This window comes from Lepus europaeus, chromosome 15 (genome assembly GCF_033115175.1).
Source record: "Lepus europaeus isolate LE1 chromosome 15, mLepTim1.pri, whole genome shotgun sequence".
NCBI classification, from domain to species: domain Eukaryota; kingdom Metazoa; phylum Chordata; class Mammalia; order Lagomorpha; family Leporidae; genus Lepus; species Lepus europaeus.
The window spans coordinates 37,692,953-37,765,041 of NC_084841.1; the positions used below are offsets into that span (position 1 = coordinate 37,692,953).

At 38.4% G+C, this 72,089-nt stretch overlaps 1 protein-coding gene across 1 annotated transcript; it reads left to right on the top strand.

Moving 5' to 3' along the window:
* The first annotated feature begins 30,566 nt into the window (after positions 1-30,566).
* On the top strand, positions 30,567-31,041 carry LOC133774233 (small ribosomal subunit protein eS12-like). Its single transcript, XM_062211892.1, has one exon. The coding sequence runs from the start codon at positions 30,632-30,634 to the stop codon at positions 30,917-30,919; it is 288 nt and encodes a 95-aa protein (XP_062067876.1). The 5' UTR covers positions 30,567-30,631; the 3' UTR covers positions 30,920-31,041.
* Positions 31,042-72,089: the final 41,048 nt, after the last annotated feature.

Genomic DNA, 72,089 nt, shown 5'->3' on the forward strand with positions numbered 1-72,089 from the left:
ATTCCATCTAGATCTCCTACAAGGCTGGCAGGGGCCTAAGCACTTGAGCTATCATCTGCTGCCTCCCAGGGAGCACATTAGCAAGAAGTTGGAAACATGAGCAAAGTCAAGACTTGAACCCATGTACCCCAAGTGCTGTCTTAACTGCTGCACCACTCACCCCCTTGAGTACACTCTTAGTGTTAAGCACAAACACACACAGACTCACACACACACACTAAGAGAATAGTTATGCTGAACTGACCTGTCCTTATTTATCCTCTAGGGAAGTCACTCTACCCCTGGAGGGGCTTGATGAGTTAAAAAGAAAAACAAGAAATGTCACACTAGCTGTTTTCTTTTTTTCCACTAAAAGGTAACACCTCTCCACACTCATTACCAACACAAAAATTCTCCAGCTCAGTGATTCTCCAGGTGTGTTTTCTGGATCTGTCAGCAGGATATGAGAAGTTAGAAATGCAGATGTGTGGGCTCTGCTCCAGATCCCAACAGACTCTTGAGTTCAGCCCCTGCCTCCTGAGTTTAACAAATCCTCCTGATGGTTCTGTTAAATTTGCCGATGATTGCTCTATCTTAAGACATCTTGTTATGCACAAGAACTTCAATTTTCTTGGCTTCAACACTAAGACAAATCTGATACAGCTAAAATAATGTAAACATTGCAATGAGATTTGATCAAAAGAAAAGAGTAGTTCACAGGGAATAGAGGCCAGTGTTGGACTATTTTTGTTCACTAACTCATGGTCTTTAGTAAGATCAAATACCCATATGCTTCCTGTTTTCATGACTACAATGATCAGGTTGGACCACATGCTTTCCCTGAATCTCTTCACACTCAAAATTTTAATTAATCTATTTGATCTCTAAAACTGCAAAAATCAACATGTTCACACCTGATCCTATTTTTTTTAGACGTTTCACTATCCTAGTCTCATGTAGTCTAATCTTTCTTTCCTTCATTCAGCAAGCATATATTGAATTCCTTCTTTCTTCAAGACAATGGAGGGAGGCAAGAAACAATGAGTAAAACTTAGTCTATGCCCTGACAGAATACACAAACCTCCAAGGTAAATTAGTAAAGTGAATATTTGTATTCCAAGTAGCATGCAGTAGGGGCAAATGCCATTATGACAAAGAGAGGAGCTAACATAGCTGTTTAGTCAAAAATCAGATCATAGGTACGACAATAATCAGTTTTCCTCTGGATGCCTGGTTAGTCATTTTTAGTTCAGTGAGGAAGAATTATTATTTGCATTAGTAAGATTGTTGGCCTTTTTAGAACAATCACTCTTTGTGAAACATTATTATAGACTGCCAAGGCTTTATTTTTATGAAAAACAAACCCATTTTCTCCTGCTGATGAATGCTCAGAGGGAAAGAGCCACAGGCTCTATGCCACGTCTCCTATTTTGGTAAAGTTAGATTTTTCACTGGAGTTTGCCCAAAAGACTGAGCACAATCTCACTCTGCTGTCCAGCTCTGTGCCCTGAAACAGCACCAGTGAAGCCCTTTGTCTCAGGTTGGTCATTTGCAGTTACTCAAACCTAGACTCTTAAGGACCCTTGAAGTCCTTGAGGAGACCTGAAACCATCTCAAGTTCTACTTAGCCACAAGGTGCCTGTAATAACGCTTTTCATTTCCATGAATGTACGCCAGGAACTCGATAATGTATTTTCATGAATTGAAACAAACGTGCTTCTCCGAGTTTACCTGGATTTCTACAGGAAAAAGTGGCCCAAATAAAAGTGGTGGCTTCTAATATGACCAGCAAGCTATGGAGGGAATAGACCTTTATTTAACAGTAGAATACTATACTTATCAACAATTTGGGAAGCTCCATTCCCTGTTTTGTTTGCCTTTTACAGCGAGTCATCCTAAGTGCATGGAGCATGATGAAATCTTATTCCTCCCCTTCCTCTTCTCTCTCTGACTCTTGTTAACAAGTGAAAACAGTGCCTACCTGGAGCTTTCTTTCCTTTCCTTGGTCTTTCTCTCTCTAGGGTGGGTGCTAATGAGTAACAAAATGAGAAAAAGCAGTACATCAGGAGAGTAAGGATCTTCACAGAGAAGAAAATCAAACTCTCAATAATTATACGTTGATATAAGGAGAATGAGAATGTCTGAGTTTCCATAATGCCTATTACTAGATTAGAAGTAGCATTTTAACGCTTGTGATATTTAGCTTTAAGGTCCATATCCTTCTGGAGAACAAATATTTACTGAATATTTCTGAACTGAAGACTTACGCAGTGGCCACCTTTTTATATAAATAATATCTAAGCATATGATAAATAATCTATCAGAAATCAATTCTACTCCCGCTTTCTCATGATATCATATTTGTTTCAGGACGCATTGTTAGACTGCTTTAAACCACATATTATGACTCCACTTTTTCTCAGTTTAGCCTGAAGAGTGCCAAGAGACTGGGAAGTCCATCCTGTCACTGAATCTGTGAGCACGAGCACGGGGAAGTCAAGGAAACCCTTTGGTTCTCTATTTCCTTCCCTATTAAAGGAGAAACTGCTTTACTTGACCCCTGTTTACATCCACACACTGAGTTTTCTTTCTTTTCTCAGACGCATCCACTGCATACAGATAAGAAAGTTATAGGTTGAGAAACTCTAACCTAATCTTTTCAAGACAGGGAAAGAAAGGCTGCCCTACACATTTTAGGATGTTTATCTGCATTTCTGACCTCTGTGCTAATAGCATCTTCCCAAGTAAGACAAGGAAAATTTCTCCAGACATCTCCAAATGTTCCTGGGAAGGGGAACAAAATCACCCCTGATTAAGAATCACTGAGCAATGAAGAAGGTCAAATTCTTGGGTCATCAATATTTCTTACTCCAAACCATCTTGTTTTTATACAACTGTATGATCCTCAAACTCTGAAAAATTTCCTTCTTCAATTCTGTAAGCAACAATACTAATATTATTTTGCAATATATCTGACTATAACAATAATTCCCATTTGAATTAGTGAAAACACACAGAGTATATTATTAGAGTAAAATATTTTCACTCCTACAGTCATCTTATAAGATTGTTAATTTCCAAAAGCAAATCCCATAGTAGCAAAATTGTTATGAGATTTTATTTTTAATAACTGAGCTAGAAAGAGATTGAACTAATAAAAGAAACTAATTTTTTACTATGACAGTTAAATATGGAGAAAAAAACAGCCTAAGGCATATGGAAAATTAGGCAATTGTCATACCATTTCCATTAAGAATAATTTTTAACAAAACAATTTTTTTTTCTGATTTTTAAAATGATGTAGTCAGTGTAGGCCACATCTCTGAATGCCTGGGTTCAAGGACTGGATTCCCTCCCAATTCCAGTTTCCCACTAATGTGCACTCTTGGGGCAAGAAGCAATAGTTCAAGTTGGGTTTTTGTCAACTACATGGGAGACCTGGATTAAGTTCCCTGCTCCCTGTCTTCAGTCTCCAGCCATTGCTGTCATTTGGGAAGTGAGCCAGCAGATAAAAAAAAAAAAAAAAAAAAAAAAAAAAAAAAAGGTTCTCTTTCTTTCACTCTCATTAAAAAAGTTTTAAAAATATTTATTTCAAAGGCATAGTTAACATAGAGAGATACAGTCAAAGAGGTTGTCCATCCTTTGAATAACTCCCCAAATACCCATAGCAGTCAGGGATAGAATAAGTTGAAATCAGGAGCCAAAAACTCAATTCAGGTCTCTTACATGGGTGGCAGGAACCTAAGTATTCTCACTGTCTCCTAGACCCAGTAGCAAAAAGTTTGGAGTAGCTGGGACTTGTGAGCCTCTCAACTAGCAGTATAACCCTTTGTACCACAAAGCCACGCTTAACAAATAAAGTATGTGACCTAAAAGTAGTGTGTACAGGGGATAGAAAGTAGCAAGAGTGTATATAAGTCATATATTGGACATCTTAAAAGCCAATGGTGTGTTTTAAACCACAATAGTATTGAGTGTCTCCCTTATATTTCATGTTCTGCAGTTCCACCTCATATTCCAAAGAGATCTATTTGAAATAAGCCATGTGTTACAACTTGATTTTGTCTGAGGTTGTGTTTTTCATAACATACATGTACTCTTAAAAATCAATGTCTGAATAGAAGACATGATTGTTTCATTCAGGAAATGGAGAGCATTTGAAAACTACTATTTATTGTAGATGTTATGAAATGAAAAAGAGCATATAGTGGCAATTTTTTTAAGATTTATTTATTTATTTGAAAGTCAGAGTTACAGAGAGAGAGAGAGGTCTTCCATCCGATGGTTCACTGCCCAGATGGCCACAACGGCCAAAGCTATGCCAATCTGAAGCCAGAAGCTAGGAGCCTCTTCCAGGTCTCCACCCAGGTGCAGGGGCCCAAGGACTTGGGCCATCTTCTACTGCTATCCCAGGCCATAGCAGAGAGCTGGATCTGAAGAGGAGCAGCCAGGACTAGAACCAGCACCCATATGGGATGCTGGCGCTTCAGGCCAGGATGTTAACCTGCTGTGCCACAGCACTGGCCCCAATGGCAAATGTTTTAAGCACACAAGATAGATAGATAGATAGATAGATACTAAAGTTAACAAATATGCTCCATGAGAAGATATTCCTGAAATCTTTCTGAGTTAGATCAGAGGAAATTGTTTGATTAGTTTCACTCATTTTTAACCTCTGCTATGGTCAAATTTGGTGCATATTTTCTACCACTAAGAATTGGATGGAAACATAAAATACAAAATTTACAACATCATTGGCATCTATTAGCCCATCAAGAATTTCATTTTTTGGCTTCACAAGCAATAAGGGAATCTGTATTGATAACACATCAGTGACTAACCAAATATGTGTTCATGTATAATTTAATGAACTCATTTCTGGGCTTCTACTTATGGTCATCTGCTCACTTAACAGGTCTCCCTAGCCTGTGTGCTTCATGGCTGAACTGTGCTCAAATTTAAGTTTATAGAGGTTCAAGTTTATTGTAAATAACAATGTCCTTGTTAATTGGTATTTTTTCTATTCCTTTGTCTGGACAATGATTTTATTCACCTTATCTGATAGCGTTGTCTGATTCTGATATTGATAGAGCTTTTTTTATATTGATAGAACTTTTTGAATTATTTACAAATGACTCTACAAAGAATCACTATTGTGAGTTGGTACCAACATAATCAGAAAAACACTTGCAGGATTGACGATACATTTCACAGATTTCCTAGAGCTATCACATATTTAGTAACCTCAAGCCATGGAGTTGCTGCTTGGGCAAATGAGGCATACCTTAAAGTAGCGACACTACCTTTCCTTAAAATTTAGCCACGTTACCTAAGGCTCACAACACATATATTAATTCTGAGATTAAAGATAAGCAGAACTTGATTGACAACTTACTTTCACTTAGCAAGGCAAGTAAAGGTCTAAATTTCACCTCACTCAGTAGTATGCCTTTCTACTTTCCCATGGGGTTGTTTTTAGGAACCTCTCTATATGTCTTGTTGCCTGATCGATCCTTGTAAACCATTTCTTTTTAAGGCAAAACTGATAAAAATGAAAGACCTGTCCTTTATTTAAGATCTTAAAAGAATGCTGAGGAAGATTTGCATAACCTAAAAATAATCTATTTGATATATAAAGCCATAGCTTGTATTTCAAGAAAAACATAGTCACATATTATTTTTGAGTTAAGCATTGCTTCCTAAAGATAAAACATTAATGCTGTCAAAATATTAAAGCTATTAATTCTTTTTCTTAAATTTATTTATTTAAGTGAAAGTCAGAGTTACAGAGAGGGAAGGGGGTGGGGGGAGGTCTTCCATTTGCTGGTTCACTCCCCAAATGGCCACAATGGCGAGAGCTGGGCCGATCTGAAGCCAGGAGCCTGGAGCTTCTTCTGCATCTCCCACGTGGGTGTAGGGGTCCAGGATCTTGGGCCATTTTCTACTGCTTTCTCAGGCCATTGCAAAGAGCTGGATCAGAAGTGGAGCAGTAGTGACGGGAACCAGTGCCCCCCTTGGGATGCCGGCATTGCAGGCAGCAGCTTTACCTGTTCCAGTCATTAATTATTTAAACCCAACTCATTACCTACCATAGATACTTGCAATACACAGCAAATTTCAAAAATTTATGATCCTAGCAATTTGGGACACTTAATTGGAATCAGTAAGTATGGTTGCTCGCACGTACTCAGCATGCTAAGCAAATAGGCTTCGGAATCAAATATTCTTGTGGTAGACCTGAAGTATGTTCCTAGCTCTAGGTTTTTGGCATTTGTAGAATCACTGAATAGGCTCTCTCCTCTCTCTCTCTCTTTCCCTCTCTCTCTCTCAATGTGTATGTGTTTGTGTGTGTACATGCCTCTCAAAGAAATAAAAATTCTAAAAACAATGAAGGGGAAATATGTTGTTTTTGCACTATTATTTAAAACAGTAAATTTTTTTACAGAATATATAGATTCAAATTTTATTTGCAAAAGTTATTAATACATTTGTACTAAAATACTATAATGATATAACACATGCATAATTTTGACAATAAAAAACTACTCATAAAATTTTGGGTGCAACTGCCATAGGAGAAAAGACCTACTTGAATACATTTTGGTGGACGAAGAATTACAGTGCTAATTAAAGAGTCTGAATTTGATCCCAGAGTTCATCATTTTCTAGATTGTGACTTTAGACGTTTCATTTACTGTCATATGTCCTGTTTCTTAAATCTAAGTAATGGAAACAGCACTTTTTGAACTTCTAGTGTGTAGAATATTATAAAAAATATGTAAAAAGTACCATAATACCTTAAGATGATAAATTATAAATCTTTAATTAAGGCATTTCTCACTTAAGCAGACAGGGTAACCTTACAGCAATTGGGACCCATAATGATGGGAAAACAGCAAGGGAGAAGGAAATAAAAAAACTGTGGGGGCCGGTGCTGTGGCATAGTGGGTAAAGCCGCTGCCTGCAGTGCGCGTTCTAGTCCAGGCTGTACCACTTCCGATCCAGCTCTCTGCTATGGCCTGGGGAAAGCAGTAGAAGATAGCCCAAGTCCTTGGGCCCCTGCACCCATGTGGGAGACGCGAAGGAGCTCCTGGTTCATGGCTTTGGATCGGCCCATCCTGGCTGTTGCTGCCATTTGGGGAATGAACCAGTGGATGGAAGACCTTTCTCTCTGTCTCTCCCTCTCACTGTCTGTAATTCTACCTCTCAAATAAATAAATAAATAAAATATTTTTAAAAAATAAAAATTACTGTATGCACTTATACAGGAGTCCTCCCGTCAGCACAGGGGATACGGTCCAAGACCTGCAGTGGATGCCTGCAACCATGGACATCACTGAATGAAACCTTTGATAGTTTACAAAAGTAACCGATAAGAAAATGAAGCCATTATAACAGTATATTGTAATAAAAGTGACATGAATATAGCCTTTCACTCAATATCTTCTAAAAGTTATTTATTTGAAAAGCAGAGGGATGGGGGGGCCAGCGCCGTGGCTCAGTAGGTTAATCCTCCGCCTGCAGTTACAGCATCCCATATGGGTGCCAGTTCTAGTCCAGCTGCTTCTCTTTCAATCCAGCTCTCTGCTATGGCCTGGGAAGGCAGTAGAGGATGGCCCAAGTCCTTGGGTCCTGCACCCGCGTAGGAGACCGGGAAGAAGCACCTGGCTCCTGGCTTTGGATCAACACAGCTCCTGCGAGTTGCAGCCATCTGGAGAGTGAACCAACGGAAGGGAAGACCTTTCTCTCTGTCTCTCTCCCTATCATTGTCTGTAACTCTACCTCTCAAATAAATAAATAAAAAACTTTAAAAAAAAAAGCAGAGAAATGGAAAGAGAGACAGACACAGATCTTCAATCCACTGGTTTCCTCCATCAAATGCCCACAATAGCCAGGATTGGGCCAGCCCAAAGCCAGGAACCAAATAGGTGACAGGGACTCAAACACTTGAGCGATCAGCTGCTGCCTCCCACAGTGTGCATTAGCCAGAGGCAGAGACGCCAGGACTGGAACCAAGCACCTGAATGGGGGATGCAGGTGTCTTAAGCAGCAGCTTCACTGCTGTACCAAACTGCTTGCCTCTCTCACACATCTGATTATGCTATACTCACCCTTCTTCTTGTGCTAATCTAAGCTGATACAGCAACATACATGATGAAATCAAGGGAACTTAATGACATACATTGTGTGACACAGGTTTGACCTTTCCACACTCCAGTCATACTTATCAATCTCCGTATTTGAGCTTTTTTGGGCAACAGCCCTTTCCCTCTCCATGGTGTGCTTTGCCCAGCCCACTGCAGACATAGCTGATGCTCATATTTCAAATATCAGCCTATTTGTTCTCTCTTCAGAGATGCTCTTCCCCCAACTAGCCCAGGTCTTCTTCCTCACACCATTCTGTTCACTTCCTTCATAGCACTTTCACAGCCTGAATAATACACTTATTTTTATTGATTTTATACTCCTCAATGGTGGGAAATTTTATATTTTGATCATTGTAGAATCCCTCAATATGATAGCAGTGTTTAACATAGTGGAACCTAAATAAGTATTTATTGAATTGGTAAAAATACAATGAAAACTTATAAGACACAGAAAATAAAATTATATATTCCTATAAAGAACCATTATCCAAAATTAAAAATATATCTTTTCCACAAGAGGCATACATATGTGTGTGTGTGTATATATATATATATATATACACATGTGTGTGTGTGCATCTTTGACTGCCTTCCCAAGCACATTAGCAGAAAGCTTGATCAGAAGCAGAGCAGTAGAGACTTGAACTGCACTCTGATAAGAGATACTGCATCACAAGTGGAGGCTTGATCCACTGTGCTACAAGGCTGAACACAACTAAAGGTTTTCTGAGAAGAAAATTGTGAGAAAAATATCATCTTAGAATTAATATAAGAAATTAAGATATTAAGTATGGATTATGGCATAACATATTATCTCATGAAGGTGAGTCTGTCAGATTCTGTATTTAATGCACACACACACATATTCTAAAATTATAATGTACTTTTTTCTGATTCTATTGCTCCGGTGTTCTTCCATAATTTATACATTTCTAATTTTCTCATGTTTTAAGAATCTCATTTTTGGAAGGATACTTTTTCTTTTTAAAACCCTATCTTTGCATCTTGCTTTGTGAAATTTTGAAAAAGATTTACCTTCAAAATACATATACAGAGCTTATTAGTATATTTTACACACCTATGGATTGAAAAGGCATTGATTTGCATGAGTATGGGAAAGGATTAAATTCTCTTTAAGTGATACACAATGGAAAGCACAGCTGTAATTCCTTCATCACAATATTGTGAAGAGCACTCCTCCAAAGTGTTATAAAGACAGCAGCTTCCATAGGCAATGTTTCTTCAGTGCAGATGCATTAAAGAAAAGCCAGCAAATATATGACAGATGAGCCTAAGTCCATACACTAGAGAAAGAAAAAATAAAAGGTATTGATACAGTTAAAAAGTAAAGAATGAAGATTTTGGGGAAATATTGGTAATGTGTCACACTTCCTGAATCTCTCCAAAACCCACCATAAAATAAATAAAATCATGAGATAGCCCAAACCCCCAAACCCAACTTGGAATATCTCTTAATGTCAAAATACAAGGAGAGATCTGAGTGACACCAGCTGCCACAGAGCTGCGTGATGTGTCTGTGTGTGTTCAGGCAAAGGGAAAAAACAGGACATTTATAACTCTGAGAACAGAATAAGCCTCAAAATAGCCAACAGATATTCACCTGAAAGCCAAATGCAGCATCTGACAGGAGAGGGTTAGGCCATTCCAGTAGCAGGTGAGTTCAAATGGTCCACAGATCTGCAGGGCTCAGCACAGTCCACGTCCCACACACTTGCTCAACTGACCTTACAGGTTTCATTCTAGAATAGAGTCTCTCATCAAGGAAAGTAGCTAGGACTGGACTCCGAATTAAGTTGGGCTAAGCCACAATGTAGATGAAGGAAAAGTAGAGACAGGCAAATGGACGCAGGAGGTGTCTGAAAGGAAACACTTTAACATTACAGAGAAACCACAGACCTGAATCACATTTCACTGGAAAAGTTAAAGAAAATTAATTTCACGTTAAAATTAATGAGAGAACTCTACTGAGGTCAAACTTTATAAAAAGTAAAAACAAAAACAGCAATTAACAAATCATGAAGTGCTAGAAAGGCATGTTGATTAGAAGCAATAAGAACTGCAATATTCTATTTAAAGCAAGAAAGTAAATATCAATAAAACAATTCAAAACATGGAAAAATAATAAATTAGAATAAAAATGGTTTAAGCTAGGTAATGGAATTGGAAATATAGGAAAAAAAAATCAACTTGGAAATCAAAACTAAACCAGAAGGAACACAAGAATAAATACATAACAGATTATGCCTTGAGAAAAAAACGAATAATTAAAAAGACAAAAATGTTGCAATTGAAGGAAATGAGGAGTTTCAAATGACTCAAGGATAGACCCAAGGGGCAAAGAACATTCAACATCCACATAACAGAAATCTCTGGAAAAGAAACCCATCTTTGGCCAGTGTTAGCCTCTTCTCAAATAAATGCTGTACTCTTGTAATATGAAGCTTAAAATCATGAAATTTTCACACCCCCCCCCCACCAAAAAAAGACTAAATAAAACTATACACAGAAAGAGCACACTCTGTCCCTCTGTCTCTGTCATGAGAGTATGTGTCACCAAAACACATCCTAGGGACTTACTAATGACTTACAATGAAAAGAAGATTAAATTATCATTAGACTGTGAAAAGCTGGTAGGGCAGAAGAAAGAATGACCAAATCAATAGCAATAAGCAATCCTAGTGTTCATATTGCTCAGTGCCCATAGTGCCCATATGGTTCTTAAATACTTCAAGACAATTATGTGTGTCTTGATTACTGGGATTAAATCTCTATCTTTGTTGAATTCTTTTTAATCATTGGTTATCACTTTAATTTGGTGCTTTCCATGTATTGCAATTTGTTAAGTCTAAAGACTTATTTTCTGTAAGTTTCTTACTTTATTTTGTCACAAAGAGTTATCAAATATATGGAAATGATCAATCTCACAGATTAAAACAAACTTATAAAGGCTTCAGAAAAAGTATAATTGTTGTCAATTACAAGTTACAAATATATTCTCCTGGATTTATTCTTGATTTCATCCTCTGTGGTATTTCACTTACTCTTTTTATATTGATTAATATACTTATCTTTAATGTAGTCAAATTTACAGTGTTTTTACTTAATATTTGAACATGTCCCTTAATATCATGGTGATGTAAAAAAAAAAAAAAAACAGGAAAAATATGTAACCCCATGGATTTGTAAATGGTGTCTGGTAAACAGGCATTTTTACTTTTTCACACCTATATACCATTTGTCCCAAAACCATATATTTGAGCCTACCTTTTTCTCCAATTCATATTAAATTAAGTGATTACATATGTATAGCTGTGGAGGGAACTCAGGTTCTCAGCAGTAGGCACTTCTTTTTTCCTAAACAGGAAAAAAGGGCCTTGAGTTCTTGAGTTACAGTTACTCTGGGGTTTGGACAAGCCCAGACTCTTTATGGCAGCTGATTTGGGCCAAAAACCGGATGTGTGTGGAAAGATCTTAGTCTGGGGACCAAGATGCAAGCCAGCTTGCAGAGAGGCCTTTGTCTCTGATACTTGAGGTTAGGATATGTACAGCCAAGGCTCACAGCCAGGATCCAAAAGAGGCATGCTCTAGCTACAGTGGCTCCAGGATCCTGTGAGCAGGCCAGTTTTCTATGGTGAATGATAGAGTGAACATAACTCAGGTACAGAAAGCTTTGACTCGGAAGCGCAAGGTGTGAATTAACTTGATGTGAAAATGGCTTCAGTGTCTGAGACATGGTCAGTCACAGTGTAACGGCAGAGCTGGGCTCTGAAATGTGGACACTCATGGGACAGCTGAGGATTGGGCACCAGGGACACACAGGAGAATGGGAGCAGTGACAGACTCAGGCCCAAGTTGGAGGAACAGTGGATGCTTCTTGGAAGGGAGAGAGCTGCAGCTCATCTCTCCCTTGGGAGCTCCCCAGTGAGAATGACTCTTGGTTACTTCAGCAATGAAATATGCCAGTGTCTGTTGGGGAACTGATCAATACAGATGCAACCTCTGCTTTTCTGCATGGCTCCTAACTGCCCCCTAACATCTGACATCTCAGACAAAGGGTTTCACAAGCACTTCTTTCTGTGTGGACATTCTTTGTGTTTTTTTTTTTTCCTTGTCTTTTTTTCTTCACTGTGTTATTGCAAATTCTTTGATGTGCGCTTGAGCTCTCCCAGGACTGCTTCTGCTTGTGAATGGGTGTCTGTCTTAGTGGTTTTGTGGGAGGACCAAGGCTGAAGTTGGCTGCTCTGTCATCTTGGTGATGTCATTTCCCCATAATACCTTTAAAATCCTAAAGTAAAAGGACCTAAGATTTTTTTTTCCTTAAGTGAGAAAAACATGGATTAAAAACAGCTTTTCTATTCTATTTTACTTCCCCAAAACATTCCCCTGGATAAAACCTGGAGTCTTACTTCTATTTAAAAGATTAAGTGAAAACATGTTTTAACAGTACACAGAAAAAGAAAGTGAGAGTGTATTCTTACTGTGATATTTCCCAGGTTATGATTGAAAAAACTTCCAGGCACTTGATTCTAGTCTTCTGCTACTAACCAGCTTCTTGACCTTGAATAAGGCATTTCAGCTTCTCCAAGCTTCAGTTTCCTCAGACATGTGATGATTTGGACTTGAGCCCATTGAGAATATTGGTTTCAGTTCTGGTTATAGTCCTGGTATGGTTTCTGTATATCTTCTTTTTCTATAGTCAACAGCAGTGGAGGAGAGAGGTCTAGGAGCTCCCAGGGTTCAACAGGACTGCCTGGCTCACTGACACACATTTTCTCAGCCACCTCCTGAGCCAGAAATCTAAGTTGCCATTGCTGCACTGGTGCTGGGAGCAGGCTTAGTTGGTCTTGCCAGCGGGCTGGTAAGCAGACCTCCAGTCACTACCCAAGTCAGGAGACAGAGTTAATAGGGTGGCACTAATGCTGGGAGAGTGCCAGCCTTACAGACAACTAGTCACCAAGTGAAGGAGAAGTGCTGGCATTGGGAACAGGGCTTGAGCCACTTCATGGGAGAGGAGACAGAACCCCAGGAGCAATGCTGTTTCTGGGACAAAGCTAGGCAGGTACACCCACAGTGGCTGCCTGAGGATAAGGCTAAAGCTGTAGGATTGACAGTGGAGCCAATATGGGAGAGTGCACAAAACCCCATATATTGTCTTGTGAGTACACACACAGTCCTGGACTTGTGCTCAATTCTGAGCAGCAGTGAGCAGACTTGTCTAGGGCCATAGGAACCCTGACCAGGAGTCCCAGTGTGCACAGTCCCCGCTGCAGTGAGGGATGCCTTGGGAGGCAGAGGAAGAGGAGTGAAGGGGAGTATAGCCTTCCTGCTGTTCTATGCCCCTTGTTCCTTGTAGCACAGGGCACCGTTTGGGCTAGGTTTCTAGGATACCTGCTGCACTGCTGAGTCTAGTTGATTTCATAAAGTTGCATGTCTCTGGGATTCCAGGGATGGGGATTTGCAATAACTTCTTTCTCAGGATGATGCCACACTGCCAAAGCCCATGCTCTGGGGATTGTATTATGTGATTTCCTTCTCTGAACAGTGTGCCTGTATGTTTTCCTGGTCACTTTCCTGACTGGCTCCCTAGTCAGTGGTTACTGGGTTCCTCCATACCTAGGATTGCTTGCATTAGACATGATGCAGATGGGCTCTGGTGTCTGTCCTATTTATCTGATCCCCTACAATAAGAATTTCTTTGGGCCATGGGTCCAGGGTCCCAGTAGCTGGTTGGCTTCATTCCTCCTCCAGTTCTACCATCCCAGATCTCTGCCCTATCAGGTCCACATTCTCTTACTGAGCCCCAGTGTTCCTCCTCAGAGACCCACCTCATGATGCAGCTATTTATTTGATGGTTGGTGGTTCTCTGTGGGAGAAGAGGTGAATGCTGAACCCCTGTATTTGCCCATATTGGATCCAAAATGTCACATTTTTAAGATGTTTTTCGTATAGGTGTCTAGTGATATCTCAAAACTGACTTTACTGGCATTTCCCAAACCCTTTTTTTAATATCCTTATTTGTCATCTTTACATCTCATTCAGTGAAATCAATCTTCATGCTTTTTGCCCATTTTCTGAGTGTACTGTTTAACTTTATAGTTAAATTTTGAGTTATTTATAGTACGCAAATATTTCTCAATAAGTAGTTTTTCTTACATTCTCTTAACAAAGTCTCTCAAATACACCAATTTTTAATTTTACTGAAGTCTAATTATCTGTATTGTTTCTTTAAAAAAGATTTTATTTATTTATTTATTTGAGAGGTAGAGTCACAGAGAGCGAGAGAGAGAGAGAGAGAGAGAGAGAGAGACAGAGAGAAAGGTCTTCCATCAGCTGGTTCCAAATGATGCAATGGCTGGAGTTAGGCCAATCAGAAGCCAGGAGACAGGAGACAGGAGCCAGGAGCTTTTTCTATGTCTCCCATGTGGGTCTAAGGACCCAAGCACTTGAGCCATTTTCCACTGCTTTTCCAGGGCATAGTGGAGAGCTGGATTGGAAGAGGAGCAGTGGGGATATGAACGGATGCTCATATGGGATGCTGGCGCCACAGGTGGAGGTTTAGCCCACTAAGCCACAGCATCAGCCCCTCTTTTTTCTTTTATGAGTTGTGATATTGGTGCCAGGTCTAAAAATTCTTCACCATGTCCTGAGTCCAAGGATGTTCACACGTTATCTTCCAAAGAATTCATAATTTTACTACTTGCATTTTAAATCTATGATTCATTTTTTAGTGTGAGGAGGGACATTAAAGTCAAGGTTCATTTTGGTTTTCTTACAGATCTCCAAATATTACAACTACATTTCTAAAATTACTAATCTTTGTTCACTCTATTGCTTTTTGACCTTTGTCAAAAAAGAGTTGATAGTATTTTTGAGTCCATTTCTTGGTTTTACATGCAGTTCCATTGAACCCTGTGTCTGCCCCTCCACCAGTAACCACACATTCTTGATCACTTTTTCATCTACCTAGTAAGCCTTGAAATTCGGGGAACAAAAATTACTTTTTCAAAATTATTTTAGCAACTCAAACCCCTTTTTCTTTCCATATGTGTTTTAGAATAATCTTATCCATATCTATAAAAAATCTTGCTGAGATTTTGGTAACAATTGTTTCATTCTACATTTCAAGCTGTGGTTATCTGGAGATCTGGACTAAGATGGCTATTCCAATCCATACACACAGTGTATCTCTTCCATTTATTAGATTTTTTTTTATTAGTGCTTGGTAGCTTTGAACATGCAAGTTCTCTTTTTTTTCCTGAACAATTGTAAATGAAATTATATTCTGAATGTCAATATCTATGTGTTTCTTGCTATAATATAGAAATACAATTCAATTTTGAGTGTTTATCTAAGAACCTGTTTTAAACTTACTTATCAGTTTTGTGAATTTTTTGTACAATCCTTTGGTTTTTTTATATGAGAAAATAATGTCATCTACCAATAATGACAGCTGTACTTTTTCCATTTCTAACCTTCATGTTTTTCATTTCCTTTTCATGCTTAATTATCCAACAGCAACTTCCAATTATATATTTAATAGCAGTGTCAATCATCAACATCCATGTCTGTTTCCAAGCTTAGAAGAAAGCACAGATTTATTTTTTACAAAAGGCTTATTTATTTGAAAGGCATAGTGACAGAGAAAGAGAGACAGAGAAGAGAAAGGGATATCTTCCATCCACTGATTCAATCCCTAAATACCTTCAACAGCCAAGATGGGGAGGGCCAAAGCCAGGAGACAAGAAGTCCATCTAGATCTCATACTTGAGTGGCAGGGACCCTTGTGCTGGGGCCATAATCCACTGCCATCCCAAGTACTTTAGCAAGACAGAAGCCCTAATGCTTTTACCAGTAAGTATAATGTTAATTTTTAAGATTTTGTAGATGTTCTCTATCATCTAAACTTCTCTTTCCAAGTTTTCTAAGCATTTCATCATGAATGGGTGTTGAGTTCTGTCAAAAATTTTCTGTATATTCATTTATATGATTATGTGATGACACTTCTTTAGCCTGTACATTATTAGCTATTAGCCTTTTGCACTGATAAATTTGGAAATTTTGAGCCAGAGTTGCATGTTTGAAATGAGTCTCATTTGGTCATGGTTTCTAATTCTTTTCATATATTGCTATAGTCTATTTGGTAATATTGTATTAAGAAATTTTACACCTATATTTATAAAAAATGTTAACCTGTAGTTTTTGCTATTTTTTATACTATTTGGATCTGGTATCGATTTTGTAGATTTATTGGAAAGTGTTTCGTCCACTTCTTTCATTTTTAAGAGATTATGTAGAATTGGTGTTAATTTTGTTTTGAATTTTTTGGTAGAATTTCCCAGTGACAAGATCAAGGCCTTGAAATTTTTTGAGAAGGTCTATATTACAAACTAAATTGCTTTTATAGTTATACGACTATTCATTTGTCTAGATAATGTTGAATGAGTTATTAGAGCTTGTGTTTTTCAAGGAAATGGTCAATTCATCAGTTATTAAATATGCATGTTCAGAGTTGTTCTTGGTGTTACTTTATTATTCTTTTGATGTCTGCAAGATCTACAGAAATAGATATTGCTGATTAGTGTCTTGTTTCTGTTTTGGCTTTGTATGTATGTGGGGGGAGTGTTCTGTTATGTTAATGATTAATCAATTTTATTAATCATTTCAAAGAACCAGGTTTTTAGCTTCATTTCTTTTCTCTATTTTTTTCTATTTTCTATTTCTTTAATTTCTGCTTCATAATTGCTATTTTTTCCTGGTACTTCCTTTAGTTCGCCCTTTTTCTAGCTTTTTTTTTTTTTAAATTTGATGGCGAACCTAGACTACTAATTTGAGACTTCCTCGTTCAAAAGTAAGCATGTCAGGTGATAAATTCCCCTCTCAACACTATTTTAACTGCTTCACATAATTTTTGACATATTGTGTTTTCATTTCCATTCAGTTCAACTTGTTTCCCTTGAGATTTTTTAACATACAGATTATGTAGAAGTACTTTAATTAGCTTCTTGATGTTTCTAGAATTTTCTTTTATCTGTAACTGATTTCCAGTTTAATTCCAAATGCTCATAATGGCCAAGATTGGGTCTGGGCCCAAGCCGGGAATCAGGTATGCTAAACAGGTCTCACAGGTGGTTGGCAGGATTACTTGAGCTACACCTCTGCTTCCTAGGGTTTGTGTTAGTAAGTACTCAGAATTAGCTGGAGATGAGGACTCAACCCCAGCACACCAACATGGGATGGGGGTATTTTAACTGGTGTCCTAAACAATAAACCAAATGCCTAGCCCTATATTCATAATTGCTGAAGAATGTTGAAGTCTCCAACTGTAATTTTCTTTGACATTTAATTAGGTTGCCATTGTAAATAGGATATTTTGTTCATTATATTATTAAAACTATTTCTTAAATTCATAGATGTTACTATATTTTTGTTATTTGTCTTATATTCAGTTCATTTCTGTAGACTTTTGACAGTTTTGATAGTTTTTTCAGTGTTCTAAACTTTTCTCAAAAATCATCATTTCATGTGCCAAGAGTAATTATGCTGACTTTTTTCAAATTCTTTTAAACTCAATTTTCTTTTATCAATAACATTAGCTAAAACATCTCCAAAAATATTTACCAAAACAGAAATAGTAATCATCTTTATTCCTTGTTTGTAAAATTATATTTTTAAGTAGTTTAAAATGTTCATGCTTATATACAACACAATGTGAAAAAATATGCACTGTGTCAGAATCCTATACTGCACTCATTTTTTTAGAGTAAAGGAACAGGAAAGAGGCAGTGGGGAATTTGTGAACTTGGGATTATTCTCTGAGAGCTGCAGTAGGACCTGGGGGCTGCTGTAGAGGTCACAGGAGGACATTCGGTTGAGTAGTACACCCTGCAGTTTCCTTACCAAATGAAATGGATTCACTGATACTCTACTGTTCCCCAAACCTACCCTTTTTTCTTAATATCTTGTGTATATATTCTAATTTATGTTTGCCATTTGTTACAATGAGTATATTTTTATCAGGATTGAATATTATAAAGGGTAGTGATTCATGTATGGCATTAACAGAAAAATAAATACTGAAAAATACAAAATGTTCTGAGCTTGTGTAATAGAGTCTCAAAGATGTTTATATCTTTGAAAAATAAATCCATCTTCTATTTTCAAGCCATTATGCAATAAGCTCAGACCTCGCTAGAAACTATTTTCTGGTCCATCATTATAACACAAAGTCAGGACGACCAGAAAGTCAATTGATAGAGCTTCAGTCACAGTGATAACATTTCATAGATTTTGTTTTCATCACAAAATATATGAATGTAGGTGAATTGAGGGCAGAGAGAGAGAAACAGAAAGAAAAAGAGGGAGAAAGAGAGGGAGACTCAGCGAGGGACAAACAAATCTGGATAAGTGTCTGGCCTATTGGTCTTATAATAAATAAACTGGCCTATAATAAATAAATGTTAGTAAATCTTTAAACTATAGTTATGAAAAATCTTTAGATAAACAGTTTTTTATTACAATGCTTATAATAGACTACTGTATTGGCCATCGAAAGAAATACTGTCTTATAAAAACAATACAGCATTCCTTTTGGTCAAAAAAGTGAAATATGATGAATTTAAAATAATAATGCCTATGTACTAACCCCCGATGTACTTTTTTAAAATTTATTTAATAAATATAAATTTCCAAAGTACAGCTTATGGATTACAGTGGCTCTTTCCTCCCCATAACTTCCCTCCCACCCACAACCATCCCATCTCCCACTCCCTCTCCCATTCCATTCACATCAAGATTCATTTTCAATTCTCTTTATATACAGAAGATCAATTTAGTATATATTAAGATTTCAGGCCAGCGCCGTGGCTTAACAGGCTAATCCTCCACTTTACGTCGCCGGCACACTGGATTCTAGTCCCGGTTGGGGCACCGGATTCTATCCCGGTTGCCCCTCTTCCAGTCCAGCTCTCTGCTATGGCCCAGGAAGGCAGTGGAGGATGGCCCAAGTGCTTGGGCCCTGCACCCGCATGGGAGACTGGGAGAAGCGCCTGGCTCCTGGCTTCGGATCAGCACATTGTGCCAGCCGCAGCGGCCATTGGAGGGTGAACCAATGGCAAAAAGGAAGACCTTTCTCTCTGTCTCTCTCTCACTATCCACTCTGCCTGTCAAAAAAAAAAAAATAAATAAAAAAAAAAAAGATTTCATCAGTTTGCACCCACACAGAAACACAAAGTGTAAAGCACTTTTTGAGTACTAATTATAGCATTAATTCACATTGTACAACACATTAAGGACAGAGATCCTACACGGAGAGTAAGTGCACAGTGACTCCTGTTGTTGACTTAACAAATTGACACTTATGTAATCAGTAATCACCCCAGACTCTTGTCATAAGTTGCCAAGGCTATGGAGGCCTTTTGAGTTTGCCAACTCCAATCTTATTTAAACGCGATCATAGTCAAAGTGGAAGTTCTCTCTTCCCTTCAGAGAAAGATATCTCCTTCTTTGATGGCCAGTTCTTTCCGCTGGGATCTCACTCACAGAGATCTTTCATCTAGGTTTGTGGTTTGTTTTGTTTTGCCAGAGTGTCTTGGCTTTCCATGCCTAAAATACTCTCATGGGCTCTTCAGCCAGATCCTAATGCCTTAAGGGCTGATTTTGAGGCCAGAGTGCTGTTTAGGACATCTGCCATTCTATGGGTCTGCAGTGTATCGTGCTTCCCATGTTGGATCGTTCTCTCCCTTTTTAATTCTATCAGTTAGTATTAGCAGACACTAGTCTTGTTTATGTGATCCCCTTGACTCTTAGTCCTATCAGTATGATCAATTGTGAACAGAAATTGATCACTTGGACTAATGAGATGGCATTGGTACATGCCACCTTGATAGGATTGAATTGGAATCCCCTGGCATGTTTCTAACTCACCATTTGGGGCAAGTCAGATTGACCATGTCCCAAATTGTACATCTCCTCCCTCTCTTATTCCCACTCTTATATTTAACAGGGATCACTTTTCAGTTAAATTTAAACACCTAAGAATAATTGTGTGTTAATTACAGAGTTCAACCAATAGTATTAGGTAGAACAAAAAAAATACTAAAAGGTGTAAAGTATTAAGTTGTTCATCAACAGTCAGGACAAGGGCTGATCAAGTCACTGTTTCTCATAGTGTCCATTTCACTTCAACAGGTTTCCTTTTTGGTGCTCAGTTAGTTATCACTGATCAGTGAGAACATATGATATTTGTCCCTTTGGAACTGGCTTAATTCACTCAGCATGATGTGTTCCAGATTCCTCCATTTTTTTGTAAATGACCAGATTTCATTGTTTTTTACTGCTGTATAGTATTCTATAGAGTACATACCCCATAATTTCTTTATCCAGTCTACTGTTGATGAGCATTTGGGTTGATTCCAGGTCTTAGCTTTGTGAATTGAGCTGCAATAAACATTAATGTGCAGACAGCTTTTTTGTTTGCCAATTTAATTTCCTTTGGGTAAATTCCAAGGAGTGGGATGGCTGGGTTGTATGGTAGGGTTATATTCAGGTTTCTGAGGAATCTCCAGACTGATACAGAATGGTACTGATACAGAAAGTACCAAAAGCCATAGTGGCTTTACCAGTTTACATTCCCACGAACAGTGGGTTAGTGTCCCTTTTTCCCCACACTCTCGCCAGCATCTCTTGTTGGTAGATTTCTGTATGTGAACCATTCTCACCGGGGTGAGGTAAAACCTCACTGTGGTTTTGATTTGCATTTCCCTGATGGCTAGTGATCCTGAACATTTTTTCATGTGTCTGTTGGCCATTTGGATTTCCTCTTTTGAAAAATGTCTATTGAGGTTCTTGGCCCATCTCTTAAGTGGGTTGCTTGTTTTGTTGTTGTGGAGTTTCTTGATCTCTTTGTAGATTCTGGTTATTAATCCTTTATCTGTTGCATAGCTTGCAAATATTTTTTTCCCATTCTGTCTCTAGCCTCTTCACTTTCCTGACTGTTTCTTTTGCAGTACAGAAACTTCTCAATTTGATGCAATCCCAATAGTTAATTTTGGCTTTGACTGCCTGTGCCTTCGGGGTCTTTTCTAAGAAGTCTTTGCCGGTGCCTATATCTTGCAGGGCTTCTCTAATAATTTGATGGTGTTGGGTCATAGATTTAGATCTTTAATCCATGTTGAGTGGATTTTTGTGTAAGGTGAAAGGTAGGTGTCTTGCTTCATGCTTCTGCACATGGAAATCCAGTTTTCCCAGCACCATTTATTGAATAGACTGTCCTTACTCCAGGAATTGGTTTTGGATCCTTGCAAATATAAGTAGGCTGTAGATGTTTGGATTGATTTCTGGTGTTTCTATTCTGTTCTATTGGTCTATCCATCTGTTTCTGTATCAGTACCATGCTGTTTTGATTACAACTGCCCTGTAGTATGTCCTGAAATCTGGTATTGTGATGCCTCCAGCTTTGTTTTTGTTGTACAAGATTGCTTTAGCTATTCGAGGTCTCCTGTGTCTCCATATGAATTTCAGCATCATTTTTTCCAGATCTGAGAAGAATGTCTTTGGTATTTTGATTGGTATCACATTGAATCTATAAATTGCTTTTGGGAGAATGGACATTTTGATGATATTGATTCTTCCAATCCATGCACATGGAAGATTTTTCCATTTTTTGGTATCCTCTTCTATTTCTTTAAGATTTTGTAATTCTCCCGATGTAATTTTAATCCAATGATATAGAAGAAATTTATTGTTACTCTTTCCTTGAAAGAATTAAGGGAAGTTTAATTAAAATGTCCTATAGACATCTATATTAATTTTATTTCTCACTGGAATAATTCTGATTAAATATATGCTTAAAGAGATCAATAATTTTAAACTAAGAAGATTGCCTAAATATTTTGCAAATAGCTGTTCTCAATGTAACTGTCAAATAAAATGCAGAAAGAAAAATAGCTAATTCTTACTAAATAATAAAAGTGTGCTGTCTCTCGCATCAGAACAAGTTTAAAGCCACTGCACTGGGTAGCTGGGGACAACTGATATTTTATATGTAAGAATATCACTGAGCTCAGAGAGTGTTCACTCAAGGGCGACAAAAGGACTCAAAGAGGAAATGTGACTCCAGCTATTAAATACAGCCATTGTGTTAGAAGAATACAGGATGCCTGTGACACCCATTCACATACAAAACTATCCAATGAAGATGCTGAAAATTAGCTTATCTCAATTTCAGCAAGTAGACAAACTCGGTACCAGAACACCATCCAGGCAAATATAAAATGTTTGTGTTTAGTGAGGACCAAGAATTGTGGAGACCTTATGGCTAATATATCTTGAAGTATCCATGGAAAGAGAAACTATGAATACAAATGTGATCATATCAATATTAATAATGTATTTAGTATTTTTTTTTATTTCTAACATATGATTTTCAAAAAAAAAAAATGTAACTTTGAAAAGAAATTATTTCCTGGCCTACGATAAACAGAAAAAAGATAAATGGAAAGTCCTCCTAGGCATGTCCAACATCAACATTCCCTGGCGAAACTTGGACCAATTTTGTAAGTAAAATGACTCAGTCATATCTATGGTGTGATCTACACCCCAACATCATCCTAGGCTCTAGCCCCCACCACCATTACTGGAAGCCACATGGCCACATGGCCCAAACCACCAGTGTCGGCTCCACCCCATCCTTATGGGATTCGCTGCTCCTACTTCCCTGCGCACCCCCTGGCAAAGTTTTGAGAGGACCTGTTCCTGAACACATGGCTCTCTTTCCGTTTCTTGATCTTTGTCCCTCTCTCTGTCTCTCTCTTGATCTCTCTGTCTCTTGATCTCTTCTTTTCCTTCTTTGCCCCTTCCCTCCGGTCTGTTGGGTTTCCCCAAATAAACCCTTTCCCTTACTCCAGAGTTTGGTGTGTTTTGTGTCAGCCTTACATATTTTACCTAATATTTTAGAAATATGGGCAGTTCTCCCAAATAATAGTAAATTTTCCAGATAATCAAATGTCACATTAATAGGGATAGGATACAGGTTAACATAAAATCATTTTAAGTGCATAAAAAATGGCTGATATTCGGGGCCGGTGCCGTGGCACACTAGGTTAATCCTCTACCTGAAGTGTCGGCATCCCATATGGGTGCCGGTTCTAGTCTTGGTTGCTCCTCTTCCAGTCTAGCTCTCTGCTGTGGCCTGGGAAAGCAGTGGAGGGTGGCCCAAGTGCTTGGGCCCCTGCACCCACATGGGGGACCAGGAGGAAGCTCCTGGCTTCGAATTGCTGTAGCTCTGGCTGTTGCGGCCATTTGAGGAGTGAACCAACAGAAGGAAGACCTTTCTCTCTGTCTCTCTCTCTCATTATCTGTAACCCTACCTGTCAAATAAATAAATAAATATATTTAAAAGAAATTTAAAAATGGCTGATATTCAAACTGTCTGTAATATGTTTTCAAAGTCTATTTCAAAATCCAACTACAAAAACTCTGATTTCAAATGAGGAGTGGAGCCAAAGGTTTGCATTTAGAAGTCAGTGTAAAGTTCAGAGTGTTGACAAAAAACACCAAAGTTGTGATGTGGACAAAGGAGTATTAATTTTTTCCAGGTTCTTGCCTCTTGAAAACAAGCATTCTAAACGCAGATATGAATAAGGTACACAATGTTAAGACAAAATTTTTTCAAAAGATGAGAAAGTGAACACACATGCATGCCTGACTGTGGGTTGCCCCAGAGAAATAGCTGCTATGAGTGGGTCAGATGATTGACTGAAGGCAGGAGGGGTAGGCAAGGACAGAGAGGGAGCATACCTGTGCAGCACCTCCAGCCATGGTCTGTGGCGAAAGCGAACCTCCCCCACCATCCCCCGTTGTTGCCCCCTTTGATGGGGTATGGGATACAGGTGGTGCCTCCAGAAGCATGCCAATTTTGAGATACCGCCACAAGTTCTATGTGGAGTTTAGTTTCTGTATTTTCATGGCATCCTCCCTTAGGTCCTGGATATAACAGGTGCATCCTGGGAAAGGGGACATTTTTATTGACAAGTAGGTAAAATTACATCTGGGGCCTTGCAGCAAATTACAACTCATGCAGACCTGTCTAGCTGTTTGCCTATTCAGCCTACATCAATTCAAGTGTTCGCTAAATGCTGGTAGTGGAAATCAGCATGCAAAATATTGTAATGAAGCTTTTTAGAAAAACAAAACTGTTAATATATCATGGTGCATAGCCAATATTTTCTTATACTTGAAAATATTTGTATTTTTTCTAGCCACTAATTCTCATAAAAACTAAACATTTTAAAGGAACAGTCCTGCTCTTTTTAGCTCCTCGACACTGTGTCCACTTATTTTGTCCCTGAAAGAAGACATGTTGTGGAGCTCAGTGCCAAAACAAGCACAGATTGGGTTGCAGAACTACAAGAAGGGAATTTCACACAGTCAAAGGAAAAAGTCAAAGTTAAATAAGGAATGTTGTCTGTTGTTGCTATTGCTCTTGTGATTGACAGTGGTGATGTATGGTTTGAATTGGTCTAATTTGCTTTTCTTTACTTGTGTTCTGGTGAAAGCCTTTCTTGGTCCCTGAATTATTTCACCTATGGCTCATGAAAAGATGTGAAGAACAGATTAGATCACTTCCTCAATAGACCTTAGATGTAAATTTCTATTTTATTATTACTTCAGTTCATTTCTTTTTGGCTCTTCTGATTGCTAAAATTAAGGGTGAGATAAGGGTGAGAAACAAAAAAAACAAAACACAGAAACCTGATTCTGTATTTCAGGTAGGTAGGATGAAGCCATGAAATGAAAAGAGAAATCAGATTACCACACAGGGATTTGACACCAAATCTCTAGATAGTAATTTGCCTGGCTTTGTCTTCTATTCACATTCTTCTGTCTGTGAACCCAAGGCAATTCTCAGTAGCTGATTGAGAATCCCAAGTATTAGGATTTCAAACATCTCAAATACAGTTTCATCTCTTTAGTACTGAAGAGACAAGTGAAATAATCTTGTTGCTTCAAACAACAATCTAAGATTAAATGATAGAAGCCTTTAAAATCATACTGCTTCTGATATGGGAAATAGAAAATGACAAACAGAAAAACAACCTTCAAGATATACTGAAAATCAAAATACTTTAAGCAGTAACAAATGTCATCTCCATATTCGTAAATTTTATTTAATTTCAAATCAAGAGTCGAGGAAGTAATTGTGAAGAAAGGGGAAGTAACTGTGAAGAAAGAAAATAGTTTAGTCATCACAGTTCACCTTGCTATTAGTTGTGTAGCTTGCCACCATGTTGTAATCCTGATTGATGATGCATGGATGGAAAATGATCAGATTGAAAATTAACAAACTCAATACAGCAAATCCACTCTTGCTTTCAAAAATCACTTAATCATTATCACTCCACACTCTCATCACTCATATCACTTATACTGGAAACTTCCATCACCCCAAGGTAATAAATAAATAAAATATAAAATTGGAGACACTGAACATTTTGGGGGTGACCCCTAAACTCAGAAATTTACAACTCAATGAGAAGACAAGATTAAAACACACAAATCATAACGAATAAAGTGCAAAACAGTTCCGCTGTGAGAGAGTAATGATTTCCAAATGCCAGTTGACCTAGTAACGCTATTGAAAAGACCTCCCCAAACCATGAAACAAAAAGCAAAAGAGGAAAAAATTGTAGATTTCTTCCATTAAACAGGAACATTAGTTATAAAATTGGCCATCTAATAACAAGTTGCATACCCCAAAACTCTACAAATTTCTTTGTAAAAAGGATCATTATAAGAAATATATCTTCATATTCTACATAACAAAAATAAAGATTAAAGATTGGCCTCGCAATCTTTGTTATAGGGGAAAGAAGGTGTTCCATTTGAGGATTGTGGAAAATAGAAAACAGAACTCAAATAAATGCCACCAGCAGTCACTGTCTCCCTCCCTCTCTCTCTCTGTTTCTCTGTCTCTCCTTGTCACCCCTCTCCCACTGCACATGCTTACGCCCTTCTCACCTCATATTATCTATTGTAGAAAAAGAAATTTAAGGCTAATCTCTAACCGGTCTATTTTTGATGAGGTGCCTAACCGGATTTTGGAGATTAGTAATACAATCAAAAATGGTATTATCCTGTATGTTGAGAAAGACAAGTTAAATGTTATCTTATGAAGCAGGTTCCACAAGAAAAAAAAATAAAATAAATAGAAAAGGCTACTCAAGTTAAGAATGCTCAGTAAATATAATACAATGACCAGCCAGAGGAGTAACAAAACCTACAAAATTAAACATTTGGCTAAATTTTTGAACATTTTTAGATGTCATAAATATTAAGAAGTATTCGATGGAGGACATTGGGAAAATAATGCTTGAACTTTAAACTACAAAAGGTGGTAGATTTTGCCAGTTGACATGAAAGAGTAGACAAAGTCAGCAAAGAAAAAAACTACAAAGAGAGGTATATTATGTTCAAGGAGCAATAAAAGAATATTTTAGAATAAAAATTTTGCTTCTTTTTTTCATTTCATAACATGGTGAGAGTAATTCCCGAACAGTACATTTGGAATTATTTACACCATTATTTACTGGTTTTGTATACTAATTAGTTAGCTCATATCTTGGATTGTCAAAATTGATTACTGAAAAGGTACTATTTGTTTTACAAGTGAAGTTAGAATAAAAAATGATACAGTTATTAAAGTGGTTTAGAATTATAATATTGAAACAAACAAACAAAAAAAAAACCTCAAACACAGAGCTGAGAGAGAATGGAATGAATGGTCAAAAATAGAAAATTGTCACATATTAAGCTTTTTTTCCAAAGCACCAGAAATTTTAAATCACTTCAAAAGTAGCACTTTCTTAGGTGAGAATTTTTCAAGAAATATTCAGTTAGTGTAAAATCACTGCAGATGTCAAACATCTGATGGTAGAAAGCAAGATTATATTTAGCTCTAACAGAATTTTTTGGAGAACTGGATTTATGTTTACTTACAAAGGCATATGTTCACTCCCAATTTTAGTATGTTGATGAGAAAAGAAGAGAAATATTTTAAGGTAACAATCAAAAGCAACAAGAATTGAAAACAAATAACATTTGTTGCTGAAATCCCAAAGATTATTCAATACATAGAAGTTAATATGCATGAAACTGTGTTATCCAATAGCTCACTGACTCTACAAAAGTAAAATATCTAGTACAAACACACAATTCTAACTTCCACCAAGCAGTCTAATATAAACAATACAGAACTGATCTAATTTGAGTTTAAGTCGAAGTATACGATTTTGTATTGTACTTGTTATTAGATCATTTATGCATCATTCATTCTGTCACAAAAATTCTTTCTGTTTGATTTCTGGCTAGTCAGTGAGTAAACTATATTAGCATGTCAAAAGCTGATATTTTATATTTAAATTTCTTGTCACAATATAAAGCTAACTTACATAGGGTACAAAACAAAAATTACTTTTTTTTTTTTTTTTGGTTGCAATTTCAAGGTTGTCCAGAAGGATTGCCATGTCCCTAACTCAAGGTGAACATGGTTTCTGGAATGTAAACTCTGGGGATTTATAATCCTTCAACTCATTTCTTTGATTCCATGAGAATTAAAATCCACCAGAAGGGGCAATTCTTCCAGAAATTACTATGTAAATATCTTTCAGAGCCAGGGAATTTCATGTTCTCATTAAGAACATAATTAGAAGAGTGAGCATTTGGTACAGTGGTTAAGATGCCTCTGGGGCTGCCCACCTACCACGTCAAAGTGCTTGAAATTAAGTCCCAGCTCCAATTCCAGCTCCAGATTCCTGCTAATGCAGAACATCAAGGATGTAGGTGATCATCAAGTAGTTGATTTCCTGCTACTCAACTGGGAAACCCGGATTGAGTTCTGAACTCCTGGCTTTGGCCTGGTCCAGCCTCAGCAGTTGTGGGCTTGGAGAGTGAACCAGGGCTCTCTTACTCTTTCTTTCTCTCTCTCTTTCTCTCTCTCTCTCTATCTCTCTTTGCCGATTCTCTCTATCTCTTTTTGTCTCTGTTCATCAAAAAACCAAAAATCATTTTTTTAAAGTATAAATAAAAAGGATCACATAAGAGTGAAACGTTGTCTAAAATTCTGCTTTGTGGCCCCGCATTTGCCACCTGATAATGCTCTCTCAGATGCTCTGGTTATTTCCCTGCTGCCTTTGGTTTCCGTTCCCAAATATGACTAATATTTCACCCAATTTGGCCATTACCATTCTCTGTCCTAACACCCAGAATCTAAATTGGCTCAAAACCCCAAGCCTATAATTGTCTCCCAAACAGAATATTTGGCTAATTCTATTCAAATGACAGCATCTTTCTGGTGGATTCCTTGTAGTTATCTAGCAATGAATCATTCATTCATTGATTTACTTACTCATAATTATTAGTCATAATGATTCAATTGTTTACATATTCAGTTAACAGCGATCTTTGCAGTACTTATTATGTGCTAGGTACTGAGATAATAAGTGTCTAAAAGGCTTTACCCAGACACCGCTTTCATGGATCAATTTAATATCTGCTTATTCAGTGTACATCTTTGATTATCTCTATAAGGTGCTCCTGTTATACTGAAAAGTATACTGTGCATATGCTAACCAGCCAAATCAAGGATTACAACATAGTCTTTAATTGGGGTTTCGTTAAAATTATGTTGTATTTTTTTTTTTTTTGACAGGTAGAGTGGACAGTGAGAGAGAGAGACAGAGAGAAAGGTCTTCCTTTTGCCGTTGGTTCACCCTCCAATGGCCACCCTGGCCAGCACGCTGCAGCCGGCGCACCATGCTGATCTGAAGGCAGGAGCCAGGTGCTTCTCCTGGTCTCCCATGGGGTGCAGGGCCCAAGCACTTTGGTCATCCTCCACTGCACTCCCTGGCCACAGCAGAGAGCTGGCCTGGAAGAGGGGCAACCCGGACAGAATCCGGGGCCCCAACTGGGACTAGAACCTAGTGTGCCGGCGCCGCAAGGTGGAGGATTAGCCTATCGAGCCACGGCACCAGCCAAAATTATGTTGTGTTTTTATCATTGCCTTATTTACCTCCAATTATTGAAACTGTAGGAGTTGATGTTAAAGAATGTTTTGATTTGTTGATGTGGTACCAAGATCATGACAACCTGGTCTAAACAGTCAGGTTTGTTCTGTTTTTGTGAATGCTTTTTATGTGAAAAAGATAGTAATTGTGTTATTCATCTTTTTGGTTTTATTTTAAAAATTCATCATTTTTTTAAAACAGCACAATTTAAACAACACTGCCCAAAGTAGCCCTAAATGTGATACTTGAAGAGCCAAGATAAAAGAAACAACTGTAACTTGGTAACTTTAACGGCTATTTAATGGGGCAGGTGTTGAGGTGCAGCGGGTTAAGCTGTCACTTAGGAATCTCACATCCCATGTTGGAGTGCCTGGTACACAGTCCAGCCTCCAGTTCAGGTCCAGCTTCTTGCTAATGCACACCTTAGTAGGCAGCAGATGACAGGTCAAGTGTTTGGGTCCCTGGCACCCATGTGGGATATCTGGATGGAATGCCTGGCTCCTAGCTTTGACCTAACCAACCCCTGGTTGTTGCATGCATATGGAGAGTAAATCAACAGATGAAAGATCTCTCTCTCTCTCTCTCTCTCTCTCTCTCTCTCTCTGTCACCCTGCATTTCAAACAAAAAAATATTTACTTATTTATTTATCACAGTAACAGAGAGGAGAAAGGAAGAGAGGGAGTGAGAGAAAGAGATTCAACCTCTGGTTCACTGCCTAAGTGGCTGCAATAGCCAGGGCTGGGCCAGGCTGAAGCAGGGAACCAGGAACTCCATCCTGGTCTCCCATGGAAGTTGCTAAGGTCCAAATACTTGGACTAATTTTGTCATTTTCAACAGAGCAAATGGAACCAAAAAGCATTATGTTAATAAGCAAAGCACAATCATATATGGAATCTAAAAGAAAATGATCTCTTAGAAGTTGAGAATATAATTGTGGTTACCAGAGACAAGCATGAATAGTGGGTTGAGATAAATAGGCCAACATTTAACAGGTACTAAGTTAGGTAGATAGAAGCCAGAAGTTCTGTTGTTATATCATACAGTAGGGTGATTATAAATGATGATAATGACTAGATATTTTTTAAAAGAGAAAAAGCCAGAAGAAAAGATTTATCATTTCCCTTTGGTAAAAACATTATAAATGTTTGAGGTAATGGATACATTTACCCTGGTTGGACACTATACAGTGTGTGTATGTGTGTTTGTATAAATATCTGTACACACACACACACACACATATATATATATATATTTATCTTGGGGTAACACCTGCTATCCCATAGGTATGTATAATTTTATGTGCCAGTTAATTTTTTTTTAATTATTAAGAAAGGCAAAGAAGCTCTTTCCCTGCCGCTGCCGAGACGCGCAGAGGCGGAGGCCCGGGTGCCTCCAAGATTCGGCTTCACCCGTAACCCACCGCCATGGCCGAGGAAGGCATTGCTGCTGGAGGTGTAATGGACGTGAATACTGCTTTACAAGAGGTGCTGAAGACCGCCCTCATCCATGATGGCCTAGCACGTGGAATTCGTGAAGCTGCCAAAGCCTTAGACAAGAGCCAAGCCCATCTTTGTGTACTTGCATCTAACTGCGATGAGCCTATGTATGTCAAGCTGGTGGAGGCCCTGTGTGCTGAGCACCAGATCAACCTCATTAAGATTGATGACAACAAGAAACTTGGGGAATGGGTAGGCCTCTGTAAAATTGACTGAGAAGGGAAACCCCGCAAAATGGTTGGTTGCAGTTGCGTAGTGGTTAAGGACTTCGGCAAAGAATCTCAGGCCAAGGATGTCATCGAAGAATACTTCAAATGCAAGAAATGAACAAATAAAAATTTGGCTCATAAAAATAAAAAAAGAAAGGCAAAGAAAACAAGCTCAACAGTAGTTGTCAGAATGATGGTAATGTTCTGAAACTGGATGTGGTGATTTTTGGCCAATTCTAAAAATCAATGAAGTATATATGTAAAATGGGTGATTTTTTCACATGTAAAATATAGTCTAACAAAATTGTTTAGAAAGAAAAAGAATCTTGGGCTTTTCTGCATGAAAACAAGGCACCAGAGAAACTGAGATATCAGATGTGTGAACAAGAAGCCATCTTGAATGACCAGTACCCCTAGCCATCAGATGACTCCAGACCAAGTTGGTGTGATCCCAACTACAGAAGCTAACCCAATGGAGGACTTCTCAGTTGTTCTAAGTCACTAATTTTGAGTTACTTTAAGCAGAGCAAGTTGTCTTTGGTTCTAATATCTATTTGAGTGTGTCCACACCCTCAGTCATTTGGCCACAAACTTCACTCTTCAGAATTTTTTATTCTATCTCATTTTCTCTCCTTATTTCTCTCTCTCTCTCTCTCTCTCTCTCTCTCTCTCTCTCTCTTCCTTACTGGCAACATCCTCATTTTAACCAGGCATCAAGAATTTTTCCTTTACTTGAAGAAAAGCACTTAAAAATTTTTAGTCAATAAAAATTCTTGTTCTTTTTTGTGAAGTTGGAAGCAGTACAAACATTTAAAAAAACTTGCAAGTTGCAATTGTAACACTGGGGAAAAAAGAGTGTCCTTATATCCAGAGTTGGTCATGATGCTGTGCATGAATTTGTAAAACAATTTTTACTTAGGTCAATCAAAAATAAGAAGCTTTATACTTTCATTTTTTAAGTGGATATTTAAAATATTTAATTGGTTGATTCACAAACTTGAACAAATCTGTAATTAAGAACCAGAAATAAAGGGAGATACTATTCTATTTAAAAATCACCATCTCTTTAACCTAGATAAAAATGTATATAATGTTGTGAGAATCCAATTTAAATGCAGATCTCAGCACATAATATGCACAGTGAGAGACTTATATAAGTTTCCTAGCAAACAGTTGATTTGTTGTTGCTTTTAGCAATTTTTTAAAGCAGAGTACTTTCCTTGAATAAGGTATTTTCAATGTTTTATTTTAATAAGAGTAAAATTTACACAAAACTGTTCTTAAGAGTTTGGAGAGTAGGAAGTAGAGGAGACAATTAATAGCAAATACAAGGGAACAATTTCTTGAGCTTCCTCATGTACTTTTTTTGTTGATTCTAGTGTAAATTGAAAGATTAAAAAACCAATTACAGATTCTCTTAACTTCCTTTTATAAAATGCGTATCCTGAGTGTGGGCTTTTTGAGACCTTAAGATGCAGATCCCACATGGTACCCCACATTGGAGTCCCTGGGTTTGATTTTTATAAAGCTCTGACTCCTGACTCCAGCTTCCTGCCATTGCAGACCCTGGGAGAAAGTGGTGATTGTTCTAGTAATTGGGTTTTTGCTACATATTTGGGAGAACTGGATTGAGTTCTAGGTTCTTAGGCTTCCCCTGGGCCATTGGGGAATTTGAAACACCAGATAGGAGTTTTTTTTCCTTCTTCCCCTTCTTCTCTCCCTGTTCTTCTCCCTCTCCCTCTCTCAAACAAATAAATATTTTTTTAAAAAATGTATAGCTGGCCGGCGCCGCGGCTCACTAGGCTAATCCTCCGCCTTGTGGCGCCGGCACACTAGGTTCTAGTCCCAGTCGGGGCACCGATCCTGTCCCGGTTGCCCCTCTTCCAGGCCAGCTCTCTGCTGTGGCCAGGGAGTGCAGTGGAGGATGGCCCAAGTCCTTGGGCCCTGCACCCCATGGGAGACCAGGAGAAGCACCTGGCTCCTGCCATCGGATCAGCGCGGGGCGCCGGCCGCAGCGCGCCTACCGCGGTGGCCATTTGAGGGTGAACCAACGGCAAAAGGAAGACCTTTCTCTCTGTCTCTCTCACTGTCCACTCTGCCTGTCAAAAAAAAAAAAATTAAAAAAAAAATGTATAGCTGATATAATACTTCTGTTTTCTACATGGCTTTTTTGTTAAACACTTGGAATGTCCTACATTAGAGAGGGACCAACAACAGTACATGTATCACAGAGCTGGGTATGGAAATGTGGCAAGTGGGCCTGTTAGCAAACCCTGACAGAGCAGGTGGCCCAAATATCCACTCTCTCAGGTACAGCCTTTCCTTTAGATTTGATTGCCCTCCCTCGCTACAGCTGTGTGGATAGGCGGCAACTTACTGGAAGTATTTGCTTGCTCACAATGGTTCCAAATGACTCTCAAGAAATAAATTAGACCATAGACAGTATGCATGATTCCCATTTAAGCCTGAATATATTTGCCTAAGAAGAGGTTGCAAAAATTAACAATAATCTCTCTTCCAGAATTCTCAACCATGTGGTTAAAAAATATGGATTCACGTGCTAAAATACTCTGTGGTAAGAATGTATTAGCCTTTAACAGCCAAATAAATCCCCAACACCTGAATGTTGGCTGTTTTAAGAAAAAAAAAAATCAGCCAAAATGTTCCCAAAATACCACTCCAAAAAGTAATAAATGAAGCTTGCACCCAAAATTTGTCATTAGGAAATTCTGGTCAAATTTAGGGCCAAATTTATTCTAATCAGCTCTTCCCATAAGATCATGAATTTCAGAAATGAGAATTTTCTTTTTTTTTTTTTTTATAAATGTGAAAATATTACAGCCGGCTCCACAGCTCACTAGGCTAATCCTCCACCTGCGGCACCGGCACCCTGGGTTCTATTACCGGTCAGGGCGCCAGATTCTGTTCCGGTTGTTCCTCTTCCAGTCCAGCTCTCTGCTGTGGCCTGGGAAGGCAATGGAGAATGGCCCAAGTGCTTGGTCCTTGCACTTGCAAGGGAGACCAGGAGGAAGCATCTGGCTCCTGGCTTTGGATCGGTGCAGCGCACTGGCTGTAGCGGCCATTTGCGGGGGTAAACCAACAGAAGGAAGACCTTTCTCTCTGTCTGTCTCACTGTCTAACTCTGCCTGTCAAAAAAAAAAAAAAAAAAAGAAAGAAAGAAAAGAAAAAGAGAAACTAAAAGAAAAAAAGACAAAACTAAATGTCTTGTGTTTTATTACTGTTTTACAATCTATTCTGATGAATAAATCACTTGTAAATGCTCTAAAATTTGACATTAAGCTGTCTACTAACAATTACCTTCCCATCTCTCTCCCTATTTGATATTTGTGTAATACATTTTAAAATATAGAGTGCTGCCTAAGGTCTATTAGATAACTATTGCCTAGAGCTAGCCCTAGGATCTCTGTTAATTCACCCAGGAGAGAGAATATTTTAACTAGTTTTAATGCTATGTGCATTTTGATAAACAGAGAAAATTCTCATTATCAAATAGTTGTCAGCATCTTGTAAGTAATAAAGTAGGCTCTACTTTTCATCCTTACCTTGTTAATATTATCTCATTAATAGTCAGTGTGCCTCGGCTACATGTGGAATGGATCACTAGCCAGGAAAACAAAGGTAAATTTGAATTTTAAAGTGATCATATAGATGGGATTAAGTGTTCAAGTGATCATGTCAATAGGATTAAGCGTTTACTATGAATAATAATAAAATTAAAGAGGAGTAAATGCTCCAACATGGGAAGGAGTCTGTACAGCAGACTCATGGAGTGGCAATGGCTTTAAGTAGCACTCAGTGACCTCAAAATCAGCCCTAAAGGCATTCTGGTCTGGCTGGAAAGCTCACAAGAGCATTTCAGGCATGAAAAGCCAGGACACTCGTGGAGAAAGTGTCCATACATGGACCCCAGTGTGACCCCAGTGGAAAAGAGTGCCCATCAAAGAAGGATATACTTCTCTCCTGAGGGAGGAGAGAACTTCCACTTTGCCTATGACCTTGTCTGATGCTGATGGAGTTTGTGGAATTGAAAAGGCTTCCATAGCTTAGGCAGCTCTGTCAAGAGCCTCGGATGATCACTGCGGTCACATGTAAGAGTGTTAATTGTTAAATTAACAACAAGAGTCACTGTGTATTAACTTCCCATGTAGGACCTCTGTTCTCAAAAGAGCTATAGTATTAACATTAATGGTAAAACTTAATCTCAAAGATTTGTTTTGTTCTATTGTGTGATATTATGCATCATATGTTCTAGTTATGTCTAAGTGTCAAACTCCATTGCCTATGTTTTTAGGTATTTATTTAAGGTTTAGTAAGTGCCTCAAATGTAAAATCTGAGATACATGTCTGTAAAATTCCTATCTCATGTGTTTTAACATAGGGTCAGATATTAAAAGGCAGCCAAAGAGATTTCTGAAAATGGCAAAATTCTGTGGACTTGAGATTCCAAGATTTGGATTCCAAGCTTTTGTGTATAGCTTTAAAGACGCCCTGATGCAGACTTTGTACTGAAAAGGATATCTACAAAAGTTGTTATGGATTCCAGGATTTGGTTTCTAAGCCTTGTGTTTGCTTTAAGACCTCTGAAACAGACACTATGCTGGACATGGAGCTACAAAAGGTGTTCCAAGGAATCAAGGAGTTTTTAACAAAAAACCAACATTAGGAATTCCTGAACAAGCCATTCATAAGAAGATCCTCTTCAGATCAGTTTCAGTGTAAATTAAAGGGACCTTAACAGGTGCTATTGAGCGCAACCACCTCTGTGAAATTGGGATTACATTTCTACCTCTTAAGTCTTCACAGGTGAATGCAAAAGACATGCCTGACTGTTCCTATAAGCCAATCAGACACCTGAAGTACTTCAAAGCAAAAAGGGTAAGTAAAGCTTTTGGCCTTTGTCTCCTTAAGACAAACATGCTGTACCTGCCGTCCTTGATTATCTCTGGGAACTGTTATTGAGGATAAAACTACCTGATGGGATCTTGTATTATAATTCTCTATGCTGAAGATAAATGGGTTTATAATATACTTAAGGGTAGCCTATCACTACCCACTATCTGGGATGCTGTGAGATATGTTGTTTTCATCTAAAGGGGCACCCCACCTACAATTGGTTTTGCTCCAGTTTTGCCTTTGCTAATTAACAACTTACATGTTTCAGAACTCGGCTTCTGGGAGTAAGTGACCATGCAGGAACACAGATGTTGGCAATGACTGAGACTGCTCCAGCTCACAAGGCAAACTTGTTAGATAAGGACAGGCAGGCAGAGACTTCCAGACCCTGGATAGGCAGGGCCTGCACTACACCCCTCATAAACAGGAATCAGTTACAGAAGAGATGATTCGACATCCATCAACTCCCCTTAGGATTAAGGGGATGGAGTCTCTGAGGCAGGTAATGAAGTAGGCAGGCATACAGGTTAAAATCAATTAGATTTGTGAGCTGAGGGGAATCCAAGATGGCGGAATAGGAAGGGAGCACATTGATATTCTTCAGCAAGACACAGGTTAATAAAAGTGGAGATACTGCAGGGTCAAGGAAGAGTAGGGGAAGAAACAACAGAGGAAACTCTACCGGAACTAATGATTCACAGCGGACCTGCGTGGAGAGCGTGGGAGCCCAAGTTCGGGACACCAGCAGCAGACTCAACGCACCAGCGCTGGAACGCGAGGTGAGCCGAACCTCCATAGCCCGAGACACCAGCGGGCAAGCGGAAAGAGGAGGCTAGAGGGAACGAGGCTTGAAACTCCGTGGGGAAAAGTTCACCAGGCTAACTAGAAGAGAGAGAGAGGAAAAAAAAAAAAGTGACCGAAACGGACACGAGTTTCTCTCTCTCCGCTCACCCCTCAAGGGCGAGCAAGACAAAGAGCAGGCGCCATTTTGGACATACGTCATAAGCAGGGCGACCTCAGGTCTGCACCGGCCCTGAGCCTAGCAGAAAAACCTGACTCTGGGGGGAGGGGTGAAATAACTGGAGATTAGCATCTAACTTGGCAACCCAGTGGGAGACTGCAGAATTGGAGCCCACACCGAGGGCAGCAGAGATTCCCTGTGTGGTCCTTGGGAAAGAGCTTCCAATCTCTGGCTCCTGTGGGTATATCATTTGCCTGCTAACTACCTCCAATTACATTCAGCTGTGTGGAATTACTTCCCTTTTGAATCAACAAAAGAAAGAGACATTTACCACACCTAACCTGGGAGTGTCATCTTGACACACCCTCAACCCTGAGGAACCAAACACAGCTCTCAGTCCACACCCATCTCAAGCCTCTAAGGCTCCACTAAAAGCAGACAGTCCACTTAATCTAGAGTCATAGTATAACAAGAAAAAAAAAAAAAACACCACAGTGAAGAAACCAAATATCTCCAACATGCCATACAACAAACGCAAAAACCGAGGTAACAAAAACAAGGAAGACACTATGACGCCCCCAAATGAAAAAGACACCCCAACTCAAGATTATGAAGATGAGGTGATCGAAGAAATGCAAGAAGCGGATCTCAAAATATTGATAAGAACATTAAGAAGTTCTCAAAAACAAATTCTTGAACTACAGAAATCCTTAAAGGACAAGATAGAAAATCTCTCTCGTGAAAGTGAAATATTAAGGAGGAATCAAAATGAAATGAAACAACTAGTGGAACAAGAAATGGTGATTGTGACGAGAAATCATAATGAAATGAAGAATTCAATAGATCAAATGACAAACACATTAGAGAGCCTTAAAAACAGAATGGGCGAAGCAGAAGAGAGAATATCAGACTTAGAAGACAGAGAACAGGAAAGGAAACAGGCAAACCAAAGAAAAGAAGAAGAAATTAGAAATCTAAAAAATATTGTCTGGAATCTACAGGATACTATTAAAAAATCTAACATTCGGGTTCTAGGAGTTCCTGAAGGCATGGAGAGGGAGAAAGGATTAGAAGGCATTTTCAGTGAGATACTAGCAGAAAATTTCCCAGGTTTGGAGAAGGACAGAGGCATCTTAGTACAGGAAGCTTATAGAACCCCTAATAAACATGACCAAAAGAGATCCTCACCACGACACGTCATAATCAAACTCACCACAGTGAAACATAAAGAAAAGATTCTAAAAGGTGCAAGAGAGAAACGTCAGATTACTCTCAGAGGATCTCCAATTAGACTCACAGCAGACTTCTCATCAGAAACCCTACAAGCTAGAAGGGAATGGCGAGACATAGCCCAGGTACTAAGAGAGAAAAACTGCCAGCCCAGAATATTATATCCTGCAAAGCTCTCATTTGTGAATGAAGGTGAAATTAAGACTTTTCATAGCAAACAGAAACTGAAAGAATTTGTTGCCACTCATCCTGCCCTGCAAAAGATGCTTAAAGAGGTGTTACACACAGAAACACAGAAACATGGTCACCAATATGAAAGAAGGTAAAGGAAGGAAACCTCACAGCAAAAGATCACAGGAAGCTCAATTTCTCTTTGACATAGAATTAAACTCTGATGCACTGTTAGAGCAATGTGTTAAAGTAATCTATTATGTTCTCTTGATGTCTGTTAAATTCTAATTGTTCAAAAACAGCTGAATTTTTATTAAGAGCTATGGGTTATTTAACTATGTGCTTATTTTCAAAGACTTGAATAATCACCTTGTAACAATGATCAAATTTGGACTATGTTATGTCATGATTTTAAGGAATCTTAGTTCAACCAGATATTTTGGATTTTGATATTGGTCTATTATGCTATGTTATATGTGCGTACATATTGTATGTCCACATGGGGAAATTTTATTAAGTTTTATTTTAAATGGCTTTTAGATAAGATTGTCCATAAATTTAAGCTGCTAAAATCAATCAAAGATACATTTTAATTTGTGGGACCTGAATCTGTGTATCATATGTTTTAAACTTGTTGGTAGAAAGAAACTAAAAACATTTTAATGGTTGTGCTTAAATTTACTGGTTAAACAAACTACACCATCTTAGATATTTAAGAGGTGTTTTCAAATACATGATTCTTAAAATTTATAGAAGGCATTGGACCTTCTGGTAAATGTTTTATTAAGTGCTTATCTAAGGGTTGAAACGGTTTGCTAAGTATTCATGTAATATTGCTATTTTCAGCAAGTGATCTAGGACTTGCTCCCTCATTTCTCTATTCTAAGCCCAACTTGTTCTTTCATTTCTCTATTCTCTTCAAGGTAGGGAATTAATTCTATTATGAAGGAATCTGTAGGACGCACAATTTAATCTTTAGACCTTATAAGAGATGGCTAACATTTTTCTGTAATAGCATAGCCAAAATAAGAGCTTAAATAATAATCTCATAGCTAGATTCACATCGCCATCAGCGAAGTATACAGTAAGTAGAAAAAAAAAAAAAACCTCCCTTTCAGACCAAAGGGAAAGAAAGTTTTAAAGTGAGAATATAATTTTCCTCATGGGCATTGTCTACCTTAGAAAAACTACTACAGAACATGCCTGTGACTATAGACTTGTAGTTCAGGCCACCGAAGATTAGAGATGGGACATGGGCACTCCCTTGACTTGCATCCTCTGGTCTGCTTTAACACAAACCAGGAGGAAAAGAAAGCTAGGCATCAGAAGCAATGGGTGGCAGGCCTATTAATGGCTGATCTGTACGGTGATCTGCCCTCAAGGAGACCCAACAGGCCAGTCCACTGCAGTGGCTTTCAATGTGGTAAGTCTGGGCTTCAGCAGAAGTCAGCTTGTGAAGAGCCCTGGCAGCTCTGCCAAGAGTTGGGTCACTGGAAATGGACCTGCCCTGGACTCGAAGGATGCCCAGGTCAGAGCCACAGATCTTATTGGCTCCAAGCTGAAAAGCCCTTCACTCAGCCCAACTTCCAAAGTGACCACTGCAGCTGAGGGGATGGTCAAGTAGGGTCAGCAACATTGCAGGCAGAACTGTAAATTTCTTGTTAGAGATGCCCCCTGCCTTTACCTGGCCAGCTCTCCTCCCAGGCCAGCCAAGTAATGAAAGTCAACAGAGTGCCTTCCCCTAGGAGGTTCACACCTCCCTTAGGATATACGCCATGTGAAGAGATAGATAGGTCTGGGCCTCTTAACTTACAAGGCCTAAAGCCCACCAGATTATTATCAAGCCCCTTCTATCAGGTTCTATTTGCCTCTCAATCAGAAAACTTAATTGTAGCTTAGACAGCACCTTTCTTAGCTCCTCTAATAATGACTCTGTCCTTTGTTCTAGACCCTGTCTAGTACACTTGGGCCTCATTCCTTTGTAATCATAACCTCTACCACCAATGGCTCTACTCCCAACCTATGTGTACTGATGGTCCTCTTCCCCACTTAATGCTGTATAATTGTTCAGACCTGGTAAATGCCACTCTTAGGATCATTGGTTACTATCCTCACCCTGTCTTTTATGACCTTGTCTAAATATGATCAGAGTCGGGGAACTTGGAAGGCTTCCATAGCCTTGGCAACTCATGACGACAGCCTAGGGTGGTTACTGGTGCCATAAACTAGAGTGTCAATTTGTTGGGTCAACAACAGGAGCCACTGTGCGCTTGCTCCTGATGTGGGATCTCTGTCCTTAATGTACTGTACATTTTGATTTAATGCTATAACTAGTCCTCAAACAGTATGTTTCACTTTGTGTTTCTATGTGGTGCAAACTGTTGAAATCTTAACTTAATATATACTAAATTGATCTTCTTTATATAAAGAGAATTGAAAATTAATTTTAATGTGAATGGAAGGGGAGAGGGAGCGGGAGAGGGGAGGGTTGCGGGTGGGAGGGAAATTATGGGAAGGGGAAGCCATTGTAATCCATAAGCTATATACTGGAAATTTATATTCATTAAATAAAAGTTAAAAAAAAAAAAAAGATTTGTGAGCTGAAGACCATGTCTTCACCACGCCCCTGTGTGACCTCACGCCCTACCTGATTCCTTCACCACGCCCCTGTGTGACCTCATCCCCCTACCTGGCCAAACCTGGGTGCCCACCAGCCAATAAGGTTAATTAACCACACCCCTTTGGAAGTGTGTTAAAAGCCTAGGACACCAGTGTGTCCTACCCTTTGCTTCTTCTCTTCTCTGGCCTCTTGCCAGGAGGGGGCTTGCTGTAGCCCTGTGCCCCCAGGCCGCGTGGCCCTAAGGAGGCCACGCACCCTAGGCTTCCTAGCCTAGATGCTCCTCCACATGACTGGTTCCTGGTGCTCGGTATGAACCCAGATTTACCTCTCTCTTAACAAAGCTCTCACTCTCCTATGCACCCTTCACACTAAATAAAAGCTTCAAATGTACCATGCTGCCTCGTTTATGCTAGTATTTAGAATTCTTCTCTAAATATTAGGCAAGAACCCTCTCAGGCTTATTAATATTGGGGATTTAGTAATAAGCATATGGTGAAATCATATGGCACCCCAAATTCCGGTAGCATATGTGGCACCCCAGATGGCACTTCTGGGGAATTTTAAGAGGCCACATTTTGGTGTAAATTTTAGGGGGTCATGTCTGATTTCACTTAGAGATGATTTGTAAACATGTTGCTGATTGAAAGTTTTTCTTAGTCTCTGTCAAAAAGGTAAAGTTATATTTACTAGAGCCAAGGAAAACAACACGTTAATGTAAAGAATTATTTGTCATTCAGTTACATTGTAAACTAGTTGACGTATAGATGATCCAAAGGGTAACTTTGGGGTAGTGTCTCTTCAGTTTAGAAAGTAAAGGGAATGATAGCCCTAATCACTTTTCCTAGCATAACTAGATAGACTGTCCACTAGTATCATCCAACTCTCTCTATTCCTCCGGTATCCACTAAACTACCCTTTTGCATTTGCATGTAAATTTTCTTTCTGGAGAGAATGTGCTGACTGGCTGTATTTCCTTCCTCTTGGCAGATCTATTTCTAATTATGAATTAATGAACTAGCCTTCTGGCTTATCATGAGTCTCTTACGAGTTTCATTAGCATGAGTCAGTTCCCCTGAGTCATATCAAATCTGTGTTTAATGATAGGACTGAATTTCAGGCCTTACAAAGCCAAAAATCCAGACTCAAGGGAACACCAGACCTCTAAGGTTCCATATGCTAAGGACCATCCCTGAATTTCCAATTGGTATTTTAATGTGTCTCTTTAAATTAAAAAGAGTTATTAAAAAACCCAAAAAGTTATCTAAGAGGGTAGGTAGACAAATCCTAAGGGAGACACCTTCTATATTCTATTTTGGTCCCCTCACTTGGCCTGTCGGAAAGTGCAGAGTTAAGCACAAATCTCAGCATTTATTCACTGAATCTGATCAACTTAGATATTTGGATCTCAGTCGAATCAGCTCAGGAAACCTGCATGTCTGCAACTATAAGGGGGTTAGAGTGGTCATTGCGTCACACATCAGACATTTTCCTCAAATGTCCATTTTATCTGCTTAAGTAGACAAAATCTTGCTCCTTTTTTGGTAACTAAGCCAAAGGTTTAAAAGATACAAAAGAAACTTTAGAAAAGAGTCATCTGATGTTTTCTAAGCCATGTCAATGTGGAGACTCATGAGCTATCTAAAACAAAACCAAACAAAATCCAGTTAGATACCACTGTTTAGAATACACATTCGCATGTTAAAAAAATTTAAAAACAGTGGATTCCATACATGTATAGATATGTGAGAGGAATCCTATTTTAGATACTCAGTGGTTTGAGGAAAAAACTATTTTTAAACTGCTAGATTAGAAGAGGCAAAATTTCTAAAACAGTCCACCAAATCTGTAAGCCACTAATTAATCTTTTGATTGGTTTTATGTGATGGTGATGTAATCAAAACAACATCTCTTTGAAGTAGGCAGGCATATAGGTTAAAATTGATTAAGTTTGTGAGCTGGAAGACCATGCCTTCGCCACGCCCCTGTGTGACCTCATCCCTCTAGCTGGCCATACCTGGGTGCCCACCAGCCAATAAGGTTAACTAAACACTCCCCTTTGGAAGTGGGTTAAAAGCCTGGGGTGTGTCCCACCCTCTCTTCTTCCCTGGCCTCTTGCCAGGAGGGGGCTTGCTGTAGCCCTGCACACCCAGGGCATGTGGCCTTCCCGCCACCAGCCCTAGGCTTACTGGCCTAGATGCTCCTCCACATGGCTGGTTCCTGGTGCTCGGTATGAACTCACATTTACCTCTCTCTTAAATAAAACTCTCACTCGGCCGGCACTGTGGCTCACTAGGCTAATCCTCCACCTGCCGCACCGGCACCCTGGGTTCTAGTCCCGGTCAGGGCGCCAGATTCTGCTCCGGTTGGTCCTCTTCCAGTCCAGCTCTCTGCTGTGGCCTGGGAAAGCAATGGAGGATGGCCCAAGTGCTTGGTCCTTGCACCCGCATGAGAGACCAGGAGGAAGCATCTGGCTCCTGGCTTCGGATCAAGTGCGGTGTTTCGGCCTCATTGGCCATTGGGGGGTGAACCAATGGGAAAGGAAGACCTTTCTCTCTGTCTCTCACTGTCCACTCTGCCTGTCCAAAAAAAAAAAAAAAAAAGTTCTCACTCTTCTATGCATCTTTCTCACTAAATAAAGGCTTAAAATGTACCATGCTGCCTCGTTTATCTGTGCTGGTATTTAGAATTCTTCTCCAAATATCAGGCAAGAACGCTCTCGGGCTTATTAATATTGGGGATTTATTAATGAGCATATGGTGATGTCGTATGGCACCCAAAATTCCAGTAGCATATGTGGCATCCCAGGTAGTGTTTCTGGGGAATTTTAAGGGGCCACATTTTGGTGTAGATTTTAGGGGGTCATTCCCGATTTCATCTTCAAGCAAAAAAAAATCATTTTTTCTTTCTAGCTTTTCCCTGTGATGTATTCTGTGATATAGAGGCCATTGCTCTGAAAGAAAATAGTGAGACTCTCCAGCTTGCCCTCTTAAGTCATCATGGTCAACGTTGGGATAGTGTTGCCACCCAATGGAGTAGCTGAAGACAGCAACAAAGCAGTGTAGACGTTTCCCACAAATGTAGAAAGAAATCAGTATCGAGTCTTTAGAAACCACTGCTTTAACACCAAGACAGGATAAACATTATGCTCTCAGCATGAAAATCAATCCAATATATTGAATATTGTATTAGCTCTTTAGTGTATATCAAAGACAGTGCTGTCTTGGAGATTTAATATAGCCTATATTTTGAAATACTGGCTGGAAAGTCTGTTCAGTAGTCATAGTTATAGGAAAAATAATGCTGATACTAGATATCAGAAGTATCATATAGTTGCCAAAAAACAAAATATATTTCACATAATTATATAAAATTCTCTTTTGTGATTATCATGACATGGTTTTCTGAGACTTAGAACAGTCCATCCTAAATTTGAATTTCCTTTGTTCATGGGGATGAGATTGAATCAGGTCAAGTGGGATAAGAGGATTATATATATATATTCCTGATATCTTTATGGATTTAGCAATCTGGCCTCAATCATTTTTAATTGTATAAACCAGGATAAGAATGTTAGGGGTAGAGGAGCGGGCATGACATAAATAACAAAGAGAAAATTCTGACAGTGGTGTTACATGATTTATTAGAGACAAACATTCATATAGGTCTTTTAATAAGCTATTCCAAGTTCACAAAAATGAATCAGTTGAGATTTCATTTAACCACAAGTGCTTACAAGTGCTTCACTTAATATGTAAAATACAATGTAGGTGTGTACTATCACTTTAATGACACAGCCACCATCCTGTAGATCATACAAATAGCAAAAAGGAATGTCCAGGTAGGCTGGAAACTTAACCATTCCTTTAATTTAATAAAAAACCATTTCCAAAATGAAGGGCTCTGGAAAGACTGCTTCTATTGTTCAAAGTGTCTGAATTGATGGTTTCCTCTCTGAATGAAAAATGACAGCCAGGAGTTCCTATTATCTTCCTCTTGTGATTCAAGCACATTTCTTAATGGGAAGAATTCCCTAAATTTGAATTGTAGATTGTGAAGATTTACTGCCCCCAGGTGTCTGTACAAGAATTTATTGGATTAAAAAATTATTTTTATTTGCTAGAGGCAAATAATCCCTCAAGGAAAAGACATTTGTATTTTTTGGCAAGACATATTTTGCATTTTTATTGGAGATTTGGGTTTTTCTTCAGCTGTATCATAAAAGATTTAATAGCAAACACTGAAATACCATGATCCTCTTTGAATAAGAATAAGAGATTATAGTTCATTTATATTTCAATGGAAGGTCTTATTTTTAATCTTTTTTACGGTAAAAATATTACAAGACACCAATCAACATGCAATTTTCTGAAATTCTAATCAAAGATGCTGAATTGTATTTAGCATACCAACAGGCAGATTCCATAGCAAAATACAAAAAAATTCGTTTTAAAAGTCTAGCCTCCAAACAACTCATTTGTGCACCAAACTATATGTTCAAAACTACACACACAGAGATGCATACACACACACATACACACATAAAGCTACATATTGAAGAATTAAAATATATATATTGCCTTTTTGAATATGTGTAATATATTTCTGCAAATGCTTTAATGTTCATTATAACATTTGATTTCATCTTTGAGTTTAAAAAAAAGAAATCTGGCAAAATATGTCAGAACATACTCTAACGCAGGAATTGCTTTATATATATTGTATATAGCATGATAAGTACATATTCAAATGCTAATACTCAAAACCATTATTTCATATAGGTTCATAGAAAATGGAAAAGTCCACCTTCATTTTAGTCCCCAGAAAAGTCACTTCTGTATTCACTTCTTAAAAGGCTATGTAGGTATGAGAATAATTGCAAAAGTTTGCCAACCCATTTAATGTTTCTTAAAAGGTAGCTTACATTGCATATAGGTTTGCAGAAGTAAAATTAAGGAAATCTAATTATTTAAAAGCAAATGTACCAAAAATTGGTTAATTCTGAGTACATACAAAGATACAAAGAAGAAAGCTGTACAACACTCGCTGATGCAAGGCTCATTCAGACTCGTGAATTTAGATTTAACAGTCTGAAATTTCTGTCTTTACTACTTTGAGTTACAAAAATTATCAAAGACAAAATATATCAGAGGTTATCCCCCTGTGTTATCAACTGTCAGTTCCCAGTTTCATTCCTAACCTTTACTTCAATATGGATAATAACAAAAGGGGAAGTTCTCAAATTTCACTTACATATTCACCCAGTGCTTAAATATTACATGATAAAATATACTTGTGTATCAATTGAAACAATTAAATTGAACAGATGGGATCAAAAGAAAAAACAGAAACAGTAGATTCTTCATTCTGTCAACAAGTTTGTGATTAATTAAAATCTTTTATACTGTTTCATTATGCACAATTATAAAAAATAGCCTTAAGCTTTCAATTTACAGGGTCAAGGTATCTGGTTATATAAAAATTAAGGATAAATGTCCAAAAATCTGCCTTAAAAAAAGATTTCATTTCATTTATTTGAAAGCAGAGTTACAGAAAGAGAAGGGTAGAGAGAAAGAGAAAAGGAGTGAGGGAGAGAGAGAGAAAGAGAGAAATCTTCCATCCACTGGTTTACTCCCTAGATGGCAATAGCAGGCCTGGTCAGGCTGAAACTAGGAGCCTAGAACTTCTTCCAGGTCTTCCATTGTAAGTGCAAAGGGCCCAAGCACTTGGGCCATCCCAGGAGCATTAGAAGAGAGCTGGATCAGAAGTGGAGCAGCTGGGACTCCAACTGTGTTCCTATGGGATGCTGCCTTTGTAAGTGGCGGCTTAACCTGATGTACCACAATGTAAGCCCCAAAACATCTGCCTTAATAAGAGAGAGAAGGAGAGAGAGGAGAGAGAGAGAGAGTGTGTGTGTGTTTTAGGAAGATCAAGTATTAGGATTATATTAAATACTTTGCTTCCCTTGCTGGGGACAATTAGTATTTTTGCTCATTTATTTTAATTTTATTCATCTTTAGTATTTATCAAACATTTATTAAACATGTTATTTTATGCGACTTGTGTGCCTGGTCACAGGCAGATAGAACATAATAGCTACTCTTTATAGTTTCACAGGGTAGTGAAAGAAAAGGCTATGAGGTTCTTCTCTGCAAACTCAGAAGAAGTTTAGTTGAGTTTAAAAACCATTTTGAGTTCTTCAGGAAGTTCACAGTAGAGGACAATCATATATGAAAGAGTGGGCACCTGAAATAGCATGACCTAATCTGCTTTGGCACCATACTTTCTTCTGGGGATCGAAAGACTAATGGAACACAGGAAAAAGATAAATAGGTTGTGTGGCAATGGGAAGGTCATGGGAAATATGAGACATCAGAGTGGAGAGAAGAGAGACAGGAGCCAAACCAACTCAAGATATATTAACAAATGCAGGGTGAGCATTTAACACAGCAAGGTAAGCCACCACTTGGGACATCTGAACTCTACATCAAAAGAGTACAGAATGGAGCCTTGAGCAGCAACAGCCATTGTAAGATACACCAGCAAACATAGACAAAGGAAATTAAAATGAGTAACCCTCAAAACAAATATCCAAACAGCTATTGAAAGCACTATAAGTATAACTAAGAAAAAGAAGTGAAAGGGGAGAGAGCAATGGATAGCCAAGGAGGCCCACTAACCCTAAAATAATAGGCAGATTTCTAGAAAATACACCTGACATAATCCAAATTAAAGGAATTCAATGTGAATACATTGGGAATTCCCAAAGATTAGAATCTCTACATTTAATTTTTCTAACAGAGACATTCCTGTCTTTAGTCACATATATTAATTACACAGCTTTCATGAAATTGAGAAGAAAACATAGCATAAAAACCTTCCAAATTCTTTGAATTATTCCAACTGAGATATGTTCTTGTTATCTGTGAACTGATTTTCTCACCTTTCGGTTTTCATTTATATATAAAGTACAAATTGTTAGTCACATAATTGGTACATGAACAGAGAAAATTACTAAATTGCTATAGAATTATATAACTTTATGAATTAAATGGATCATTTTTCATCTAACAGTAGATGAAAAATTCATAAGTACACAGCACATTTCACATAATGATCCTCTAATGCTATGTGTTTCTGTACTACAAAATACATAGTCTAGATTTGTGTCCAGGATCCCTTTATATTTTAACAGCAACAACCACCCCCTAAAAAGTAGTCATTCAGCAAGTCTGAACTATGCAGCCTCAAAATGTTTCCAATGATTTGGCCAGTACTTTGAAGTGATTCATCAACTAGAGTTAAGCAAATGACTAACCTGATAAACAAATCTATGGCCCTGAGCTACTGCTATGGAAACTGTAATACATCACAGAAATATGGTTAAAAACTCATTTTCTCAGTCCAATCTATTCTCTGATTTTTCACTACCACTACAAGGTGTGTGCCATATAATTGAACTTTTCTAAGATTTTGCTTTCTTCTAAGTTAAACAGAGGTATTAGAAATATATAACCCATAGTGACATTAGAAGTGATAAATGACATGAAAAATAAATTACAGTTTCTGACATAATAAATCCATTATAATGTTATATTGATAATGATCACATAACAATGATGATGATGCAAAATCCAGCCTCTGATTTGTATCCATTTGCATTGCTTTCAGGGACTGGACATTGGCACATGTCCACATAATACCACTTGCAGTGACATAATCAAGATGAAATATTTTGGCAAATATAGGAAGTACACAATCAATTTTCCTAACCCCTACTGTGATGAAGTCATCAGAATGACTCTCTGAAGTTTAGTTCAGAAGTTCCTATGCTTCTTATGTGTGTACATATGCACAATAAATGACAGAAGTAATCTTAATGTTAGAAGTTAGGTTAATCTACCCAAGAGAAGACTGAGGGTGCAAAGGAGAGTGTCACACCAATTATATGGGACATCCTCAGGTACCCAATGTTTTCTGAAAAGATGTCTGAAATAAACCATCTAAAAAGTAGTAATCTAACCATTGGGAAATGTGGGGGGGGGGGCATTTAATGGGTCCAGAATTATTACATCTATCTTCAAATGAGTCAAGTTCTTAATTTTAAGTATCATAGTAATTATACGGTAGTGTTAAGTGATGCTCATGGTTTACTCATTTCTCTCCCTTTTTCTTTTTCTTTTTTCTTTTTTATTTTTTTTGACAGGCAGAGTGGACAGTGAGAGAGAGAGACAGAGAAAAAGGTCTTCCTTTTGCCGTTGGTTCACCCTCCAATGGCCGCCATGGCCAGTGCACTGCGGCCAGCGCACCACGCTGATCCGAAGGCAGGCGCCAGGTGCTTCTCCTGGTCTCCCATGGGGTGCAGGGCCCAAGCACTTGGACCATCCTCCACTGCACTCCCTGGCCACAGCAGAGAGCTGGCCTGGATCTCTTCCTTTTTCATATAGTGTACCTGAAGTAGGCAGGCATACAGGTTAAAATCGATTAGGTTTGCGAGCTGGAAGACCATGCCGTTGCCATGCCCCTGTGTGACCTCACACCCTACCTGATGCCTTCACCATGCCCCTGTGTGACCTTATGCCCTACCTGGCCACACCTGGGTGCCCACCAGCCAGTAAGGTTAATTACCACTCCCCTTTGGAAGTGGGTTAAAAGCTTGGGACACCCGGTGCCCTTCTCTTTTCCCTGGCCTCTTGCCAGGAGGGGGCTTGCTGTAGCCCTGCACCTCCAGGGCATGTGGCCTTCGGGCCACATGTCCTAGGCTTCCTGGCAGAGATGCTGCTCCGCGTGGTGGGTTCCTGGTGCTTAGTATGAACCCAGATTTACCTCTCTCTCTTAAATAAAGCTCTCACTCTCCTATGCACCCTTCACACTAAATAAAAGCTTAAAATGTACCATGCTGCCTCATTTATTTATGCCAGTATTTAGAATTCTTATTAGGCAAGAACCCTCTCAGGCTTATTAACATTGGGGATTTAGTAATAAGCATATGCTGAAATCGTATGGCACCCCAAATTCCAGTAACATATGTGGCACCCCAGATAGCACTTCTGGGGAACTTTAAGGGGCCACATTTTGATGTAAATTTTAGGGGGTCATCTCTGATTTCATACCCACTTGAAAAATCACTAGATTACCCAAATTTTGACAACTGAAAAGAAGTGTCTTCTTAGGAAGTCTTTCCAAAGAAACTTGGAGTGTACATTTGCTTGGCTTTTTTCTTATTTCATTAAAACTCATTAACTCAAGAACAGAAATCCAAGTTTTTGGCTGATGTTAGAAATTGAGTTAAGCTTTCTAATATTAAAAAGGTGATCCAGGCATGCCTAATTCTGATCTAACAATCATGCTTCTTCCTATTGAATGGTGAAAAACATACAAGCATAATTAAACAGCTATAAATGCAATATAAACAGGAGCACTCAATACTACTAAAGCAATCTATTTTGGTAAAGCTAGGTTAAAGAATATAGTCAGACCTAAAGCTTTGCATCTAAGTTGGGTTTTGTCACTTCCTGGTAAACACATGGTAAAAGATAATCAGAGAATAGGGTGAATGTGAAAAGAAAATAGAAAATCAAGCTGTTTGGGCCTCAATGGATCCCATCTTAGTATACAATAGACTCAAAGAAACAGGCACATTCAAATAAAACATGGGTGAAAAGAAATGAGCAATCAAGATCACTAACTCTTTCAGAAGGCCAGGACATGGGTCAACTTACTATTTTAGCAATGTGAAAGAAAAAAAGAAAAAGCTAACAGCTGTGTGTGGGGGTTCTGTTTCCTGACAATGGCAGTCCAAGAAAACTCCTGTAACTTACCATGCAGGAAATTTCCACCTGCTTAGTAGGAAGCAGGGAAATGCAGATATTCTTGGAGTTAGGAAGATGGGTGGAAATTTTCTGCTTACCCTGAATCAAACAGAATTGTATGACCAGGATATATATATATATATATTTTTTACTTTGTTACAGTATTTTAGAGCAAGTAAATTTTCTTCCTAAAGTCTATACATTCAACCAACCTAATTTCAGCTTATTTTCTTTTTCTTTTCTTTTTCACTTACTAAGACTATGCCAGGTATGGAGGATACAAACTTGACCAGTTCAGCACCTGCCCTTGTGTGCCCTTAGTGCAGAGACAGTAATTTAAATAAAGAATTGTACTGGTGTGTGACAGCTTATATAATTTAGCAATTTTTAAATCACATGAGGGGATATAAGCTAATTGCCTTTTAGTTTCTTCTACTGCTATTTGTATTTCTCAAACTGGTTACTGAACACCTCAGTTTAATTTTCCTTTTGTAAACTTGACCTATTTAAGATCAAATGCCACTCAAATTATTGTCAGCTCTTGGGGAATGTGCCTCAAACTTACAAATAAATTGTAAAACTGATGAAAAAATTGCTGAAAACTAACATATGTGATTGCCAGTTGGTATAAATGAGTCACATTAAGACACAGTCTACAAATATGTGATTGAAGAAACTTGAGTACCATACTTCAAGTAGATCAAACTGTTAAAAGAAATAGACTCAGAAATGTAAAGTATCTTGAGCAGAAAGATTATTTTTTGCCCACATTTAGACAAGGTAGAAATTCCTGTGGTGGCTGTAAGCCAGACCTAATGGAAATCAAAGTGACCACCAAGGGAAGTTCTCATCTGGAGGTTCAACAGAGGAATCTGTTTCCAAATCCATTAGGGTATTTGGCAGTTCATTTCCTTGTAGTTGTGGTTTTGGGGTCCCCAATTTCCTTGCTGGATTCTGGCTGGAGACTGTTCTTTACTCCTGGAGGTTACCTGGATTCTTTGTCATGTGACTTCCTTTATCAACAAGTCTTCAATGTTGTATCAAGTTCTCCTATGTTTCAAATACTTTTCCATCTGCCACTAAGAAGAGAAAGTTTTCTTTTTTTAAGGGATCGTGCAATTAAACAAGTAGATAATCTCTGTATCTTTTTTTTTTAAAGATTTATTTATTTATTTGAAAGGCAGAGCTACAAAGAGAGAGAGGCAGAGAGAGAGAGAAATCTTCCATCCACTGGTTCACTCCCCAAATGGACACAATGGCCGGAGCTGGGCCGATCTGAAGCCAGGATCCAGGAGCTTCTTCCAGACTTCCCACACAGGTGTAGGGCCCAAGAACTGGGGCTATCATCTACTGCTTTCCCAGGCCATAGCAGAGAGCTGGATTGGAAATGGAGCAGCCAAGTCTCAAACCGGCGCCCGTATGAGATGCCAGCACTGCAGGCAATGGCTCTACCCACTATACCACAGCACCAGCCCAAATAATCTGTATTTTAAAGTCAGCTGTGTCACAAAGCATGCAAGCATGAAATGATTATTTTCATAAGTTCTAATAATTAGCATGAAAATCTTTGAGGGATGCCCTTTGAGGGGCTTAACTCAGTTCCCTGTAGCCTTCTAGACTCACTGTCTTAGGTGGAGAGAAATACAGTCAACAGGAGCTACAGCTTTGAAGAAATAGAGCAAATATTGCAGCCAAGGAAGGGAGTAGAGGAGGGTGAGGTGGAATTCTATACTAGTAAAGAAATACTTGGGAAAGATACAGCCCAATGACACTGAAATATAATTAGGAGATTATAGAGTGATACTTTTCCTCCATACTTTACAACCATACTTTTACGGTTCTAATAACATCCACACTTTTTGTGACTCTCCAAAAGCAACTACAAAAGTGAATTATAGCTGAAATTGCTGAAAGATAAGCTCTCTAAAGAAAAATATGTAGAGAAAGCTGAAGTCAAAAGGGGAGGCAAATACAAGGACACTTGAACAACTTGAATCCTCTGGAGCCTATGTCTACATTAACCACTAATCACACACCAAACCTGAACAGATGAACATAAATCCTCATACAAAAGGTGAATTCAGCTTGTTTCCTATGATACATCATACTCCGCTTTCAAAATAAGATTAAACACAGTCTGAAAAGACAAAGTAAGCATCAGAACTCACAGTTAGATATGACACAGATGGTGGAATTTTCAGATGTTAATCTATGTTAAGGACAACATCAGAGAATAGATGGATGCTGTAAGAGACAGAAACTATAAAGAACAATAAAAATTCTGTTATAATAAAAGTTTTTCTCCACCAAAAACTAACAAAAATGAGACTGACCCTGATGGGGAATGAATAATCTGTACAGGTGTAGAAAGAATCAGAGTTTTAAAATAAATAAATCAATAGAAACTTGTGAAACTAAACATAAAGGAGGAAAAGAATGGAAAATCAGAGTAGAACACCCAATAATTATGGAACAATTACGAAAGATGTTACATAAACGTAATTAGAATAACAAAAGAGAAGAAAGTGAGCTTACAGAAGAAATATTTGAAGTAATGGAAGACAAGGACTTTCCAAACATAACACAAAAACATACACAGACATAGGAAGCACAGAAAACAAATGGGATAAATACCAATGATGAATACCTAAACACACAAAGACACATCCCTAGTACATCATATTCAAACTAAAGCCAAAGAAAGTCACAAATGAAATCCAAGAAAAATAATCTTCACATTGGGCTCCTTCCCCTGCCTGGAAGTCCCTTGCTGCAGAATCTCCCAAGAACAGATATCAGCATCAAGGTCTCTTCACATACCGTTCTTCCATAAAGGGGCACAATCTACCCTTCCAAAGATGGCATCACTTCACTCTATGCCATTTAGTTCCTTCATAAAATATGCTTTGATATTTGTTTATCTGCATCTATGCATATACACATATATACATACATTTACATATATATTATATATTTATAAATATATATATTATCTGCTTATTTTCTGATTTCCCATAGGCATAAAAATCCTACTGCACAATGCTGGCATCAAAAAAATAAAAATTGAGTGAAACTAATGGGAAAATTAGTAGACAAGAAGGAAAGAAGAGAAGCTAAATGTTGGGATAACAGAGCAATTTGATAAGCCTGAAACAGAGTCGGAATGGAAAGATATTTGAAAATACTTTTTAAAGGCTGATCAGAATTTGTAATAACTTCTTTGTTCACCTAAAATGTTTGAATTTAATCGTGTTAACAATGAGAAGCAGCTGTCGACAGAAAGATCATATTTGATTTTGCTTTGCTGATTTTTATTTTATTTTTTCTCTTGCTTTTTGCTTTAGTAGAGCTTCTGTTTGGCTTGATTTGGGGAGACTAGAAGAAAAGGTTTGGTTGTCATTTTATTGTGTTTTGTCTTGTTTTAATTTTATTCTGGAAACTTGACACATGAAAATATAATGACCTTGCAAGAGTTCAAGAAACTAGATGATGGAAGACTTACAATTATTTGAACAAGAAAATAGAAGGTCTAAAGTAATTAATTTGGTGACCTATTGGTTGAGGGGAATGAGAGAAAGGTAGAAGATTGATCTCTGCTTTATGCATCTGTTTCTGTGATACTCTGTTAAGATAGGATATTTGGGATAAGAAGGGGAAAGAATTTTAGGAATAGAAAATAATTTTATTTGAAGTAAAGTTCTTCGTACTTACTGTTTTATCCGTATCATTTTTATCCAGGTAATTATTTATGTAAAAAAAAATCTTCTTAGGCCTCATGTAGTTTGTGATGAGTCATATTAACAGGAAATCCCTAATGTTGTTTAGTGTTTCCAAACCTTGTCATCAAGGCTGTGACACCTCAGTGTCATCAACTATCTTTCCCACTACTATGTATTTTTTAAAAATTTAGGTAAGGTCCTTTTTAAAAATATTTATTTGTGGCTGGCATTGTGGCATAGTGGATGAAGAAGCTGCTTGCAATGCTGACATCCCATATGGACTCTGGTTCATGTCCTGGCTGTTCCACTTCTGATCCAGCTCTCTGCTGATGACCTGGGAAAGCGATGGAAGATAGCTCAACTACTTGAGCCCCTGAACCCACATGGGAGACCTGGATGAAGCTCCAGGTTCCTGTTTTCAGTGTGAACCAGCCCTGGCAATTGCAGCCATTTGTGGATTGAGCTAACAGATGGAAGGTCTCTCGTTCCCCTTCTCCTTGTCTCCTTCTCCCAATGAGTGAGGTATGGCTGGGCTTGTTGGAGCACCTAAGGACTACATCTGGGCTTCAAATATATGTGCTGGGTGGGGTCAGGGAACTCGGATTACATTTTGTTGGTAAAACAAGAGTCCAGTGTGACACCTAAGATGGACATGGTGGAGCACCTCTGGCTACTGTCAGTGGGGAGGGAATGTTGTATTTAACTGGTGTATTCAGAGTTTCTTCACCCACTAAGAAGTATGCAGTATCCAGAGCATTCACTCACTCAGTATTGTGCCCCCTGATCCTACTGTGAGATCTATACACAGGGTTCAGGAATCTCTGAATCTGGGTTTGTTTGTTTTTTTTTTTTTTTTTGAGATTTATTTATATTTTAAAGGCAGAGTTACAGAGAGGCAGAAGCAGAGAGAGAAAGAGAAAGAAAGAGAGAGGTCTTCCAACCACTGGATCACTCCTCAGATGGCCACAACGCTTGGAGCTTTGCCTATCTGAAGCAGGGTGCCAGGAGCCTCTTCCAAGTCTCTGATGCAGATGCAGGGACCAAAGGACTTGGGCCATCTTCTATTGCCTTCCCAGGCCATACCAGAGAGCTGGATCAGAAGTGGAGCAGCAAGGACTTGAACTGGCGCCAATATGGAATGCCGGCCCTCAGGCAGCAGCTTTACCTGCTACACCACAGCGCCGGCCCCAAGACATATACTTTATAAAATGCAGCGTATTTCCTCATGGATGGATGGAAGCCATTTTACATGTAGCTTATTTCAAATAAAATTATTTAATCTCTCTGGAGAAGCTGCTGTAGTAAAACATTTTCTATTATTTCATCCTTTGTCTTTCTTAGCAATTGTTTTCTTGGTTCACGTGCTGTCACTTTGTCTTTTATTCAGATTTTAAAAAAGGTTATCCATGTACACAGCAGCTTCTCCAAAGAGGTTGATTAGAATGCTGGACCAGTCAGTTTCCAAGCAGAAACCTCTCAACATCTTAAAAATAGGGAGGATTTAGACTGTGGAACTGGTTACAGGATCATGAAATAACTGAGAAGTCAAGCAAAAAAAGGAGGACAACCAAAAGGTCAGCCACCTCTAGAAGCTCCCTCCTTGCTGAGCAAGGAAAGAACAATGGTTATGTTACCAGAGCCCAAAGTCTCTTTGTCCTGTGTTCTTGCAGGACAATACCAATATACTGAATGAGCTAAACAACAAAAATGCATTTCTCACACTTCTGGAAGCTGGGAATTTCAAGATATGTATGCCAAGATATTTGGGTCCTGGTGATGATGTGCAGTGGCCCCTGACTAGGCTTGATCCAAGTACCTGTCTCCATTTAACAAAGAATTCAAGGATGCGACATAGATAAGGGTGAGCAGGAAAGCAAGTCCAGGGCTGGCTCTGTGGTGTAATAGGTTAAGTCTCCATCTGTGGTAGCCGTATCCTGTAAGGGCACCGGTTTGTATCCCAGCTGCTCCTCTTTCTTTTTTTTTGATTGAACATTTTTTTTAACTTTTATTTAATAAATATAAATTTCCGAAGTACAGCTTTTGGATTATAGCAGCTTTTTCCGCCCATAACCTCCCTCCCACCCGCAACCATCCTATCTCCCGCTCCCTCTCCCATCCCATTCGCATCAAAATTCATTTTCAATTATCTTTATATACAGAAGATCAATTTAGTATATACTAAGTAAAGATTTCAACAGTTTGCACCCACACAGAAACAAAAAGTGTAAAGTACTGTTTGAGTATTAGTTATAGCATTAATTCACAATGTACAACACATTAAAGACAGAGATCCTACATGGGGAGTAGTGGCACAGTGACTCCTGCTGTTGATTTAACAGTTGACACTCTTGTTTACGGCATCAGTAATCATCCTAAGCTCTTGTCATGAGTTGCCAAGGCTATGGAGGCCTTTTGAGTTCTCCAACTCTGATCTTATTTAGACAAGGCCATAGTCAAAGTGGAAGTTCTCTCCTCCCTTCAGAGAAAGGTACCTCCTTCTTTGATGGCCCGTTCTTTCCGCTGGGATCTCACTCACAGAGATCTTTCATTTAAGGTAGTGTTTGTCTGTTTGTTTGCCACAGTGTCTTGGCTTTCCATGCCTGAAATACTCTCATAGGCTTTTTAGCCAGATCCAAATGTCTTAAGGGCTGATTCTGAGACCAGAGTGCTGTTTAGGACATCTGCCATTCTATGAGTCTGCTGTGTATCCCGCTTCCCATGTTGGATCGTTCTCTCCCTTTTTAATTCTATCAGTTAGTATTAGCAGACACCAGTCTTGTTTATGTGATCCCTTTGACTCTTAGTCCTATCAGTATGATCAATTGTGAACAGAAATTGATCACTTGGACTAGTGAGATGGCATTGGTACACACCACCTTAATGGGATTGAATTGGAATCCCCTGGCAGGTTTCTAACTCTACTGTTAGGGGCAAGTCCGATTGCAGCTGCTCCTCTTTTGATCCAGCTCTCTGCTGATGGCCTGGGAATGCAGTGGAAGATGATCCAAGTGTTTGGGGCCCTGAATCTACATGGGAGACCTGGAGGAAGCTCCTGGTTCCTGGCTTTGGATCAGTCCAGTTCCAGCCATTTCAGCCATTTAAGTAAAACAGCAGATGGAATGTCTTTCTCTCCCTGTCTCTTTCTCTCTCTCTCTGTCTGTAAGTCTACCTCTCAAGTAAATAAATAAAACTAAAAACAAACAAACAAAAACAATGAAGTGCAAGTACACACTCAAGAGGGAGTTGAGGCAAACTCAGGAGATACAGAGGCAATCAACAAGGTTCATGCTTTCCTTTTATAATATTTGGAGGTACAAGTGGTAGATCTCAACTGAATATTCAAAGAAGGTAGAGTCTGAGAACCGCCCATTGTTATAAAGGCACAAATTCCTTGAGGAGGGCTCTACTCTTACGATCTAACTCCTTCCTCTAGGGGTCAAAGCATGAATTTTGAGGGTGCACATAATTTGGTTCATATGTGTTGAAAACTGGAACTATGGGATAGGAACTCTATCTGGCATTAGATCCAAGGAGGAAACTCAGTGGCTGTTACAGGTGCCACTTCGTGCAGAAGGTCACAGAAAGAATACCTTAGTACCAGTTTTCACCTTCCGCCACTGCTTTCCACTGGACATGGAACCATATCCAAGAGAAGTGTGTTCTGTTCCTCAGACGTGATGTTTGAGAAGAGAGAGCAAGAGAGGAAGGAGTCTGGCATTACAGATCTAAACAAAGGACAACTGAATGAGAAGCAGTGGGCCACACAAAAAACGAGACCCTTCTCAGATTTGATTCTCTTTACTTAACAAAACACATCTTGACATTTTAGATAGGAGTGTTGCTTCAGTCATATATCTGGCCTAAGGACAAGTGTGGTGTAATTATTTAATGAGATTGTTGCTCATGCATTAGTTAAGAAATACACCTTTCTGATTTCATTTCATTTCCAACTAACAGCCCTGAGATTTTAATAGTAAGAAGTATTATTAGAAGTAATGAATATCATACAACTGATTAAATAAAGGCAGACTGGAAAATAAGGACAATGCTAGTATACTGAGATTTTTAATTTGCTGCAAAAATGTATACATTGGGAAAAGAGCTTTGCTATTATTAACTAATCCCCATTGGGCATTAAACTAAAATCATTTCTAACCAAATTCAATTTTTAAAAAGTCATTAAACTTCCTTTTCAATAAAATGTCTGCTTATTTAAAGATGGTTGCTAAGTGATAATGGAAATAAAGAACCTGTTATACTCTCCAGTTGAAATAGAATCTGGGAAAAGTGACAGACTTCATTGTCCCTGATTGGCTGTCCAAACTGTGACAAATAAATTAGTAGTGTGTGATTCACCTAACCCTTGTAGGACATAGGAATAAATATTTCTGGTCCCCCAACCACATAGTTTATTGAAATACCAAAGAAATCAATGTTTAAAGCATACCACATAGCAGCCAGCATTGCGGCAAAACCTGTAACACCACTATCCCATAAGAGCACCCATTCCAATCCAGCACTCTGCTAATGTGTCTGGGAAAACAGTGTAACATTGCCAAGTACTTGGGCCTCTACCACTCATGTGGGAGATCCAGATGGAGTTCTGGGCTCCTGACTTCCGTCTGGCCCAGCCCTTGCTGTTGTAGCCATTTGGGGAGTGAACTAGTGGTTGGATAATCTCTCTCTCTCTCTCTCTCTTTCTCTCTCTCTCTCTCTGTGTGTGTGTGTGTGTGTCTGTTTTTCCCTCTCTCTGTGTAACTTTGCCTTTCAAATAAACAAATAAATCTTTTTTTTAAAAATGTGATAGTACCTTGTAAAGTTAAAAATCCCTAAGTCATAAAGTGATAACCATAAGCTCTTCAGAATGAGCTATTCAACTAACTTTTAAAATAATGAAGTGAATATTCACTAATACTGCACAAGTTGTTTTTAGGAGTGGTTATTTAATTTAATTTGAACTGAAAAAAAAAAGCATTAATAAGGTAATTCCCCATAATGTTGCAGCCATTAAAATTAGAAAATCTTGAGCCTAGAAACTAACCATGTCCATTTTACTTGACCTGTAAAGACTGAAATATCAACTTTGGAATGTAATAACTCATTTTATTTATTGAAGCTGTTTTAAAATCAACAGGTAGACATTTCCCTGAGAATTTATAGATACTATTATCAACCGCTGGGATTTTGGAAATCAAGACAAGTTCCTACTTGAAGACATTATTCTAACATCAAATAATGATTAAAAGTATAAAACATAATAAATGGAATAGGAAAATTCTATGTCATTTTCACAATATTATTTTATTTTAATCTTAAGCAATAACAAAAAAATAGAATTTCCAACAGCTAAATAAGCTAATAGATCAGTACTACATGAATTCTAAAAAATCAACTAAGCAGCCGTAATAAATTTATCATAGATACAATAAATCAACAGAAGAACAAAGAAATACCAAGAATTCAAATTCCCACCAGAGATGCACAATATAGGTTTCAAAATCTTACACTAAGACTCCAGGAATAGAAAAATTTCAACTTATCTACATACAATCATGTTGTATAAACACCAAAATTGCTAATAAAAATTGATCTAATCTCTTGCAGTAAATATGCACTCTCCTTTTTCTTAAATCTATAGAAGTTTGTATTTCTTGTAGCATTCTATTTTATTTTATACCATTGTTTCCTCTTTCATTTGATAATGCAATTGTTTTGTTTTTAATTTTTTTTTCTAAATTAACACCTTAAAATATCCTTTGGAAAACTTTAGGGAAATGTTTTTTTGTAAATGTTGATTAATCTAACAACTACCTTGAGAAAGGAATCATTGAAAAACATAGCCAAGCCTCACTCAGTACCTAGCACAATGCCATGGACACAGTTCTTGCAAAAACATGAATCAGTTAATTCTCCTCCTTACTTAAAGGATTTATAAGGCACAGTATTTTGAGAAATGACAATTTCAAAAATTTATTTCCATTTTCAAAAATAATGACATGGGTCCTTTTAAATTTTTATTTTTATATTATTTAGTTGAAAGGCAAAGAGCAGAGAGAGAAGGAGGGGGAAAGACAGAAAGATGAGCAGCTCTTTCATACACTGGTTCATTCCTCAAATGCTTGCCATGGCCAGGGCTGGGACAGACTGAAGCCAGGAGTCAAGAACTCAATCCAGGTCTCCCATGAGGGTGGCAAGGACCACTTGAGCCATCAACTGCTGCCTCCCAGCATGTGCATTAGCAGGAATATGGAGTCAGAAGCAGAGCCAGCCTTCAGACCCAGGCACTGTGGTCTAGGATGTGGGCATCCCAAGCAGAGCCTTAGTCACTTCACTACATGACAACTCCAGTGAAAATTCAATGCCTAGAAAGACTAAAAACTTCTGACAAATATCATGCAATAGTTCAAAGTATAAGGAAAAGTATGTTGGTTAACTGTAAAAGGCTTTAAAATTATGTGATATTTTAGAAATAATGTAGTTTAATGAAATCATCTAATTGAATACCTCCAATAAAACATTTACTTATCTTTTTAATCTTTTTATTTAAATTTAAAGAGATTGGTTGTGAACTAGTTCTTAGATTTTACAAAGTAGGTTTTATTTTAATTCAAAGGTATTGGTACATAAATTTTAGAAGTTTAGATTTAATTTTAAGAGATTAAGTGTGAAATAAAGAATAAAATGTTCAGTATGAAATGTTGTAGAACTCTCCAGTAGAGCTCAGAATTCAATGACTGAAAATATCAGTTGCTGATGAGTATGTAAGCAACTGAAATGCTCATGTACTAATGCTAGAAGGTAAAATAGTACAACTACTTTGCTTTACCTAAAAAGTGTAAACATAATATATGTCTCAAAAATTCCACTTCAGGATATATGTCTAGTGAAAATAAGTGTATATGTCCACCAAACATTGGAGTATAATTTGAAATAGCCAGAAAATCGAATAACCAAAATATCCAACAAAAATTACATACATTGCTTATTATTCATAACAAGGGATTCTAAGAAATTAAAAAAAAACAGTAATCTTACATGTAAATCATGGAGAACTTTCAGACACAATAGCAGGATATAACTGCAAACAGACGAGCTTTCCAAATGTAAAAAAACAATGTCAAAACTCAAAATATGTGATGTAATTTTTCAAATGTTGCACAATAGGGAGCAAAAGATTGGAATTCATGAAAAGGGAGAGAAATGAGGTGAGCCCCTATCTTCCCCATATTCCAAGGACTTCATGTATGATAGAGACCATGATGGTCTCACTCAGCTTAGGAGATGGAATTGGAATATAGGGTTACTGAGCAGGTTGCAACTTGCTGGGCAGGATCCCAGAAGAAATGGGTCTCCGAGAGAGAACTGAACAGTCTAATTAAGGTGGTCATATGATTTTTCATCTAAATGGGAACACTGGGAACACAAGGGACAAGCCATTAATAATTATGCCAGGATTATCCATGTACTCATAAATCAGACCCATCTTTGACAAACAGCATTAATCAACCCACTACCATTGTCAATCCTCTACTGAAAATTGGTCCCAATTGGAACACCCAAGTTACCTCTGTTGTAAGACCCTTTTCCTGCCAGCCCCACAGTGCCCATGGGGTATCACCCCTGTATTCCGTCTCCAGGATACACCTGGGTTGTGTGCTTGGGTGCAGGTGCTGTTTTCCATAAAACACTTTTGGGTTAGGAATTCTGGCCTGAATGAGCTCCAGCATTAGTCACAGACTTTACCAAATCAGTTCCTACAAGCCTTTTGACAGGCTCGATGATGGTTGCACAACTCCATAAATATTGTAGAACCATAAGCTGAACATTTTTAATGGGTACCTTTCATGATATGTGAATTACACATCAATAAAAATGTTATTTTCCTAAAATATTGTGCTGAGCAAAAATACCAGTCAACATGTTTTACTGGGTAATTTTAGCTCAGGAGCCTCCTGTAAACTCCACCTGGGCCATCCTCTTGTAAATATAGATTTCAGACAGTAAGGGTTGAGAATTCCTCTCCCAACCCTAGGCTTCTAATACTGGTTGATTCAACAACAATCTCTGTGTACAAGCAGGTATTGCTCAGTGGTTTCCAAATTTTAGTATTTATCAGAAATATCTGGAGAACTCGGGATAGTTGACCTCATCCAAGTTTTTGAATTAATGGATCTGGGTAAGGTCTCAGAATTAATACTAAGAAGTCCCCAAAAGTGCCAATACAGCAAGCTTAGGGACTACACTTTGGGAACTGTTGTACTAAGCCTCAGTATTCAGACAACAAGCAAGCAAACAGAACAAGTCCACTTAGATTCTTCTATCAGCTGTTTATTTGTCTTAAACTAAGAGCTACTCAAGTGACCCTTCTCAATAACAAACAAACAAAACAAAATCAGCATCTTCAAGTTATGATTTTGAAATTGAGCTAGCAAAGGAAGGAAACCATATTTCATGTGTAGAATGAGAAATTTAACCTTTTGGTGATATTGAAACATTTGGGAGGAGACGCTATTGGAGGTTTGTGACCTAGGGTTTCCATGAGAGGAAAGTAGTTAATAGTTCAGATTCTCTGTGAGATGCTTTGTAAAAATCAAGTTGCAATAGAGTACACTGAGAACAAAGAACCATGCTTGCAGGGAGCTTAATATCTAGGGGCAGGAAGAAGAGTTCACAAAAGAAGCAGAAAAGGAGAGAATTGGAGAGCAAAAGCAGGACAGGATGGTGCTAAGAAGGCAGACAAAGCCATGTTAACTAGACAAAGGAAAATGGAAGTCAGATCAAATAAGGTAAATTTGGAGGTGGCAGCAATGTTGATGATGACATAAGGCAGAGCTTTAAAAATATTTTGCCCTCCCCCTCAGAAATACATTTACTTCTCAACCAAATACCACACAGATAAAATACTAAAATGAAAGATTAAAAAAAATGAATTTTTCTATTTTTGTCCAGGTAATAGATCATGACATGGAATCAGAAAAACACCGGTCTAATTTAACCCTCTCATTTCAATGAGGGGGATAATGTTGAAAAGACAAATGACAGTAACAAATCTAAAACTCCCATGGATATCTGTCTCTTGGTAGAATTTAAGGCCAAGGAAGATATCTCCATGGCCTTCAGCTTATGAAACAACCTAGGTGGGGCAAGCATTGTAGTACAGCAGGTTAAGCTGTCCCCTGCAATGCTAGCATCCCATATTGTGACTGGATCCTCTATTTGCTGCTTCACTTCCAGCTCTCTCTGCTAGTGTACACTAGTGTGCTAGTGTACTTGAGCCCCTGTCATTCATGTGGGAGACCCAGATGAAGCTCCTGGACCTGGTGGTTGCAGCCATTTGGAGAGTGAACCGGTGATGGAAGATCTCACCCTGTCTCTGTCTCTTCCTCTCTCTGTAGCTCTGCTTTTTTCATAAACAAATAAATCTTTAAAAAAAATGGGGCTGGTGCTGTGGCATAGTGGGTAAAGCCACTGCCTACAGTGCCAACATCCCGTATGGACACCGGTTTGAGTCCCACTTCCAATCCCAGTGCCCTGGCCTGGGAAAAGCAGTGGAGGATGGCCCAAGTCCTTGGCCCCCTGCACCCACGTGGGACACCTGGAAGAAGCTCCTGGCTGCGGATTGGCCCAGTGGATGGCTGAGAGTGAACCAATGGATGGAAGGCCTCTCTCTCTCTCTATCTCTGTAACTTTGCCTTTCAAATAAATAAATAAATCTTTTAAGAAAGAAAGAAAGAAAGAAAGAAAGGGAAAAAAAAACATAGGCTTAAGTACTTTTTATATCTTAGTCTTTGTTTATTATTGACTGTGACATTGAACATGAGCATTGACGTTTCTGTTCCACCTAACGTAAAACTTGGTCTAGGGGGAGGTGTTTGTTCTAGTGATTAAGGTGCTGTTGTGTGGGAGACCTGCACCCCATGCCAGAGTGCTTGGGTTCAAGTCCCAATTCCAATGTCCTGCTAACTCACACCCTAGAGTCAGCAGGTGATGACTTGAGTGGTTAGGTCCCCTCCACCCACATGGGAGACTTAGATCATATCCCCAGCTCCCAGATCCAACCTTGTTCAGCCCTAACCATTGTGGGCTTTTGTAGAGTAAACTAAGGGATAAGCACTCTCTCTGTCTCTCTCTGTCTCTGTCTCTGTCTCTCTCTCTCTCTTCCCTGCCTCTCCAAAAGTAAAAACACTTAGTCTATTAAAGATATACAAATATAGTTTGTAAGTGCACCATTTTGATTCCAGGTGCCATTGATTTTGTTTGTCTATTTAGTTATGTCTTCTAAGTTGTAGCTCTGCATCTACTAGAGGGCAGGCTTCACAAACTTGCAGGAGTTCTGATCCCCTACTCTTTCCACTCCATTACACCAAACTTCAGCTACAAGCAAGAAGAATGATGGAACAGAAATGCAGAAGCTCAAGAGACCAGATCAAACATGATGTATGCAAGGTAGCTGTGAGATACCAGGTGGGTACTCTTATCTCTGTGAGTTTCTGTTTTCCTTATGTCTAAAATCTAAATAATGCTGCCAACTTTTGTTATATCTAAAAGAAATAATGTAAATATAGTGCCTCACAATATGAATTTATTCCTTCTACCCAGAAGAGCCAGCACATCATCTGGCATAAAGCAGCATAAATATCACTGCCCACACTTATTACCACAGCCCTCCAAGCTGCTGCAGTCCCAGGAGTCAGTCTTGCTCTCAGTTCATTTGCTTAGGCCTCTACTTGCTCTCCTATGCCAAAGACTAGCAAAAGTGATTAGAGTGTCTGATGAAGGAGAAAGAACAAGGTTGTCTGTCCAGCATATTCCTCAGGAAATTTGACATTAGGGAGGCAGTAAAAGGATGACCAGGCTCACCAAAGAGGTATTTTCAACATAGAAAGTAGAAATGGTGATTATTTACAAGGACTTAGTTTAAGCCTCCTTTTATATATTTCACATTTCACATCTATCTACTTAGCTAATCCCTTCTACCCTTTATTTATTTATTTATTTATTTATTTATTTTGCCAGGCAGAGTTAGACAGTGAGAGAGAGACACACACAGAGAGAGAGTTATAGACAGTGAGAGAGAGACAGAGAGAAAGGTCTTCCTTCCGTTGGTTCGCTCCCCTAATGGCCACTATGGCCAGCGCTGCGTTGATCCGAAGCCAGGAGCCAGGTACTTCCTCCTGGGACCCAAGCACTTGAGCCATCCTCTACTGCCCTCCTGGGGTACAGCAGAGAGCTGGACTGGAAGAGGAGCAACCGGGACTAGTACCTGGCGCCCCAACCGGGACTAGAGCCTGGGGTGCAGGTGCCGCAGGCAGAGGATTAGCCGTGAGCCACTGCGCCAGCCACTGTAAACCTCTTGAGAACACAACCTGTGTCTTCTCTACCCTAGAATCCTTCCATGGTATGGACCCCAATTATCTTCCTAGAGAAAGCTATTGGTTGTGTATGTGCAATCAATAAGACTGGGTTTTGTTCAGGTTTGGGATTAAGAAAAGTTGTATAATGATTTTTCTTCTGAAAAATGCTGCTTTTGTAATAGTGAGTAACCAATTCATTATAGGAATGAATAAACAGACCTGCATTTTGTCAGGGCGCCAAGGAAATGTTACCTATGGGGACTTCTCAGTAGAGATTTGGGAAAATAGACTAAAAATAAAACGTGCTACGGCTCTCTGTCCCAACAGCTTCAAGTATGTGCTTTGATTTGCAAAAGATGGATTTGCTTTGAGTGCAATACTCCTGATAGCTAAGACATAAAACAAATATCCTTTCTGATACCTTAGAATACACAAGGCCCATTATTCAGAAAATGACATGGAGAAATGTCATCACCTGTTAAAAGATCATCCAAAATAAAATTGCTCATGCCATTTAGTTTTTTTTGTTTGTTTGTTTTTGTTTTTGTTTTTTTTTTGACAGACAGAGTGGATAGTGAGAGAGAGAGAGACAGAGAGAAAGGTCTTCCTTTTTGCCATTGGTTCACCCTCCAATGGCCGCTGCGGCCGGCGCATCGTGCTGATCCGAAGCCAGGAGCCAGGTGCTTCTCCTGGTCTCCCATGCGGGTGCAGGGCCCAAGGAGTTGGGCCATCCTCCACTGCCTTCCCGGGCCATAGCAGAGAGCTGGCCTGGAAGAGGGGCAACCGGGATAGAATCCGGTGCCCCAACCGGGACTAGAACCCGGTGTGCCGGCGCCGCAAGGCGGAGGATTAGCCTGTTAAGCCATGGCGCCGGCCACCATTTAGTTTGATTCATGTAAATATTTTAAAGGGAAAAAATCAGACTTTCATTTCCCTCTTCAGGACTTCAATTAAACAAATTTTAAAAGACATTAAACTCCTAGCAATAAAATGTTAATTTTAAAATTATATAGGAATCTGTTTGTAGTTGCAGACCGCTCTTGGATAGGCCTCTATGATTTCATCTGTGTAACCATTCTGGGAGACACAAGCTTTGTATTTCAATTTTGTAGATGAGGAAACTACAGTGTAGTAAAAAGAAGTGATTTTTTCCTAAGTCTCCCCAAGGTTAATGCTTCAGCTCCAGAGCTGTTTTATTCTTTAAATCATGCAGGCTTGCTACAGATCTTTGGTACCATGTTGTTCTGATTTCCCTTTCTTCTATCTTGGTGTCTGAGAAAATATTGCTAATGAGGTACTTTCCTCTAGCAGGGAGACCATGTGATAGCAATTTCCACCTTGAATCAGAACAGTAGGAAAAATAACAAAGCAAGAATCACAAAAGGATCTGCTGATGACAGCAAGGGCTTTGGAGGGGCTGGAATGGAAAATTCTGGGAACAAAGATGAAGCTTCCCTTTAAAGCTACCCAGCAGTTTATGTGTGGATATCTTAACCATTTTTCTTCAGTCGTCAGGAGATAGCAATGATATAGATTGTAGAACTGCAGTAAGCAATTTTAGGTGAGGAAATGGTAGAAAATGACCTGAAAGTTTGCATGCATTGCCACAATTTATAGACAACCTGGAATTTTATGGTATAGCATTAAATACGGATGGCTTGGCTACATAATGTGTGTAAGCAGTAACCTTCCACTGCCCTCCTGTTTTCATAATAGTAGCAGATGCCTTTATAACTACCAGGATTGATTCATGCCATTCGCTCCTAAGGCTTTTCTATTGCTACAGTAAGTGCCAATGCAGCTATATTGCTCTGCTTTAATTAAGTTCTTTCAATTATAACTTAAATCCTACATGCTTCATGCCAATTTCCATAATTATCAGCTTTCATCTGACATTTTAGAAAACAGAATTTCAAATATCAAGTATGTATTCCATATTTCTCTTCTTAAAAAATTCAAGCTGTGACAATATTGAGCTCCAGATTCATTTATTTGATCAAAAATTTAGCAATCAGTGTGTATAAAATTAAGCTCTAAAGTCCTTTTGGACAAAATTGAGGAAATTCATTAACATTTTCAGTTATTTATTTGATTTATTCGAGAGGCAGAGAAATAGAAAGAGAGCCACAGAACTCTCAGCAGTAGTTCACTCGCCAAATACAGCAGTATGGCTCACAGTCTGAATCCAGGAGACAAGTTCAATTCTGTTCTCCCACTTCAGCTAGCACTCAGCTACTTCAGTTAGCACTGCTGCCTCCCAGGGTATGCATTAGCCAGATGCTGGAACCAGAAGCAAAGCCAGGATTCAAACCCTGGTACTCTGATCAGGGATGCAGGCATCCTAAATGGATTCTTTACCACTAGGTCAAATGTCTGCTTCAGAGGAAATTTTAATTATGAACAGGATGTTAGATGATTCTGAAAATTTTGTTAATTTTTAGGTGTAATTGTGATATTGTGGTTTGTGGAGAAAAGCCTATATTTAGGAAGTATTTATTGAAATATTTATAGGTAAGGGCCAGTGCTGTGGCACAGCGGGTTAACACCCTGGCCTGAAGCGCTCGCATCCCATATAGGCGCCAGTTCTAGTTCCAGCTGCCCCTCTTCTGATCAAGCTCTCTGCTGTGGCCTGGGAAAGCAGTAGAAGATGGCCCAAGTGCTTGGGTCCCTACACCCACACGGGAGACCCAGAAGAAGTACATGGTTCCTGGCTTTGGATCTGCGTGGCTCTGGCCATTGTGGCCATCTGGGGAGTGAACCAAGGGAAGGAAGACCTTTCTCTCTGTCTCTCCCTCGCACTGTATGTAACTCTACCTCTCAAATAAATAAATAAAATCTTTAAAAAAAAAAAGAAATACTTATAGGTAGAGGATCATATTTATAGCAATAAACAGGTAAGCAGAATATATATCATAAATATCTATCTGATATTTATCTCTAGATGATAGGTAGATAGATAGATAGATGCTCATTAACTAATGATAGGTGCTTATCCTCACAAACTCATTATAAGTTGAAAAATCTTAAATTAAGAATATATTTAACACATGTAGCTTAGCCTAGCCTAGCCTAACTTAACAATAGCTTAGCCTAGCCTACCTTAAACATATTCAGAATATTTACATTAGCCTTGAGTTGAGCAAAATCACCTACCACATGGCCTATTTTATAATAAAGTACTGAATATCTCACATAATTTATTAAAAACTGTACTGAAAGTGAGAAGCAAAATGTTGTATGGGTAGGCTATCACCCCAGCAAAAAGTTGAAAAATCATAAATCAAATTACAGTAAGTCAGGGACTTCTGTATTTTATGTGCTATATGTGGCATTTACCTATAGATACATATTTATGATATATATGATGTCACATATAGAGTGCTACTATTTATAGACTAATATAAATTAAGCAAAGATAGCAAATATAAGGATTGTTGAAGGTAGGTTGTGAATATATATGCTAATTATGCACCTCTTCTGTACATTTGCATATTTATACTAAAATGCTGGCAAAATTGATCTTGTACTACATGCCAAGGTCAGAGGCACTATGCTGCAAAATGAACAAAAACGATTTCGGAGCTCATAGTTCAATAGTCTAAATATATATAATATACATATATACATATAAATCTTTAATGACTAAAATGCTAGGACAAGTAGCAAGAGCTTAAGGACAAAAACGAGGGAGGGAGTAATTAATTCTACCCAAATAAAGCAGGCAAGTGCTTCCCACTGGAACCAATGTTTAAAGAGAGGGCACTGTAGGCAGAGGCAAGAGATGAGCATACCTGAATAAGCATGGGATAGAATCAAAGGACTGGGGAACAGCATTCAGGATGGCTGGAACACTGAGTGTGAAGCCATACCAAGGCTGGAGATCTCGTAAGAAGCAGGAGCCATTCTGCTAACAGTTGCAATACTTTCCTGGAAGTAAAAAATTGTAAGATAAAGAATAATATGCTTATTGACCAGTGAAATTCCAACTGAATGCTCTTCAAACTCTTGGGTCAAAATAACTTTTCCATCTGTGTCATATAGAATTACCTTAAAGTTTCCCAAGAATTTGAAGAAAATCATGGGTGATTTTTCTGATTGAATGAGCGTAACCAATCATTATCATATCAATAAAGATTAGACTATGAGAGTTGCAAATGATTAAATTCATAAATATGAAACATTTAAGAAAGTTTTGTAAATTAAGGATGGAAACTAAATAAATGAAAAATAATTTAATGATTATTGTGCACATTAAAATATTGTTAATTTTGAATAACTTTTCATCTGTATGCTAATTTACCATAAACACTACAATTTTTTTTTCAGAAATAACTGATTTCTCATTAGGACCCTATGAACAAAAAATTGTCCTGCATTTCCAGGAGCCACTTGGTTCTGGGTATCCTTAGCAAATGAAGAAAAGTCCCAGTGAATTACACAAAGAGTAAAACAGCTGTGTTTCAAAAGGAATATTGCATTTTTTAAAACCCATCTATTATATTAACAGAGTTGTGCCTCTACAATTGTCTGGTTTTATTTAATTTTATATTTAACTGTTATGTTTGGTCAGTGAATTGAGAGTTTCATTGCATTCCCAGACTTAATTTTCTATTTTTAAATTTCAATTATTTTCTTCACAGATTATATATACTGAATAAAGGAATAAAGATTAAAGAATTTATTATGTAAGGCTGGCACTGTAGCATAGTGGGTTAAGCCACTGCCTGTGAAGCCGGCATCCCACATGGATGCCAGTTTGTGTCCCGGTTGCTCCACTTCACATTCAGCTCTTTGCTAATGGCCTGAAAAAACATCAGAGGATAGCCCAAGTCCTTGGGCCCCTGTACCCACGTGGGAGACCCCAAAGAAGCTTCTGGACCATGGCTTTGGCTTGGCCCCACCTGGTTGTTTCAGCCATTTGGGGAGTGAAGATTTCTCTCCCTTTCCTCTCTCCCTGTAACTATGCCTTTCCAATAAATATACAAATATTTTTAAAATGTATTCTGTGTTTTATAGAGCACAGTATGATGTTTAAACACATGTGTACTATGAGTAATGATCAAGTCAAAGTAGTTAGCATTTCCATTTTCTTGGAATTTTTAAAAAATTTTTGTTTAACACTTAATATATGTGTATCTGGGTTAGAAAGTGATATTTCAATGCATGCATAAAATGTCAAATGAGGTAAATCACACATCCATCTCCTTATCATTACTTTATATTTAGAGTCTTCAAGCTTCTCTCTTCTTGTTACCCATAAATATACAGTAGGTCATTGTCCTCAGTAGTCACTTCACTGTGCTGTAGAACACCAGAACTTATCTTTGCGTATTTTGGTACCCATTGTTCAACCTTGCTCTGATCCATCATCCTACCGCCCCCCTTCTCTAGTAATCACTATTTTATGTTTAGTTTGACTTTTTTTTAGCTTCCAGATATGAGAGAGAGAATGTGGTATTTGGCTTTGTGTGTGCCTTTTTTTCACTTATAATGTTCTCCAGTTCCACTGATTTTGCTGAATCTAGTAGGTTATCATACATTTTTATGGCTGATTAAAATTCTATCATGTATATATACATTTGTCTTTTCATCTGTAATGGATATCTAGATTGATTCTATACCTTAACTATCTTTAATAGTACATCAACAAACATGGAGGGGAAGGTATGTCTTTGATGTGATGGTTTCATTTCCTTTGCATGTATATACCCAGAAACGAGATTGGTGAATCATATGGTAGATCTATTTTTAACTGTTCTGAAAAAACTCCATACTGTTCTCCTTTATGACATTATGAATTTACATTTCCACTATCAGGGTAAAGGAATTCCCTTTTCTCCATTTTAATGAATTTCTCGTTTTATTTTTGTCAGATACTGGGATCATAACCTTATCTTTTTAATCGCATGAGATGTCCTAGCTTCACTTGTCAGGTGTCAACCTTTTTCAAGGTTTAAAGTGATACTATTTAACTTTTCCTCTAACTTATAGGAATGGGAATTAACAGATCTAGTTTTATGATTGTGATCCTTTATTGAAGAAAAATAAAGTTTGGAATGCAAAACTTCAGATTTAGGTTTAGATTTAAATTTTAGGAGTTTTAGGAATCAAGAAAATGTGCCAATATGTAAATCCTTAATATATTGTTGAAAGAATATTCAAAGAAAGGATAATAGACAAGAAAACTTTATAGTGAATAATATTATAGTCTTCAGAAAGCACTTTAACACTGGGTCCTCGTGAAGAACTAAAACATCTGCTAGGCTTTTTCCAATTTGAATTCATGGCTACCAATTAGAAACGGAAAATTACTGAAATTTTACCTATAATCCACAATAACTATTCTGACTCTAAACATCTCCCAGAATCCTTGATCCTGCATATAAAAAACACAGAAAA

Excerpts from the sequence above, each read along its gene's own strand:
- LOC133774233 (XM_062211892.1), top strand. The coding sequence starts at position 30,632 with ATGGCCGAGGAAGGCATTGCTGCTGGAGGTGTAATGGACGTGAATACT.